General features: G+C 34.2%; 3 protein-coding genes across 5 annotated transcripts in view; 1 reads left to right on the forward strand and 2 right to left on the reverse strand.

The window, feature by feature from the left end:
* The window catches only part of LOC105328283 (protein WWC2), a 20,303-nt gene extending 1,516 nt beyond the window's left edge, over nucleotides 1-18,787 (reverse strand). The window contains exons 1-25 of one of the 2 annotated variants that reach the window (XM_011429075.4): nucleotides 18,570-18,787; nucleotides 14,742-14,851; nucleotides 11,461-11,555; nucleotides 10,845-10,953; nucleotides 10,587-10,746; nucleotides 9,350-9,479; nucleotides 7,944-8,066; nucleotides 7,540-7,691; nucleotides 7,227-7,391; nucleotides 6,914-7,003; nucleotides 6,014-6,790; nucleotides 5,700-5,762; nucleotides 5,470-5,556; nucleotides 5,064-5,241; nucleotides 4,810-4,977; nucleotides 4,417-4,508; nucleotides 3,610-3,707; nucleotides 3,201-3,295; nucleotides 2,603-2,860; nucleotides 2,195-2,290; nucleotides 1,730-1,889; nucleotides 1,452-1,525; nucleotides 1,304-1,333; nucleotides 449-573; nucleotides 1-242 (exon numbers count right to left, since the gene is read on the reverse strand). The exon at nucleotides 1-242 is cut by the window's left edge and continues 1,516 nt beyond it. In XM_011429075.4, coding sequence (XP_011427377.3) covers nucleotides 110-242; nucleotides 449-573; nucleotides 1,304-1,333; nucleotides 1,452-1,525; nucleotides 1,730-1,889; nucleotides 2,195-2,290; nucleotides 2,603-2,860; nucleotides 3,201-3,295; nucleotides 3,610-3,707; nucleotides 4,417-4,508; nucleotides 4,810-4,977; nucleotides 5,064-5,241; nucleotides 5,470-5,556; nucleotides 5,700-5,762; nucleotides 6,014-6,790; nucleotides 6,914-7,003; nucleotides 7,227-7,391; nucleotides 7,540-7,691; nucleotides 7,944-8,066; nucleotides 9,350-9,479; nucleotides 10,587-10,746; nucleotides 10,845-10,953; nucleotides 11,461-11,555; nucleotides 14,742-14,851; nucleotides 18,570-18,697 — 3,696 coding nt within the window. In that variant the 5' untranslated portion in view covers nucleotides 18,698-18,787 and the 3' untranslated portion in view covers nucleotides 1-109. The remainder of the gene's footprint in view (nucleotides 243-448; nucleotides 574-1,303; nucleotides 1,334-1,451; nucleotides 1,526-1,729; nucleotides 1,890-2,194; nucleotides 2,291-2,602; nucleotides 2,861-3,200; nucleotides 3,296-3,609; nucleotides 3,708-4,416; nucleotides 4,509-4,809; nucleotides 4,978-5,063; nucleotides 5,242-5,469; nucleotides 5,557-5,699; nucleotides 5,763-6,013; nucleotides 6,791-6,913; nucleotides 7,004-7,226; nucleotides 7,392-7,539; nucleotides 7,692-7,943; nucleotides 8,067-9,349; nucleotides 9,480-10,586; nucleotides 10,747-10,844; nucleotides 10,954-11,460; nucleotides 11,556-14,741; nucleotides 14,852-18,569) is intronic. The other variant, XM_011429076.4, reaches the window with a different exon arrangement.
* Nucleotides 18,788-23,837: 5,050 nt separating this feature from the next.
* LOC105328284 (uncharacterized) lies at nucleotides 23,838-44,421 on the forward strand. 2 transcript variants are annotated; one of them, XM_066076952.1, is made up of 24 exons: nucleotides 23,838-24,093; nucleotides 25,092-25,144; nucleotides 25,321-25,479; nucleotides 26,416-26,544; nucleotides 26,892-26,970; nucleotides 28,938-29,019; nucleotides 29,401-29,529; nucleotides 29,773-29,847; nucleotides 29,937-30,012; nucleotides 30,422-30,586; nucleotides 31,092-31,159; nucleotides 32,224-32,306; nucleotides 32,679-32,782; nucleotides 33,590-33,785; nucleotides 33,883-34,007; nucleotides 38,772-38,858; nucleotides 38,964-39,033; nucleotides 39,376-39,554; nucleotides 40,227-40,470; nucleotides 40,668-40,762; nucleotides 41,230-42,112; nucleotides 42,158-42,899; nucleotides 43,122-43,255; nucleotides 43,372-44,421. In XM_066076952.1, the coding sequence occupies exons 1-24, from the start codon at nucleotides 23,937-23,939 to the stop codon at nucleotides 44,118-44,120; spliced, it is 4,863 nt and encodes a 1,620-aa protein (XP_065933024.1). In that variant the 5' UTR covers nucleotides 23,838-23,936; the 3' UTR covers nucleotides 44,121-44,421. The 2 variants fall into 2 exon arrangements, with proteins under 2 accessions (XP_065933024.1, XP_019922815.3); XM_020067256.3 differs by having other exon boundaries at nucleotides 41,230-42,899.
* Nucleotides 44,422-47,727: 3,306 nt separating this feature from the next.
* Nucleotides 47,728-60,720, reverse strand: LOC105328285 (14 kDa phosphohistidine phosphatase). Its single transcript, XM_011429079.4, has 3 exons — nucleotides 60,360-60,720; nucleotides 48,819-48,943; nucleotides 47,728-47,999 (listed from the first exon to the last, which is right to left on the reverse strand). The coding sequence occupies exons 1-3, from the start codon at nucleotides 60,544-60,546 to the stop codon at nucleotides 47,907-47,909; spliced, it is 405 nt and encodes a 134-aa protein (XP_011427381.1). The 5' UTR covers nucleotides 60,547-60,720; the 3' UTR covers nucleotides 47,728-47,906.
* Nucleotides 60,721-62,349: the final 1,629 nt, after the last annotated feature.

Raw genomic sequence — 62,349 nt, forward strand, 5'->3', positions numbered from 1 at the left:
TCTTCTAGGAACATGTGGAATGATTTGATCACAGCTTGTTCAGCGCTTTTACAACCAAAGCAATCTTCTCTATGTTTATTGTGTCTGAATATTATTTTGTGTAATCATTTCATACTTCTTGCCCAACTCTATCGTCCTTCAGAAATTCTTCAAGGCGCGTTTCTTCACTCTGATTTCCAGACATTTCTTTTGGGATGACAGGAACAGTCATGGAGACATTTGTGAAGAAAGCCATTTTTTCTCTGAAAATTATTTAATTACACTTTAGATAGATAGTATACATGTATGTTTGTTTTTATTTTCCTACTGGTACATAAAACAGATAACGTAGCATTAAATTGTAGTACAATGGAGGAGTATGCATAAAAAATGATGAAACAAATCACATGCAAGACTAATGAATGATTCAAGTCAATTCCTCAAAAAGCAAAAGCTGAGACTGACATACCTAAAGGACTGAGTATTGGAGTGTGGGCTGTTTCTCTTCAGTCTCTGCACATCTCTAGTCACCTTTTTCATCATCTGCTCGGCCCGTCGGTCCTGTTTTGATAGCTGCTTACTGTCTTTGTGGGCCTAAACACAAAACAACCCCTATATTATTCATTTAATAATAATTTAGGTACATGGAGTCTTGGTAGATGATATTTCAATCTATAATACATGCAAAAGTTTATCAATGTAAAATTGTTGACAATGATATTCATGTACAAAGGGGAACTGAAAAAGATACAACTTTTCATGCTACATGTATAGGGTACATTGAAAATATCAAAACCTCGGTATAAGAGTCAAATCTATGGTTAATTTGATTTTACGTCTATACACACAGTACTGGGTAACAAATGCATCAATGTACAAATATAACAGTATGTACTGATATCTCTATAACACTACTGTAGTGATGAGTGTACACAACAGTAACATGTTATATACTAATACATGTACATGTATAATAAATCATACTTTTGGCTACTAATTTCTGTTAGTACATAAAGCTTAACTATATGATTCCAACAAGAATTACATGTTTATATCATATAAATACAATGTATAATCTGTGTGTTTAGTTCTGTCTAATAATCAGTTTGATAGATAAAGGTTTCAGGTGTTATATTTTTAAATAAACGTCTCAAACGGATAAGATATCTTGTATACACATGAACTGAAGAAGAGTTAATTTAAGATGCCACACTGAATGGTACTGGACAGATTGTTAAAAGCTTTCAAGTACTTGAGGATTGCACATTCTAGTGGACATGATTATATTCATGCATAGCATGCTTCTGAACAAGTGAATCCTTACTGATCTAACAGCCTGAAGATCTCGCAGCTTCTGTAAAACCATCATAAACTCTATTTATCATTTTCCATTTAGGCCTACTCCTACTTCCTTCAGTTTAACTCATTTAATTAAAATATCATATACCAATCAAGAGTATACAAGACTTTACCATGCGATCTGCTTCAGTCAGAAGCTTCTGGAACTGTTCATTGTCAGCGAGCCATGAAGGTATCTCCACTTCCCCTAGAAGTATATACCGGTATGTGACGATACATTTCAATATCACAAGTCATATTTCTATACTATTCTTTTTATTCTCTTGAGATGTTAAAAGTGAAAAATATTCATTTTATGAGGTTAATATCTACACTTATGGTTTTCATGTAATCATTTTCATAATTGACAACATGTCCACATTTAACCTCTTTTATGAGTTTAATTTCTAACCTTTAGCTTTTGCATTCTCCAGAAGTAAGTGAAGCTCTCTCAATCTCTTAATCTCATCATGGAGCTGGGTAAATTTTGTTTTGGAGGCCTGTAAGTCAAGCTCCAAATCAATTGATGTTCTTAATGGAAGTTTTTCCCCTCGAATACCATGAACTGTTGACTAAAATAGACAAAAGATTTATTAGAACCTCAGTACAGAACAAACTTTGAAAAATATTTCCCAATTCAAAGACAGAGTTATCTCTCTTATCACAACTGTATACAGAAACTCAATCTTAATGTCACTTAGTGCAAGAGTTTATATAGAACTATCCCTAGCCATCATAGCTAAATGTATATGAAAGAGTTATTCTTTCATTCAGCAATTATAAATTAAAATAAGCATTGACTTGAAAAAAGGTATAAATCTATTCCCTCTTGAACATAACAAAAAGATTTGCCATAGTGTGCAACAAGTTGACTTACTCTTTTCCATCTCATGCTTCTTCGATCCAGTGAATTCCTCTGAAATGGACCTTTCTTAAAGTTTGACATTGCACTATCACTGTCACTTCTGTTCAACTGCCAAAAAAGGAGACCAACAAAAATCAAACATCTGATGCTAATTACTCCACAAAAAATTTCATAGGAATTTTAATGATTTAAGCTGATTCTGTATCTAATCATTGATTCAATAAAAATCAACAAAACAGTACATATATATATCTCTTATTCTAAAATTTTATGTTCATGAATTCATTTGACAAATTTTCATTCCAAAAATATACTCAAAAGAAGAGTAACAACACAACACAATGTGTTTGTCACTTACACATAAACAATTACAATAAATCTGGCACTTGAACAAAACAATATACAAAGTTTGACACTTACCCTACACACATATTGGCTGCCGGGCCTACAGGCGGGGGAAAAGGTTTGGGACCGCCTAATGGTACTGCTCCTGGGTCCCTCCTGAGGCCTCCTTTTGATGGTGGGGCGGTCTGAGTACATGGACACAGTGTTGGTCTCTTTGTCACAAGTAACGGCAGCCATAGCATCCTCCTGGTCCGTGGAACTTCCGCTGTCGCCCTCAATGTACACAGCATTGTGGAGTTCCTCCATCACCTCATTGATCTTCTCATCATAGTCCTTCAGGGGAGAGGCAAAAAAGGTTTCTGATTACTTTCACAATTTTTTTACAGTGTGTAAATCATACTGAAACCATATAAACTTTAGGGAAAATATTGAATGCTTCTGTTAACCTTTGGCGATGTGTAAGTACATGTAGTAAGAACTCCAAAATCAATTCCTAGTTATGTTTTTGGCAATCTTGACCAGAGTTGTTGTTTGCACAAACAATGTTCAGTATAAATGGTTCTTATTCTCAAATAAATTAACAACAATTGATGTGTACACAAACAATGTTTGGTATGAATGGTTCTTATTTTCCATATTTATTAACAACCTGTTCAGTTTGACTATGACTTACAGCTTCGTTCTCTACATCTTCCTCCTCTCCCACATCTCCTTCCCCACCTCCTACCAGTGGCACACTGTGGTACAACCTCTCCATATCATCAGGACCTGTCAATCAAAACATCATGTCAATAAAATTAACATACACAAATAATCATACTGTGACAGCTTTCAATGTTTCAGATTAATGAAGCAATCCATTAAGGAACTTGGAAGCTTTTGCATTTCTTCAAGGTTGAATTTGGGAACCCCCCCCCCCCCATCTTTATAGGCCATTGAATAAAAAATTAATTGAGCTTAAGTGAATTGTGAATGGGAAAACTTATGATTATTTACTGGCAAGCAGATGGAAAATCTGAGTGTGGGAAAGTCTAATTTTCAGGAAAAGCCTGGCAGATGTTACAACAGTAAAACATATTTACCATGATTGCGAGTGAGGGTGGAAGTTTGGGAGGAAATGACAGTGGATTCATCACTGCTCTCTTCCTTCAAGGACATCACCAAGGGGTGCCGGATGTGACTGCAAGTTACACAAATATTTAGTTACACAACTACATGTATATCTAATAACACTCAATGAGTACTGACAAGAAAAGGCCAGATTACAGCACGTCTAAAGAACTGATTGATATACATGTTTATAAAATTTATTAGCACTAGAAAAGCTCCAACCCACACACATGATCTATTGCTGCAAATTATTAACAGAATGAAGACAGACTTTGGCTCAGTGTAATTTGCACTGATTCAACTGAATGTTATTATCTCTCTTCTCTTTTCTCTGACAAAACATAAACATTGACAGTTCTATAACTGGCAGCCTCTGGAGAAGAGGGTGTGGGATTCTCACTGCCAGACGGCAGCACATGCTGTAAACCCTTCCTGCAGACAATGTAACAGCTGTATGCATCATCTACAACTTTTATGACTCTCTTGTATCTAATGGAGGCATCAATGGAATGAAATGTGATTTAAAACTGCTAGACATGCAACATGTGTTTGTTTGAATTTCAAGAAAGATACCAACACTATTAAATTAAAAGAAGTCTGACATGTAAACTTCTGATATTTAAGGTTATCTGGAGAACAAGAGTTTTAAAATAACACGCAAAAATGATTTAAAATCTAAGCACCAATGAATCTGGTTGTATCTACAGTAAAGTGACATCCACTTCATAGTTTACAATTCAGTACCAGTTCAACTGGCCTGTAGTGTAGGGGCTATGTACCTGCTTTCTCTAAGTCCCTCTGTGGGAGTCTGCCTATCTTCTGATTTCTGTAACTTGGCTGAGGACTCCTCTAATAATTTGGTCACATCCTCCTAAAAAGCGATACAAAAAAATCACTCAATAGATGGCTTATCATTATAGAGCAGTTCACATCATAAAATTACTAATACTTTACTTACTGCACTTTATTAATAGTAAACTATTTTACATTTTATGTATCATATAATGCACATGCATGTCAGATGCATACATCGGCCTGATTTATCTAGCGAGTGCCAAGAACTTTTTATATGATAAAAATGGTATGCAAAGACAACAAACTGTCACTAGAATTTCTTTAAATATCTCACAAGGACAAAAAAGAGATCTATTTTGAAATTGATGTTACTGTACCTTCTGAGTTTCAGGTGAGGCAACTGGGGTTTTATCTTTGGTGGTATCAAATTGTTTTTGAGTGGAGTCGTTAGTGTCAGACTGCATGAATTTAAAGCTTAATACATTGTACCACTTCTGGGACACAGACTTCGGATCAAAGTCTGCTAGGCTAACCTGAGCACAGCCCTATAAAAAAATTAAAATAAATCATAATGGAGTCTTCATGAAAATATGCTTGTTCTTTAAAAAATGATTTAATGAATGGTACTTACAAGGCATTCTTGATAAGGTAAACTCCAAATTTGGACTTGCAGTGTCTTGTTAATGAGTAGTTGTTCAGCAATTGACACCCTGAATTCCTCACAGAATTTGGGGTGTTTTAATTCTGTGGTAGCCTTTGTTGTCCATGATGCATTCTTTATATTGGGGAGTAATGCTGCCTTAATGCACCTGTAACACAAAAATATTTCACCCTTTTGAGAACTGAAAGTTAAGTTGCTAAATCTAAATTTAATTTTCCTTCTTTTTCATAATATAATTACCTAAGTTTCAAACTTTAAATCTTTTTAAAACCAACCAGCTAAAATTTCAAGAACAATAATGAAGATTCAATGACTTAATGAAACTAGTAAATGCATAGTGATCACTTTGGAAATTGAAAGTAGGGAGGGAGCTTACACATTGCTGTTCTGAGGGAAGGCTAGTGCTGAGAGATTCCTGGCCTGCTCTATACCAATAATCAGCTGACTGTCAACACTCTTGTATCTGAAAGTAAACAATCACTCAGGATCAGGGAGTCTCCTACCTACATCAGAAACTATCTGAACAAAAAGGTAAATCAAAGCGCCGCCGGCATCAAAGAACCAGAAATGGGAGATATACAGAGTGCAAACAATTGGAGGGCTTACTTGAGCTTGATTTGAATCTGGGCGCTTTCCAGGTTCATTTCAAACATGTCATCAATGGCATCCCTGAAACAATACATACATAATCACCTAACAGACAAGATTAACATCTTATAGCACAGCTATTTTCTTCACAATCAATAAGAAACCACCATTTATTGTTTTTCTTACAAATGTTGAATCAACAGAAATTATTCTCATTCATGGCCATTTAATCTTCATTTGAAATCCAACATATGTTCTGATTTCTTTCAGACTTTGCATTAGACACTGCTTTTCAAGCTTTTTCACTGAAATTGCAATTAAAAACTTCCTACCTTTTGTTGGTGACGTTCATGGAAGCCTCGAACACCCCACTGTCACCAGCCACTGACTCGTCACTGACAGCCGCTGACACACTTCTGGTATTACCACCTGACAAGTTATTGCATACACCGGAGCTACTTTCACTGATTGGACTGAGTGGAGGGTTCGACACATCCATGATGTCTGCGAGCTGTGACCTTTTGGCACTAATAACACTATCGTTCAATGATTGTCCTGGCGAGGGATTAGGATGCACCAAAGATCCTTTGTGGGCCTCTAATCGAGACCCTGCAGAAGGCAGTCCATTCATGGGGTCTAAATTTGATTGATCTGCTATGATATTGGCACCGGCACTGTATGATAATGGTGGTTGTTGGGGGATGTTGTAAGTGGTCACTTTCCTTGGCAAGCCGCCAACATTTGTCATATGTTGATGGTAGGAGGGAGGTGGTCCTACTTCGTACGGGGACACAGGGGGTGAGGAAGCAAGAGAAGACGAGGATGAGATATCAGTATTACTGGCCATGACACTTTGGAGATAGGTATTGGTGGCTGCTGCTGTCACATCAGATGACACCTGCATTTCATGAATGGGGGATATGCTGTGTCCTTGTAACAGTTTTTCGACTCTGCGGTGCAGGTCATGTAAATTTGTGTCAGGAGAATGCTGCTGGCCATAGATATCCAGCATGTTGAGGGAGTTCAGTGAACCACGACTGCATGAAGATAATGAACCTAATGAACCGAGGCTTGATCCTGATGAAACGGAGAGAGTACTGAGTGACAAGCTGAAAGAAACAAAACACACATTTTTTAATTTTTTCCCTCTCCTGCATTCTTTTGCCTTTTTCTTTGATGTTTATAAAGGTGTTGAGTGAGGCCAATATTGATAATGAAAGCTGACAACAGACCTGCGTAACTGCGACTCTAGTAATGAAGTAAGCCTGGTGGTCTCGGCTAGCTCTTGCATAATGGAGGACTTCTCATCATGGAGTTGGAGTCTACAAAGTAATTAAAAAGACTTAACCCACTGCACTCTAATTTCTCCTGTTTTCTTCACTATTTCAACATCATTCTCTTAGTTTACATTCAGTTTAATCAAGTGCACACATTGTTAACATTTTCTCTTTAGGTACAGTTGGATGCTGGAGATAGCATGGGGGTACACCTGCAGTGTACTCTTAGTGTGGGAATTTGGTTATCAACCACAAAATATATACAAACCTATCTGCAATTTGTTTGTTAGATATTTCCACTGCAACATTCAAGTCATACTCTAGCTGACTTATTCTCTGTTGAATGTCCTTCATTTCTCCTGCACTGCGACCTTTGGGATTAATTCCTTTCAGCTCGCGAAGAAGCTGCTCCTTTTCTTGCAACAACATTAACCTAAAAATACCCACATCATCAGCTCAGAATCACACAAAAATATAACACAAAAAAGTTGGGTATCATGTTTATATATATAATATCAATATCCTCATAGTTTGTGCACCATATTGATACATGATGTCTACCGCTGTACCACTTCACTCACCTGTCTTTGTCAGACTCGTTCTGACCAGGTATCATCTGGTCCTCGATATTGGCCAGCTTGTACTTTAGGTTGGAGAGCTTCCTCTTGGCTTCATCATACTGGAGTCTTAGTCTAGTGATCTCTGTGATATACCTGTTGCTGCCAGGTCCAAGCTTAAAACAGAGAATCTTAACATGATAAAGTACATGTAAAATCCACTAAAAAACAAACAGTCTCCTCTCCTTGTATGCACTGGGTATTACATGTATGAAAAATACAAGATAATGCAAAATAATTCCATATTTATCAATTTGCCAAAATATTATACAATCATAATTGTAAGTTTCTCTCTAAAAATATAATTATAAAATTGAACAACAAATAAATTGTTGCCTATTGAGACAGGGGCTGGATGGGATACCTACCTCACCCCTGAGGTCAGTCTGAGAGGCAGTGCTGGACTTGAGTGGAATGGACAGGGTGGACACATCTGGGGAAGACCCACCATGTTTGTTCATCAGGAACTCATCTTTTAATCGGGACAAGGACTGAAATTAATTTCAACAGGGTCAGCGAGAATGTAAACATTGTTTGAAAATCCGTCCAATATTCAGCACTTCATAATACTGCCTGAAAATTTGTGCTTTTTAAAAGTTGCTATGATTATGTAATTTGAAACAAAAGTTTAAATAGGAAATTGAAATGAAAGCAATATTGTATAATTTTGGGTAATATTGTGACACCAAAGGAATTCTGCATTGCATAATGTTGTATTTGTACTCCTGACTAACCTGTGGGAGACAGTGCAAGGGTGTTCACATTAACTACATCTCCAAAGCAATTAGCATCACTGAATGACTCAATACTTAGCTTCTGTTGTTGCCAAAATTACAAGCAAGTTATTCCCATACTTATGCAGCACAAAAATTGCTTGCAGCTATGTTAGATGCTATGATTCATAACCAGAAAATTGCAATTTAAACAAGGCTTATGTGAAAATAATTAATTTTCTTTCTCATGTTTTACTAAGCATATTGAGGAAAATAATTTAAGTGTTCATTGATATTCTAGCTATTTCTCTCTTATTGTGATATTACAGAAATTACTGGCAAGGTATCAAAAGTTATGCAATATTGCTGTTCAGCAAGAAGCATTGTGCATTCCTGTTTTCACATATTGTTCAGTAAAATCTCTTAACTTGAACATCCATTCATATCTTGGTAGTCTTCCACTAAAATAATTTCTAACACTCCTTTTTATCAATTATCAGATATTGAAACAGATATTATTACACCCCTGCCAATCTGTAAGCCTTTCAACATGTATCTCTATCTATGCCTAGCTAATCCAGTGGAAAGTGAGGTAAACCAGAAGGATTTAGAGTATTCCCTACTTTCTCTCAGCAGTGTTTGAACAGGGAGGGGATGGCAGACACAAATAATTTTTCAATTGTTCCACAGGTGTTGATTACAAAGATATTATTACTTCATCATAATCTGCAGCAAAACCTATGAATGAGCAGTGCATGACTCATCCTTTTTGACTGAACCCACTTCCCCTCTGCACTCCTCAGCTTTTCAAACAATTAATGCCAAGGTTAATAGGAATTCAACAATTTCACAGTGGGCTTTCAAATTACCTGACTCCCATCCATGCAAGAGAATTGTCGCTTTTGGAGCATTTATCAACACTGAAAACATTAAGAAGCTCCTAAAATAGTTCTTCTGGAGCTTCTTTCAATGAACCGAAAACTTTATATTGTGGTTCTGAGCATTGTTCAAATGGATTTTTTAATTTAGAATTTGAAAACTAGTGAATGAGGTTGTATTACCTGCAAAAGAGTCTGTCTCTCGTGTTCTCCATTGGACAGAGAGTTCTGCAGCTGTCGGATCTCGGAAATAATAGCATGGGCCTGGTCCACATTATAGAACCCTCCCCCACCCGACAGTTTCTTGTCAACTCTGTAAAAAACATCATATTTTCTGTACTTGGAAATTGCAAAACAATGTGATATACATGCACTTTACTACACATAAACGATCTTAAAAAATTCCATATACCAAGGTCATTGATATTTTTTTGAAGTCAGTGAGGATGGAGAAGTAGCTACACTACAGAATGATATTTGATACTTTGACAAGTCAGGGTTGAGGGATTTGGAATTTGGTGGTGTGTTTTATGTTTTTTTTCTGCAGAGAGTGGATTATCCTCGTTGGTTGTTATTTCTATTTTCCCCCCAATGCTGTCTAATCCGTAAGGGTCATCCCTCCTTAGTGCTAATGCCTGCTTCTCCGCACAAACAACATTCCACAAATTCTCGCCCATCTCCAATTTTACTTATGATGGAGATTTTTTTTCTTGGACAAACAGGAGCCTCATTAGTAATGATAAAGACCCATTGTACAGGACACTATTTAGTGACCTTATCAGATTTCCCCCAACATTTTTGGGGGATCTTCTACAGTTATTCTTTTTGTTAGCGGTTAATTTGACAAGAGGTGGAGGATATTTCACAATCTCAAACAAGATAATACATCCCTTTCCTGTGCTAACTTCTTTTGATGGTTTACCTAGGCTGGATAGTTGATTAGAGTAAACATTCAGGAACAACAAATAATAGAATGATCTGATAAATTTACATTTGCTAAGAAAATATATATGGTCTGATTATTTGAAGTCTTAGGCTGGAGTTCATTGTCTTACTTGAAATTTTAAAATTAGCATTATAACACATATCAACACCCTCTCCCCCCCCCCCCCCCCAAAAAAAAAAACCAAACAAACAAAAAAACCCAGTATCTTGAATTTCAATAAAAAAAAATAAATAAAAGCAAATGCTTTAAAATGTAATGAACCCTACCATTTTATTACAAAGTAAATGTTCAACTGAACAAAACCTTTCATGATGATAATAGATTGGGTGTAAGTGCTGAGAACTTGAAAATGTAATGGACTCGAGCCATATGTTGCAAATTTAATTTCCTCCAAACTGCAAAAGACTTAAAGAAGAAACTTGCAAAAAGGCTGTCTATAAATTTGGGATTGCGTAATAAATTGGTGTGTCTTACTGCGTGAGGGTTTCCACTCCTTGTTCCTTGTATACCATCTCAGCCTGGATCTGTTCTAACTCGCGCTTCAGCCTCGCTACTCTGTTCCTGGCCAAATTGACATCGGACTTCAGCAAGTCAGGGTCATACTTTGTGCTACCAACGCTGGAGTTGGAGTTCACTGAAAAGGGGACAAAAGACCGTAAGGTGGTTTACATCTTACAAAGAGAGATATCAGAAAAACAGGGTAGTTGGGTAGATGTTTATGCTGACACTTACAACTTGTCCTTGATGACTTCCATCCACTTAGAGTGTCATTCAAATGTTCATATTCATCCTTTGCCAGCTGCAGTCTCTGTTCTTTGACTGAAAATATTTCTCTCTTGGCCTGAAAGATTGAGTTGTATATACATGTATCTTAAATTCTAAATTACCTGTTTAAGAAATCCCGAAATTAACTTCATACAAAAAAAAAATTGTTGAATTCAAAAGTTTCACTTACATGCATATAAAACAATTTTATTTATTTTGCTAATAGGAATAAATCAGAAAGAAAAATAAAGGGATCAGTTTTTATTGACATCACTTTTACAAGCCGGCCGGGCCACCAAAGAAGACAGAGGTGTGTGAACATTAAAACAGGGTCAATTTACAGCCTGTACTGTACTTAATGATGTGCAAGTTGTGCTGAACACCAAAGAGATAATTCATGAAAAAGGAAACCTATTCAATCAATTTAACCTGTAAAGGTGTATGTCACGAAATCATTAATGTTACACTAAAATGACAACAATCTATTATATAACTCATCCATTTTCTAGATCCTGCTATGCATAAATTGTTGCAAACAATTCGTGTTTGTATTTTGACAGGTGTGTACAGGTGAGAGTGTTACCTGGAGGTCGTCCTGCGCTGTGACCAGGTATTCCTTCAGCATCATCTCCTGTTGCTCCCGCCATTGTTGTCTGGGGTCTTCTAGCTGATTTGATTCTATTGTTGAATAAAACAAACATTTATTACACCTGAGCCTCAAACTCCTCTCTTTAAGTATACTGCCCCCAAACATTAGATGTAGATGCTACTAGTGAATCTATGAAAAAGTCTAGGATCTTGTTAAACATATAGAATGTTTTCTTTAAAAGTGATGTCTCTTAAAGCACATAATAGATATGATGGAATGATTTGTTATTTTTGTTTTTGTTTTTACCCAAATCCCACTAATCAAGTTCAGGATACAAATAAATTTAAATGTCATGTGCCAATGAATACATCTTGTACAAGAATAAAATGTTTCTGGGTCAGCTTTGCAGCATAAAAATCCATATTCACAACATGTCACCATGAATTCTAATTTGCAGTACTAATTACCATAACATGTGATGAAAATAACATTTAATTATTCATTGTGCTACTCAGGCATTTTTAGCACAAATATCAAATAAAATGTTTTGAATTCTAAATAAGGAAACATTTTAGAACCCTTACCAGTACACCTTTAAGTGGCAAAATAGCAAACTTACACAAATCCATATCACAATAGGTCATTCACACAAGAAATTATCAAATTATGTAATAGTGTAAGTCCTTTATTCTGTAAGACAATCGTCTCATGGGTTTACGTATTAATAACATAACATAGGAACTTTATAAGTTCATCATAGACTGACAAAAGATAGTTCATTAATTAATATTATTAAGTTTATTAATTATAGTATGTACATATTTGTTTCACATTGACATAATAACTTACATATTATGCAGTTTTTAAATACTGAGATCTATAATTATTGATAAATCCAAAGCTTAAAGTGCCTTAGTTTGAAAAAGTATTGATGTCAAAGTCATGCCAGTGATGTACGATATATTGATGGGAATACAGAGGTTTCTGTAAAAAAAAATAATGTCTTCAATGGTTGAGTGGTTCGTTTGTATGGAAGACGGATATCATGGTCTGAGGGTTCCAGTCTCCAGTTGAAAGATCATTTATATAAGTACCCCCCCCCCCAAAAAAAAATAATTAAAAACTAGCTCCTTAGTTTGGAAGCTTTAAAATGTTCACATGCTGAACAAGAAATAACAATATCAGCACCATAGATAATTACCACACATATGAAGTAAAGAGACTGTGGTTTTTCCCTCTCTCATACAAATGTCTTTTAAGGGAGACAAAAAATGTGGTTTAGACAGATATTTGGTATGAAACTCAAGTACAAAATTCCACGCAATCCAGCAATGATATTGGCAATTAACCCATGGTAGTAATATACTTCTTTAGCAAACATTTTTAATAGACATCTAGTTTTGGAGTGACACATTATCATCTAATAACCATCTACTATGACATGGTATTACACAATTTCTGAGGTACATAGACTTTATATTAGGACATAAAGGTTACATATACCATGTAAAAGATGCTGGGCTTTGCCAAACCCTCAAAAAACAAAAAAATCGGCAGAACTGAAGACAAGATATTCAACTAATGACAAGAATTCGGAATAAAAAGATAAGTGATTGGTGTTTATAGATTTGTAGCTGCTCAATCTGATTAAAAACATCCAGGGAGATTTCTTCCCAAGTGTAAGTGAGTGCAGCAGCCGGCAAGAAAAAAACGGTAATCACTCTAGATCCTCATGACTTCCCATGTCATCACAACCACATAACACCAGCGGTAGCAGCGGTTCACCCAGAAGGCAGCAGTCTTGTCATTGACTCGAGCCAGACCCTCTATCATAAACAACAATTCCAAATATTCTCCCTCCATTAATATCATCATAACACAGCAGTACACCAGATCTCTCTAAACTTTCAAGTCTGGCCTTGATCGATCAGAAAAATGTATAACTTCATGCATAATGCAGACTTCTGAAATTTCATACATGTAGAGGTGGCATTGAGTGTAAATCTATCTCTGTGGTATGAATTGTGAATTCTCTAAGTTTTAAGTGAGGCCTCTATGATTAGAGCTTGCATATTTTCTAATGGTCTCCACAGGAACTCAGTGTAAATGAAGTGAAGGATATCTATTTAATTGATGCTGCCATATGGTCTTTGTCAAATTTACACTTAGAAGGAATGAACAGAACAGGACATCAGAATTTTTGCAGTCTTCCAATCAATGTTCTTGAACAAATTGTTAAAGTTTTAGATTTATAGTCTAAAGTGTACACTCAGAATGATTACAGCAATTCCACAACTTCAACTATTCTGTCTCTGCTGCTCATGCAACTTTCCTTTACAAAGATGGACCAACATCTATATAAATGCAAATGATGTAACTAGTCGAAACTTTTCATATTCAATTATACTTTTTTTCATCAAAACAAAATGCATAATCTGATCATTCATATTTTTTGTTGCATAAAGAATGCTCAGCTTTTTATTTTACTGTATGTTAACCTAAAGAGCTTATTTTCAAAAACATAACTTTTCAGATGACACAATATTACTCATATGAAGAACAACTCCAGATTTATTCATAAGACATCAAACTAGTATAATGAGTAGTTGTATCTTATGTGTTGATCATTAGTACAGTATGATATGTAGGAACAATAACATGTCTCAAGGCATCATTATTACAAAACACATGGCAATAGATTACTACTTAATCTCAGTATCACTGTAAATTGCGAAATGAAATGCAGGGCAATTATGAGTTGAGGATAAGGGCAGGAAACTATGGGTCACAAGCATGATGCTGTATGGATATTTGGTTTTGATTAGTAATCCAATAAGTCATTGGTACCGCTAAACAATTCATATAATATCATAGAAAAATATCTCTCATAATATCTGCAATACAATGACTAAGGGTGGCAATACTCTGCTATTTTTAACATTTTACAAACATTCAGCATTTCTAACAAACAAAATACAGTCAAACTTTGTTATCTCGAACTAGATGGAACTTTTTAAAACTTTGATATATCCCAGTATTCGAATTATTGAGGGTAAAAGAGTTTTTTAAAATGTGGTTGGGACTTACAAATCACTTCGACATATCCATTGTATTCGAGATATCAGTGTTCAAGATATTGAAGTTCAACTGTATTATGCATGTTCACCTACATCATATTGAAGGTAAGACTAAATCTAAACCCTGCTGCAATAGGTCCACTACGAAGACCCAGAGTACTTATTACTTGACCTTTAGAATCTGTCTGATGTACTTACGTTGGTTGTGGTTGATGAAGTAGACTCCAATCTGTTGGTCCATACACTCCTCCCATCCATAGGGAAGTTCATCTCCCACACAATCAGCAAAGGACTGGGGCTTGGTGTATCTACAGAGAGTCCAAAGAATTAGTTATAAACTGACAGTTATAATGTCACATTGGGAAGTCATGCAAGCACAATGTCATTGCTTTTCTGTAAAAAAATAAGAAGTCTCAACTAATGGATATTTCAAAATTCTAGAATAAACATGAAAATGAAACAAAACAACCATGATAGACTCTACTTACTGCCCCCCCCCCCAAAAAAAAAACATCTTATGAATTTCTATCATTTCTCACATATCTCAAGTTTTTTTTGTAGTTTTTTTTTTGGAGGGGGGGGGGGGGGGGGGGGGTAAAAATTTGGAAATGAAAAAAACTCCAATGAGAATTTTTTTTTCTTTCATATCATTATGTTTATTAATACACCAAAATCTAAATGACACCAAAATGCATTTAAATTTCTCAAAATCATTTAAACAAGGGGGTATAAAAAAAATTGATGAACTAGAACTCAACAAAATAAATAACAATTTTTTTTAACATATATAAAATATATAAATAAGCAGGTAAATTACAAGAGTATCTTATATTAGCATTAATTAATATATTCCCTAAATTAATTAATGAAAAATTTCTAAGAAATACGTGAGATCTTTCATGTGCTTTACATGCCTTGAACTAAAGCTGCCCACTCAATATACTAAATATAGTCAAGAATAATTCAAGAAGTTTTAAATTTTGACATTTCTCTTATTTTACTTCATGGCCTACGGGCAATTTTATACTGGTGTGCAAATGCAAACAAACAGTCTATTTTGACTCAGCTCTTCTGTTTGTTCGTGTAAACTTTCTTTATTCTCTGTAATCAATCTTTGACATATTTGGAATTCCTTGTAGTTAGCACATTGATCCTGCCAATAATTTGTGATAAAGGAATGCTGAATTGGGTTATAATGCCATAAACAATAACTCTGTAACCAGTTATTGTACATTGAACAAGAAGCCATCCATTCCTCGGGTTCTATTTAAATATTGACAATTTACTGCAAATTAAAACCTTGCCTCTCACTGTAAGCAAATTTGTATGTGTAGTTGACACTTGTGTGAATACATATTTTGATGCAAGGTTTGAGGTTATTCTATTGTAGTGTTTTCTTTCAAAGGAAATGTTTGGAATTAGAGATGTTTATTCAATTACTGAATAATCATTTTCAGATAACTTATCTGTTAGAATTTAGACCATCCCTAATAAATTTCTGGCATTCTTGATTTGAAAATGTACTACACTGTGATAACAATAAATGAACATTTTTGTGGTAAAATAGTATCAACAAGAACAAATCAAATAAATTTATCAGAATTAGATTATTTATCTATTAGTCGTGTTATCTTGCATGGCTTGAATTTAATAAAATATCCAATAGCGCTTCAACTTTGTCAGATATACAGCTGACATCTTTTGTTACACCTTAAAACAACTACAAAAGGAAAACTCAAGGGGAACAAATTCAGTTTAATGACCTTATGTTTAAAAAAAAGTTCTTTTAAGTGAAAATAAGAATACTGATGTTTTTATGTGTGACTTAAAACAAGGGAAATGTTTCATTTACATGTATCAAAAGAAAACATTTCCCAGACTGATCAACGGGTAATTAAATCAAATCTCCCTACTCATCTCTTCAAATTCCACTTGTTAAAAAACCACTCGAGCCGAACTTCATAAACAATCCAAAGAAAATCTTAGGCACTGTTCTAAATCCCCGTTTTCTTTGTTACTTATATTTAATACTCTGATGTGCTTCTGGCCTGGTTCGGCTTAGAAAACGAAATGAATTCAGGCACACATCATGCATGTCAGAGAAACACGAGACATTATTTTGAATTTCAGCGCATTCATAGGTACAATTAATATCTCTCTCATTTATAAATTCATTACACTTGCATGAGGCTCTTACTGTAGATGGGTCTTCAATCTAATTAACATTCTTTGGACAATAGGAATACATAACAAAATTCCTATCTGCACACTAAAGGGACTGGGGATATTTCTACATACAATTCACAGAATATAATTGGTACTTTTCTTTAACATTTGATCTACAGGTATTTTTGTACATGTGGAAATATGGAGCCATAGTTTAGAAAAATTCAAACCCCAGCAATCTTACACTTCATGTAAGAAAACAAATGATTTCAGGGATGAATCAAAAATTGTTTTCCTGGTTATTTCAAATACAAAAGTAGTGCAGTTCTGGACAGAATTTATGTATACATGTTCTCTAAATATACGTTGAAATAAGAACTATTCATTTAATGTTTTTAGTGCAGTATAACTTCAAGTTCCATGTTTTGAATCCATTATGAAATATTTTCTGGAACTAAATGCAAGGAGAATCTTTTACTGAAATGTTATAGAACATAAATCTAAATGTTACCGAAAGAAAATATGTCAAAAATTCACACAACACCGGCTTTGTAGCCATAGGCTACAAAAACAAGGTAAACAGCTGAGAAATATTAGGAAAGTGTAGAATAGTGCCATTACATATCAAGATCTATGTAGCCTAGCTGATTTTTTAATTTTAAAAGTCTTTTCATTTAAACTAGGGAGAAAACCCAGTTCTTCATTTTAATCCCTTAGTCTGAGTCTTCTAAGCAATTTGTAGAGTCAAGAAAACCATAACTTCAGTTAATATTCTACGTCCCTAAATGTCATGACTTGACTTTATATGTACAACTGTTTTATTTCATCTCAAATTCCAAATTACCACTTTTTAAAAATCAATTAGGCTAGATGACAAATTCCATGGCATGTATTTGTGAAATGCCTCACCTTCACTCACCTGTTCATTGTAAAAAATTTAAGAAAAATATTGGCAACATGTAGTCAACTCAATGATTCAATGTTAAGTACATGCAATGATGAACAAAGCTAAGAAAGATCAAAACCTATTTGTCTTATTCTAAGAGAAACAAGTGACTACTTTCAAAGATTACTAATAAAATTAAACAACTGGACAAGTTTTATCTTAGCTTAATGTGAAATATATAATGATTTTTGCAGTGAACGTATGGCACATGTCTACATGTGTATATGTTTAATACGGAATTTGTTTATATGCTTCCTCTATACTTTGTATTAAGATTGAGAATCAGTTATAATTCTCATGAAAAAAAATATGTTAGAACCAAACGGTAAATTGAACCAAACACAAGGTATACCAATACATTCTGTCAGTGGCCTTACAGACTTCAAAATTAATAACAGGGAATCCTTACAAATTACAAACGTCCATTTGACCAGTGTCAGACAGCATGCCACTGCTGTCAACATGTCACATACAAGTTGCTGATGGTAATAAAAATGTTTTAAGTCCGATATTCCATGGAGAAAAAAAATATCATGGTACAGCATGGTTTATGCGCCCAAGCCAAGACAATAAAATTGATGAACATACATGAGAAATATGCCGTTTTACGTTGCTATCGCTGTTGATAGATTATTATTGTTTTGTACAGTGTCCTGCTCACGAAGTTTTCCATCAAAACAATGCAATTTAAAGTATGCGGTTCACGAGTTACTTCCCTTATCGGATAGGTTTGTCAATGCATACACTGCATATTTGTAATCAAAGGTGCATACAAGTAAATTTACAATGAATATAAAAGGAAGAACAGCCCAAATCTGTGGTGAAATACGTAATAGTTACATGACAAAATGGAAAACAGCAACATACAAGGTGCTTGCTTAACGATACAAGAGAAAACGCCAAGAATATCTCACCTGTCCCGCGGGTCGACCCAAGTTGTTTGACGGGTATTGTGGTCTATGAAGAACCTTTTCCCATCATAATCTAAACATTCCTCCCAGCCTTCGGGAAGGGGTATTTCCCCCTTTCCTCTCTTTGGCATATCAACCCAGTGTTTTGCTTTGCACAATCCATAGACTTGCACGTCTAAATCCTAAGCGAACCACCATTTTCTTTTGGCAATTAGCATATGTGACGTCAGACATTTGTCATGTTTCAACCAATCAGGATCGCATTGGATTCCCGCAAAATGAATAGGGACTAGCCTAGTGTATATATATTGATTGAAACATTATATTTTCGGAAAAATAATTGTTTGACAATTATAATTGTTTCGAAATATGGCATGCAGTTGTTACAGTTACTTTTAAACCAACACAGATGAATTCATAAACCAGAAAATGTATTTTTATGTGTTTACTTTTGTATTCGCTTCAGCTGAGCATCGCTGGAGGAATTTATATTGTACCTGTACATGATTTCTGTTTTTGTACGCATTTACCAGTCTTCAAATCAACTAGCTTGAAGAAAATTTGGGTTTTTTTTATACAGTACCATTTTCTGCGTCACATTAATCAATGTTCTACTTAGCCTACACTTATTTGAGCACTTACTTACGCACAGTTTATATTACTATAATAATTATCTATATTTGTTCAGTAAAGTTTCTCTCTTAATGAAATTGAAAGATGTTACTAAATAATTTATTCCCTATATCTCAACACAGCGTCAGGGTTGGGTGGGTGGCGCTTAAACGAGTACCGTTGGCATTATTTCAGCTCAAGCTAATTTAGCCCCCCCCCCCCCCCCCCCCCCCATATTTGCTTTCCGACGCAAGGTCGATGTTTGAGGTCTTGATAGTGTCCTTACTGCATGTAGGAAAATCAAATATATATTGTATGTATCAGTTCTCTGCCAAGTCGATATTTCGCTTCAATTTATATCTTAGCGTCAAGAAAACGCCGTCTTCCACGAAAAAAATAAAGAAATTCCCTCGAAAAAAAAAAAAATTTTAAAAAACCCCATAATATTGTCAATAACCCAGAATAACATTTCATAATTTGTATGGGTACCAAATGTTGAAAACAACAAAAATAAGTATCTGAAAAAAAGGGAGTCTGATTGCAAAATAAGGACGTCGTGATAAATCGAAAAAAGCGGGTGCAAATGAGCAAAGAACTATATATGATAAGAGTTAAATTTGGCCCCATAATTCGCCATTTTTTAAGTGTTTCGGGTACAATAAAATGTTAACTAATTTTTTAGAAGAGTTGATATAAAATATATTTTTCATCTATTTATTTGATTTATTTGCACTCACTGGCAGTATATGACGTCAGAAGTGACGCCATTTCTATAATTCAATCAAAATCAGCCAAAAATTTACATTTTTCTTATCTAATTACGAATGGGAAATATAGAGCGCATGCTTGAACAAGGAAAACTTTTTCGTCACTTATTAGTCTTGGCTAGATACATCTCTGATTTAAATATTTTATTTGTTCAAGAATGCGCTCTATGTTTTCGGAAGGAAAAACTGCTTGAAAACAAGCTGTTTTACACTAAAAATACAAAAATGGCGGGAAAAGGTTGTCTTTACAATGTCATATTTCTAAATTGTGGGCACTTGAACCAAAATGAATATTATGTAAACACATCACATACATATCTGTACTAAGAAAACAAAGAATGATAGTAAAATGATGATGTTCATTTTAGGGGGCCATTTTAGGCCCTTATCATATATAGTCCTTTAGTAATAGATATACGATACATTTTTAACTGTTTTGTTGTGTTGTGTAAATTATACCATGGTTTGGCTCACGGAGTTACCCGGAGGTCGTGGTATAATTTACACAACACCACAAAACAGTTAAACTTTGCATGTATGGAATATATCTGTTTTTATCCACAAGTGCCTTTAACACGTGGGCAATGGAAGCATCATAGGTTAATATCAAAATAAAGCCATGGCATATATGCAAGCAGTAGGAAATAATGTATATTCATTTGATTCATACATGCAATTATGAATGAAAAATTAGTGTGCATCTCAAGAAAATTAGATTAACCAATCAAAGGCTTCTAAAAATATAGCAACGATATGGGAGATATAATGACGGAACAGACCGCGATTACCCCCCCCCCCCCCCCTTTTAATGTCCAGTCCAATGACCCACTTATTGAGCTAACGGTCTGACCTTTACATTCCTCAACCTTAAAATGATCTTCGCATTCGCAGATTCCCCTGGCAGGAGTTAACCTGTCAATTTCAGGGGTTGGTCCCGATCGCACCAAATGTAACAATTAACTGTAACAGGATGGGAGAAATAATGATGGACCTAGCCGATATTCGAACCCCTCAATCTTTATAGTCAGTTGCCCTATACCAACTGAGTTACCTGAATTGATTAGTATTTGTACCGGTATGACTGTCACAATACTAAATACAATATAGATCTACAGTACACCGCATCTCCTTAATTGAGCCACGGTCCCGAGTCCAGGGGCATAGCTTGACTGAAAATTCTAGTGGGGCAAATCCATTGCGGACCGGGGTCAGGAGGCCCCAAGCAGGTCCATGCAGTGCGGAGCTCTCAGTGGTGGGGGATTATTTAGGGGGGGGGGGTGTCATAGCACCCCCGACAGAAAATGAATTTAGGAGTTTTAGAATGTAAAAGTCATAGTTGTCCTGTACAAAAATTTCATAAATGTCGGTTACACTACTGAGTATTATCGATAAAGAAATCAGCATGCATGTAATGTGATATAACATGTTTCACAAGTATCTAATAGAGCATATAAAAATGTTTACTCAAACTCACTGAAACTTCTAACATTCAAAGTTAAGATGAATACACATTGGAGCCCGATCTCATAAAGTTTGACCCCAAACATATTAAATTGAAATATCAACATTTTCTAGATTTGTTTAAATGTTAAATAAAAGCCATTATTTTAAAAACAAATTAAATATTTTTTGCTATTAATGTATTATTAATTATGGGAAAGGGATGGTGATAAAAAGTACATGTATATAGTGAGGCAGCTAGTTGTCTCATTACCTCAATGGAAGCTACTTCCCTGGAATTTGCATAGCATCGTCTCAAGCCACGGTCCGGAGTCTGTGAAGCGGGAGAGGATCGAACATATTGGTCGTATATATGGTTTGCGAAGATGGGTGCATTTGCCTAACATACCTATATTATATCAAAAAGTGTTAAGTCAGAAACAAATAGTATATTTATGGAATTAGGATAAGGCCATGTAGTTTATCGCACCATTGATGTTTTCGTCAATAATGCGATGACGATGAAACAACTTTGCGATAGCGCGATGTCGCGACAATGCGATGGAGATGGTGCGATGGCACGACGAAGCGATAGAGCGACGAGCGATGACGCGATGGTGCGATAAACAAAGACGCGATGCTTTATTGGATCATCGTTATGACTTATTCACGCTATCGTCATTATTTTATCGCTCCATCGCGCTATCGACTGTATTGCGCATGCGCAATTGGAAAGAGAAATGGCGTCAGGGAGTAAATGAATTGATTATATATCAGGAATCTACCTTATTCCAAGGATATTCGATTAATAACTTGTCTCTCTAATGAAAATTAAATTAACCATGTCCTTCTTGCCAGACATACATATTTAGGAGAGCTAAAACAATGAAAAAAAATTGTAAGATTTGAGGCATGATTTTTTAAAGGGGGAGGGGGGGGGGGGCGATATAATTCACATATTCATACATAAGATAAGAGCTTATTCCCGTATTCCCGGGATATGGTGGTCTATAGGCAATATGTACATATTAGATTTAATGAATAATGTGTCTCTACATATTGGTGCAAGCCCCCTTTTTAAAAAAGCAGAGAGAGAGAGAGAGAGAGAGAGAGAGAGAGAGAGAGAGAGAGAGAGAGAGAGAGAGAGAGAGAGAGAGAGAGAGAGAGAGAGAGAGAGAGCGGGTCCCATGGAGGGGATGGGGGTGGGGGAGTACACTATACATGTATAAGTATTCTATTTAATTTATTTAAATGTGACTAATATACGGTGTATGGAAGTTTTTGGGGTATTAAAAAGGTAGGTTGGAGAGGGTATAAACGTATTTACTTACATTATCAATTTTTGAACTTCCTGGTTAAAAAATTACCAATTTTTAAAGCCAGTTCGTATGTGCTTTCATGGTGGAGGGAGATAAATCATACGACAGAAATAAGCAGGAATTAGGAACATGCACTGAGGTGATTATCAATTTTACAAACATTGAAATATAATTTCAATAAAGTATCATATGGATAATAATTGCGATTTCTCAGAAATACATTTTTTTTCTATAAACAGTCTTTTGGTTGTTGTTTTAAACAAACAAACAATTTTTGAAACGTAAAAAAAAAAATCTAAAAAACCATCAAACTATTCAACCAAACATTTTTAAGCTTCCATGCTGTGACGTACTATCGAAATAAACAATGAAATCAAGTCCTTTGTTTTGTTTTTTTTTATAAATAGTTTCTATCCTAAAGTTGACACCTATACTCTGTCCCAAGATATCTTGGATTCACATTTTGCTTCATTGCTTGATATTTATAAATACCTCAGGGTTCAAACGATGTTCATTCAAAAGTATAAACAATTTCCAAGATTTCTCAGTCGAAACGCCCCTGTTAGCGTATCAGGTTTCAAACAATGCTAAAAAATGTGATGTCTAAGGAGATTTTGTATTGCAGCAAGCCCGGATGATAACGTTGAAAAAATGCGCGATGTATTCCGAGTGTATTCCGAATGGAGTAAAGATGTAAACATTCCCCATTATGAATCTCCGTAAGGAATCAGTTTTCGTTCCTGAGTGACAGTTGATAATGTGTCAATGAAATTATCTTGGAAATTATCCCTTTCAACTATTACAAGTGCACTTCTTTCACAGGTATGTGTATTTTTTTAAAAAATCGTCCAAATGTGCTGCATAAATATCTTGGGACAGAGTATAACAGCGTACGGCGCAGTGGGTTAGAGGGTTCACTACGGATCTGAGTTCGATTCCCACTGGGTATTTTAAAATTGTTACCTTTCCAAAAAAATTTTAAAAAATTTTTTTTGGGTTAAATATCGTAAGATTTGAAAATTTTAAACCGGTTAAAGTATTCTAATTATAATGAACTCCTTTACATTAATATCGACGGATGTCCCATAAAACGTCAAAGACAAAACAGTTTGCGAAACATACTGCGAACGAATTACTTAAGACTCCGATCACCGGAACTCCCTCCATGTCGAAAACGAAATGAAAGAGTAGAAAGAACGATAATACATCTTCATAGCAAATAACGCCAAAAGATGGACAGTATTGGGGAAGAAAGGGAACAGATTGAAGATGATATTGAGAGACTAAATCTTGCTTTGCAAGTGGAGGGTTCTACTGTCGAACTAAATGATGAAGAGGAAGAAGAATTGGATGATATCTTCACAAATGAGGATAGCATTGATCCTGATGGTAAAATTGAATAAGTTGATATCATGTAGATAAAACATTATTGGGATGTTACTTATAAGAATAAACCATTTATTGCTTTGAAGTCCCATAAAATCAACATACATCTAACACAGTCCCTGACTCATTCAACTTTTGTACATGTATTGCCAATTTTTCATTCACTCCCAATTCATCGTCGCAACCCACGGTTTTGAGCACACAAGTTCCGATAGGGAGAATTTATGTGAATCACACGTTGATGCTCCAAATTCAAAGTATGTGCGTTTTCAATCCACTGGACGGTTTGACCTGCATCTTTTCAGCCTGAGAAGTTTTGACTTGACACTATAAATGTATGAAATGCAATGCACATGCTGGAATATTTTACTGCTTTGATGAAAATTGCAAATTTATGCAAATAGATTATTTTACAAGATAAATTAACATTTACATAATTTAAGTTTCAAATATGATTTAAAATATGAAAGAACACCTATCAAACATGAAACCTTAAGAAAGACACCCTATTTACTTATGAGGTCATCTCTATATAGCCACTGAAAGTCAATTAATCAGAGTCAGCGTTGATATGCTGAAGAACCTTTTTCTATATATTTTAGAGGATGACTGGGCAGCAATGTTTTTTCTACCAAAATAACAAGCAGCATTTATAGTTGTTTCAGTTGAAATTAGAAAGTAGAACATTTCAGGAGCTGTATCAGGAAGAAAGATTAAATTCAAATATTTTATTGGCACATATACAATTACAATGATTGGCAAAGGCCCAACATATGCAAAACACAACGTCATGTATTATTATAGCACTACACATAAGTAGAAAAGATGAGCGTTATTAAATTTCATATTCACATGAAAGTTACATACACATCTGAGTTTTGGTATCTGAGGTCCAAACTGCATATAAAATTCTATTACATGTATATATCTTTGAGAAACAATCCAATAACTCTACTCTTCCCCACCCAAAATCTTGATAATGGTTATTATTTTTATTACAGATTATGGAAGTGTTAACACTATTCCTTCTCAGGACTCTGAGCCAACACATGTGGTAATTAATATCAATGAACTTTATGTGATTCCTTTTTTGACTTGAGTTAAATGTTTGGCTTAAAAATTCTGAGAACAACTTTTAAGTTTTTATGTTACTTGATCATTCATGAAAGAGCAAGTGTTGTGTTAATTTCAAAGTTAATATACCATATAATCATTCAATATATTCCATAGGAAACTAGTGAAATAGACCAGTTGTCTGGAATGTCAGAAATAAGCCACCTACCAATCAATGCAGAAACCTGTCTTGCACTCAACAGAACATATCAAGAACTTATTCTCGAATCACTGAAAAAAATTGAGTTGGCATTGAATGAAAACAGAGAAAAACAGGTAAGCCAGAAAATGTTGATGTTGAAACGAGACAGTCTTTGATTATAAATCACAATGGTAGGTAGTACATATTATGTATTTATGGTTTCATTGCAATTTGTTGAATATCAATTTTTATAGATTTTGTTGTAAGGTTGCTCCATGAAATCAGTGTTTATTTAACTGCAGTATCTTATAACATATCGTACAGTGTGTCCCAGAATATCTAATACAATTTGAAATTCGTATTGTTTAAATAGTGTTTGGCCAAAACTTGTTATTATTTGTGACTCAAATAAAAAATAAACCCATTCAACTTTTTTCCACAAAAATTTGGGAGAAAAAACTCACTTTTCTTTGAATTATGATGTCACAAAATTGCAAAATATTTGGTTGAAGTGAATTCTATTCAAGATTAATCGGACAAGAGAGCAGGCATCTTCCATTTTCAAACTGTATTATCAAACACAGACTCCAGATATAGCTGTACAAATTATGAAAAAATGATACCTTGGGGGGAAACTCAACAAGCAACAGATTCTTTAAATTGTGGGAAGATTGAGGTAATTGCATACATACAGTTGCTCTTTTGAGGAAGTTTACTCATCGACTCATTGATTGGAGCACTCTCTTTAAATTTTGTTTTTTTAAACAATGCTCATTTTCTCCAGAACTTATGAATGTTTACAAAATTTTTTGAGTGACAATTTACATTGTATACATTTAATAAGAAAATGCATTTGATTTTTAGTTTATTAAATCTAATCAAAAAATAATCAGAGTAAATGGTATCAGATATTCTTGGACACCCTGTACATATGAATTGATAAAATCATTGGCATGAAACTAAATGTCCTTAAAATTGTGATTTTCACAAAACCTGCAAAAAATGTCCATAAATATTACTTGGTAATGAAACAACATTATTTTGATAATTATTCAATCTTAATTTCGTAGAAAGTGTTGGAAGAAGGACTAGAAACCAAATCTAAAGGAGCTCCCAAGACAACTGACAAGTCCACTACAAATAAAAAGAAAAGCTCAGCAATGTTTTGCAAACCTTATTTCAAGGACAAAGACCAGAAGGTATTTACAGTAGATGTAAGGCTAACTGAAGAGATAAGGATAGTGAATGACAACTTTGTATGTGATGAATTTGGAGAGATTTACAATTATTATTAACAAACAATAATACTGTACATATGTTACTGGTATTTAAATATTGATTGAATAACGTCAAAGTAGAATACATGTACTACAGATTGTTTTTCTCAGGTGTTTTTTAGGTGGGTGTTATTAGTGTTCAAAATTGTAGATCTGTACTCATGGCGCCCTTAATGTTGTATACTTTTTCGTTTGTAAACTCAATATTACAAAAGAAGTCAGACACCTGTATCATGTATGTTTAGCATATTCTGGTTTCACACTGATAGGTAGCTCCGCATAACTCCGACGTTGAAATGAAAAAGATGACTCAGGAACACAAACAAGATGTTTCTCCACCCCAGGCTTGTGAGTAAAAATTAAACATGTAAAACATGTACATTTACAGTGCAAATAAATGTTCGTGCATTGTGTGTGGTGAATTCTAAAATTAAATCCAACTTCTTATGTCCATTAAAGCACAATTGTGATTTATAGTCTATGCATTTTTGCATATAGATTATTGAGTGACATTTTATTACTATCAAAAAATTCAGCTCAAGCATTGATTTCAAACCTTGCCATATGAAAAACATTTTGATTTTGTAACGATAAAGGGGAATAACTGTTATTCCTAGCTTCTTTACAGAATATAATGTTCATAAAAATTACTCTATTACAGTACACAGAATCATATCAAAAATGTAAATTTTCAGTATTGCAAACATGCACATGTATTTATATTTCAAAGCTTGTACAAAAGGGCTTGAAACACCTGTTCACAATAATTTGATTGAATTTGAGAAATATAACAACATACAATGTAATACTGTTTAAGGTGTAATATCCCTCTGCTATTAATTTTGCCATATATTTTAAAAAAAATTTCATATTGATTTTCATCAAAGTCAATATCAATCGATTCATATGAAACAAAAATGAAGTGATGAAGCGCTGCTAGATTTTTCAAAAATTGATAATGTGTCTAATCATGATATGAAGAAAACTAGACATAGTGATTAGAAAAAGCAAAATTTTACCATCGCAGCATAAAATTAAAAATCCAAAATGTATATGAAAATAATATATAGTTATATACATTTTCATATCAAATTACAAAACATATTGAAGCGCTGCATTTTAGTTCAGAATAGCACTTTGTTGTATAGGTTTGCAACAAAAATTGCTTCAATCAGCAAGAGTTATCTTTCTTTATCATAGACTTTTGAAACTTTTACATACATGGTTTACTTACACTGCATGATAAATTGCCACAGTTTCTAAATTTTCAGGAAAATTTTTTTCTGTTTTCAAATTTGAATAAGATAATAGTAAATGGATCCATATATTAAGAAATCCTAAAAATGTAAACCAGAGCATAAATTTTGTTATAATTTTAACACAACAAGGGGATAGAGCGAATAATCTTCCAGAAATTGGTATAATATCAATATAAGGATTTATTGTCTTGAATCAAATGAGACATTGTGTTGTTTTTTTTAAATTTTGTTTTCCCAAATCTGCTCCCTCGGAATAGAAAAGCCTTATTAAATTTTAAACATTTGAAATGTTATTAGTTTTAAACGATTATGACTAAGTATAGAATTTGTAATTGTCTTAGTCCCATTTTTTGCAATTATAATTCATTCAGCTCTGTGAACGAGCTATAGATAGAGAAATAAAAACATTCCATCCAAATATTCTCTGGCCTAAAACATCAACCATCAACTATACATGTACTAAACAAGTACATAAAATTTAAAAAAAAGAATTAATCCATCGAGATTGGGAGGGGGAGGAATAGTCATGTAGATACATGTATTGCCTCATAAATAATTTATCATTATGATACATTTCTTGTAATATTTTGTAAAAGTTTTCTTTACTTTTTTGCCCTCTGCTTCAAAAAAGCCCGGGGGTTCAATTCGTTTCGGTCAATTTTTTTTTTCTATATTTGAACTTAAATAAGTGTATCGCCTTCCAACATAAATTAGGACCCAGCACCACCTCCCTTGTTGTTACATGCCTTAAAAGTTGTGAGTTAACAGAAACAAAGTGATATTATTTTCTACAGAAGTTATCTCTCTTATCAGAGGGACATTCCACCTTAATAAATAAAGGTTCAGATCCATTCTTTAAAAGTTTTTTTTTACCTGACTTTAGATAATGTTGAAACCCATCACTTCTTTACCTAATTGGATAAAAGTTATTTATTTTACCTAGGGTAAATCTTTTGAAGACTGTTTATGAAGTAAAACTGTAAGAAATATAGGAGTATAATATCACATATGTGCTAAATTTTACATAAAAAAAATGCTGTGGTAAAAATTTTTCAGGGAGCATCGCCCAGAGATGTAAACTACAGGAGGCTATCAAGGCAGAAGGACTGAAGCAGAAGATTGTTCCCCTACTTAACAGGTGCCCTCATACTAAACAATGTCAATCATTTCACTCATCATAACTTTTTAGTATTCTTCGAAATTATTTCATAGTATTTTTTTGTATTGATTGTTTTGTTTTTGGTTTAAATTGGATCACAATGCGCACATGTTCTACCAAATACAAGAACAAGATATATATGATGCTACCAGTAATGATTCAAATATGAAAATTTTTCAGGAAGGCAAACATCTAGTGGTACATGATTCTCCTTAAAACAGAGAATGTAAAAAAACGTATTGATAACTGATTCATAGCTTTCAATGTAGACAGCTTGCTACAATGTTTGATATATTCTTCCTCCCTTTATTTAAAAACAATGTCTAGAAACCCCAGATTTTAAGTTGGTTATTTCTGTAGGAAAGAGATTTTAGTGGAAAAAGTTAAACATATAGAAACAGAACTGATGAAGATCAGCATAGAGAGTTTCAAGAATGAAGAAAATGTGACTGATGATGAAGAGGAAAGAGAACATCTGACTGGAACCAGGTATAACTAATTATTTTTATTAAAATAAGACTGTATCAGTATCTACTAGTATGCGAGAACAGAGGCCTGTTCAGTAGAGAAAGCATTTGTCTGTTTGTGAGCTCTCGCCAAAGTTTGTAATGTAAGGATAGGAATTTTTGGCGTGCACTCATGAACATCCGCTCTGATGAACAGGCCTCAAGTGTACAAGAGAATGAGAAGGAAATAAGAAAATGAAATTATGGTTCATTTGCTGTATTGTAGAGAGATAAAAGAACAGGATCTTATAGAATTGAAGCAGAAGATTGAGGAAGTGGACAAAGAAATGGAGAAAGCCAAGTAATATACAAGTGATCAAAAGATGCTCTTTGTAATTCTATTCAACACAAATTCTTAATAAGTTAATATTTTCTATCTTTTACTTCCAGACAAACGTCAGAAATTGAGTTGCTTTTTAATCTTGACAGCGAAAAAGTGGACTGGTTAATGATTGCCAATGTAATTGTAAGTTCATCACCAACTTCTGGGATTATTTTTTGAGTGTAAAAAATTTTGGAAAAATTTAGTAAATATAGTACATGTACCTCTTCAGAAAGTGAAAGTGATCCTGAAAAAAAACACCAAACCATGAGAAAATATAATCATAGTGAAAATATCAGGTTATACAGTAATATCTAATTGATAGGTAAAAATGATTTTTGATTCACCAATGCAACCTTCGACTTTTAATTTGATTTCCAACCTTATTTTCTATATTTACTTAAATTATACCCTCTAGCTTGGTCAGTGTTCCTAAATTTACTGTAGGTTACACATTTGACTGATCTTGATATTGATTTGAATGTTAATAAAAAAGGTACCAAAAAAAGCCTCAATTTTTTTCTGAAGGTTTAATGATATGAATTAATTTCAGTTTGATGGAAAAAGAGATGAAAGGGAGTGTCGGATTATGTGGAAAAATGTTCTACATCCTTCTATAAACAAAGAAAAATGGTCGGCACAAGAAACCAAAGACCTGCAGGAACTTGCAAATAAGTACAACATGAGAAACTGGCCAGCTATTGCTAAGGAACTAGGGGTATTTATTTCCTCTGTGTTCATTTCTAATATAATTGAATTTGTTTAAGGGAGTAATATTTGACTCATTCAAATTGAACCACTATAAAAAATATGATTCATATTGTTCAGTTTTTCTTCATTATTAAAACTATGTGAAAAGCAAAACAAATAATCATACTGTAAAACGTGCTTATATCGAAGTTTTATGGACAGGAGAATTTGCTTTGTTATAAACGTCATTCTTTATATCCGTTAGTTTCACGATATGTTTAAAATCCAGCGGGAATGAAATTCACTTCACTATTGGTGTCAAATCATTATAAGACTTAAAGTGTGTTCATTATAAGCGTGTTTAACTGTATACCAGGTTTGATAAACTAGATTCAAAATGAATTTTCATAATATGGTTGATAATTTTATTAATTTCTCTGTTATATTTATATAAAGATGCTAAATTCAATCTCATACTGAAGTTTTGAACACAGGACTTGACAATTAATTGTTTTTTTTGCACTGTTTTTCAGACAGGGAGAACCCCCTTCCAATGTCTCCAGTTTTACCAACACTCACTCAATGAAACATGGAACAACAGGTCAGCCCATTTACCTCTCTGGTGATAATGATATGAAGATTTAGCTTAAAGCTGACATGAATTCATAAATATGCATTATTTCCCTTTTATCTCAGACTACCATCATATTAGTTCTTTTGTTCCACTCTTCGCTTCACACCCCTTATATAATGGCGAGAGCAGTATTCATGCTTCACTGCATTCAGGTATTGCATTCACTGAACATGTTGGACGGAAAATTTGCAGAAACACATTTTGAACAAAAATAATATGACAATCACAGCACTGGTAAGGAATATCCGTTAAAAGACAAAACAAAACAGACTGAAATCCAGGCACACATATTTAAAAAACCCTTGATCATTGTAGAACGTTCTCCTGTGTTGTACTGTTATAATACAGCACATGCACAGACCGCACACTTTAGCAGTGAGTGCATTGACAATGTAGACTTTAGAAAACGGAGTATTTTGTAGAAACAGATAAAAAGGATGTTACCTTGTTTGTACATTTTTGGATTTAAATCACTTATATACTGTGTTGGATGTAGTTCGGCCCAGGTCTACACAAAGACGTTATGTACTCTGTGTAAATGACACATGTTCAATGCGCATGCGAAGTAAGACAGCATAGCACTGTTTGTGCAAGATAATGAGGATACATTGAAAACTCTTTCAAAGAATAAACCCTCTTTTATGTTTTACTTATTGTAGTTTCCTTTATTCTTTTTTACAAACATATAACTACATTTAGTAGTTCTATCATTTAGAAGTCCATGCAACCTAAATGCCTCAATCAGAAAGCAACCGACCTTAACTTTCTTGGCTGATATTTATACCCCAGTGGCAATTAAAGAGCGGTCAAAACTTTGGCGACCAAATGCTTTTATGAATTCATGTCCTTTGATATACTGGTATTACTTGTTGTACAATCAGAAATACCCAGCTTTTTATATCAATTGTCAAAAACTGACAATGACTATGATGTTCATATTTAAAATGTTGAATTCCAGTTCACATGTACTAAAAACTGGTTATTGCTGGAAACATTAGATGTCTAAATACTGTCCTACCATTTTTCTGTAGGCCTTGGACTGAAGAAGAGGATGAAATGTTGAGGGAGGTTGTAGAGAGTGTTCGAATGGGCAACAGAATCTCTTTTGCTCAAGGTATGAATGTCTTTGTTTAATATTGATACTATGGGAACATGTTAGACACAAAAAAATCCATTAGATATTAATTTAAAAAAAAAAACTTTTGGGATATTCCTTTACATTTGTATTATTTTTTCTGTATATCTGCACGGTGACTTGTCATAATATTTTGTCAGGTATTGTATGTACATGTAGATTCATGACTCTGCTAGGTGTGTACCGGTAGTCTCTTAAATATTAAAGATGTGTTGTATCAGATCTAATTGCTTTGAGATCCAGTGTCACAATTTTTATTGCATTGATTTCTTTGCTATCTGTATGTACATGTAGTAGCTGATTGATTTATACCAGTCCCAATATATTGAAGACATTTTCTTCCCTCCCCAGTGTCCTACTTTCTGGATGGGAGGAGTCAGAGTCAGTGTACATCCAGGTGGAACCAGATCAACCCTAGCATGAAGAGGGGAAGATGGAGTCTTCATGAGGATTGTGTGAGTTGATTGAGTCATGAAGCTTAGGAGGGGCTCAAGTGTTCGATTCTTTTCATCATGGGGCTTTATGTCATTGTGTAATTCATTGGCGAAAAGGGCCTCAAGTTGTCATTTAACATTTTTTTAAGCATGGGCAGATCTATAAATATTTTTGGTAATTTTACTACATATATATAAATTAAAGAATTTTGATATTTTCAGGGGGGTGTTTGGCCCCCCCCCCCCCAGATTTGCATATGATAAGTACCGGTATATTATCTTATAAAGTTTACAGTTGTATATAATTTCTATTGATTGAGATAACCCAATTGCTTCATTTTTCTATAAAAACAATGAGGTATGTTGTACTGGATCTATCCAATTAAAATTGGTTGAAAAAGAATAAAATACATAAACCAACTTTATTGCATAACTAAGTTTGAACTAAGTTAATGCACTTGCTTACTTCTACGCAACATCTACTGGTAATTGATGTATATTTAAATGTCAATATAGTTTTACAGAAATTCTCACATCTGAGTTAAAATTTGGTTAAAAAAATATTTTCACAAATTAGAGTTTTTTTATGCCAAATTTTAATGATATTATTGCATATGAGATTCAACCCTTGTAAAAGCAATGAAAAGCTTTCATTGTTAATTCATACAGGATAAGAATTACCAAGAACGCAGGAGATGTTTACGTAATCTTTAGATTTGGTTAAATGTATTTCTTCTGCAATGTATGCATGTATGAAACAAAATCAAGAACTTTTTATTGTTTGAATGAAAAATGAGTTAGGAATAATGTTAGGTGATTGTATTCCAGTTGCTCATTACTGCAGTTCAGCTGCATGGACCAAAGAACTGGAGACTCATCAAGGAATATGTCCATGGAAGAACTCCTATACAGTGCCGAGACCGCTACAATAACTGTTTGAACCCCTCCATCAATGCAGCGCAAACATGGACATACGAAGATGACAAATTACTACTGAAACGTGTCAATAGTCAGTTAGAAAAAGGTTTGATGATTAATTAAACAAAGAAAAACAACTAAGAATAAAAAGATATTTTTAATTCTGGGATGATATTTAATTTTGATCTGGTTTTTTTTTTCAGGATCTTCTGTAAGTTGGGTGAAAATTTTGCCAGAATTTCCAGGCCGAATAGATGGTCAGCTTCTTTCCAGATACCGTCGACTTCAGGCATGGAAGATGAAATCTGAATGGGTGGAGAAACAATCTGTAAGTCCAGCATACAGAGCAACCATCAGTAAAATCAAAATTGCTCAATTCTTACACAAACATTTTCTTACCAATTACCATCATATGAATAGTGCCTGTTTGGGAGGATAGCAGTTGAAATTGACACCCCCAAGAAAATTATTGTCAACCGATGCTAAGCAGGCATTATTAAGGTCTTCCTTTTCCAACGGAAGACCTTCTTGTTATTCTTCTGTTTCTTTTTCCCTATTATTAAGGTCTTCCGTTTCCAACGGAAGACCTTCTTGTTATTCTTCGGTTTCTTTTTCCCTATTATTATTATTATTTTTTTTCTTCCTTTTTTTGTGCACGCGATTTCTCAGAAACGGCTCGGCCGATCTCAATCAAATTTTAGGATGTGATAGATAGTGGTCTGAACTTGATTGGAAATTTTTTGTATTGATGACGTCACATCCGTTTTTGAGATATTGAGATTTTTCTAATTTTTATATGGGTATTTTGTCTTCTGTTGTTCTCCTAAACTATAAGAGATATTAAGCTCAAATTTCTACGGTTGGTAAACGAAAGATTGAAGTTTTGCATGATTGTTGTTTTGTATGTTTAGCACTACTGGCGCCAAAGCTCGCTATGGCTCGAAAATTGACATTAAAAACGCGTCGTGATTTTTTGTGCTTTTCTCTCTTTATCTCTTTTCTGGAAAATATTTTGTTAAAACATGTAATGTAAAAAAAATTTATATTTACAAGACCTTTCTGCTGATATCGGGAAAAAGGGGCTGGCCCCTAAAATAAGGGACCTAGAGGGCTCTAAAGTCTTTTACCCATAACTCTTTACCGAGGGATATTTTGTAATAAATTATAGAAGCAAATATGTTTATCTTAATGTTATAAAGCCAAGCAGTATAACAATTTTCTCATGTGTTACGTAATTAGGGATTTTTAGGGGTCAGAAGTCCAAAACTTTGACCACCTATATCTCAAAACGGAAAAATATTTTGAAATGCAGTATAAAAGAAAAGATGCTCAAAATGATGTACTTAACACCATGCAACCTAAAAAATTTGGTTCAGCGGCCCCAATAAGGAGATAAGGGACCGGCCCCTAAAACATTCTTTCTCAGATATCTCAAGAATGGTAACGAATTTCTGAACACTTGTTGAACAAAATGTCTTTATAATTAAATGACCTTTCATTTGATACCAAGAAAAAGGGGCTGGCCCCTAATATTAGGGACCTAGAGGGCTCTAAAAACTTTTTACTATAGTTCTTTACTGAGGGATATTTTGTAATAAATTATAGAAGCAAATATGTTTATCTTACAGTTATGAAGCCAAGCAGTATAACGATTTTCTCATATGTTACGTAATTAGGGATTTTTAGGGGTCAGAAGTCCAAAACTTTGACCACCTATATCTCAAAACGGAAAAATATTTTGAAATGCTGTATAAAAGAAAAGATGCTCAAAATGATGTCCTTAACAACATGCAGCCTAAAAAAATTGGTTCAGCGGCCCCAATAAGGAGATAAGGGACCGGCCCCTAAAATATTCTTTCTGAGATATCTCAAAAATGGTAATGAATTTCTGAACACTTGTTGAACAAAATGTCTTTATAATTAAATGACCTTTCATTTGATACCATGAAAAAGGGGCTGGCCCCTAATATTAGGTACCTAGGGGGCTCTAACGTCTTTTTCCTATAGTTCTTTACCGAGGGGTATTTCGTTATAGATTATAGAAGCAAATATGTTTATCCAACAGTTGTGTAGCCTAACATTATAATGATTTTTCTCATGTGTTACGTAATTAAGGATTTTTAGGGGTCAAAAGTCCAACAATGTGATAACCTATATCTCAAAAAGAAAAAAATATTTTGAAATGCAGTATAAAAGAAAAGATGCTCAAAATAATGTACCTAATAACATGCAACCTTACAATTTTTGTTCAGCGGCCCCAATAAGGAGATAAGGTCCGGCCCCTAAAATATTCTTTCTGAGATATCTCAAGAACGGTGACGAATTTCTAAACACTTGTTGAACAAAACTTTTACACCTGAAACAAAATAGTATCAGGCACTTAAAATGAAGATCTTCTTTTCCTGTTTTAAATCATGTATAGCTGTTAAATAGCAAAATCAAGATCAAACATAAATCTCAATTTCTAAAATCAGACGGAAGACCTCCTCGTTGCTCGCAACGAGATCGTGTCTAGTTATTATTATTTTTTTTCTTCCTTTTTTTGTGCACGCGATTTCTCAGAAACGGCTCGGCCGATCTCAATCAAGTTTTAGGATGTGATAGATAGTGGTCTGAACTTGATTGGAAATTTTTTGTATTGATGACGTCACATCCGTTTTTGAGATATTGAGATTTTTCTAATTTTTATATGGGTATTTTGTCTTCTGTTGTTCTCCTAAAGTATAAGAGATATTAAGCTCAAATTTTTACGGTAGGTAAAGGAAAGATTGAAGTTTTGCATGATTGTTGTTTTGTATGTTTAGCACTACTGGCGCCAAAGCTCGCTATGGCTCGAAAATTGACATTAAAAAAGTGTCGTGAATTTTTGTGCTTTTCTCTCTTTATCTCTTTTCTGGAAAATATTTTGTTAAAACATGTAATGTAAAAAAAGTTTATATTTACAAGACCTTTCTGCTGATATCAGGAAAAAAGGGCTGGCCCCTCAAATTAGGGACCTAGAGGGCTCTAAAGTCTTTTACCCATAACTCTTTACCGAAGGATATTTTGTAATAAATTATAGAAGCAAATATGTTTATCTTACAGATATGAAGCCAAGCAGTATAACGATTGTGTCATATGTTACGTAATTAGGGATTTTTAGGGGCCAGAAGTCCAAAACTTTGACCACCTATATCTCAAAACGGAAAAATATTTTGAAATGCAGTATAAAAGAAAAGATGCTCAAAATGATGTACTTAACACCATGCAACCTAAAAAATTTGGTTCAGCGGCCCCAATAAGGAGATAAGGGACCGGCCCCTAAAACATTCTTTCTCAGATATCTCAAGAATAGTAACGATTTTCTGAACACTTGTTGAACAAAATGTCTTTATAATCAAATGACCTTTCATTTGATACCAAGAAAAAGGGGCTGGCCCCTAATATTAGGGACCTAGAGGGCTCTAAAGTCTTTTTACTATAGTTCTTTCCTGAGGGATATTTTGTAATAAATTATAGAAGCAAATATGTTTATCTTACAGTTATGAAGCCAAGCAGTATAACGATTTTCTCATATGTTACGTAATTAGGGATTTTTAGGGGTCAGAAGTCCAAAACTTTGACCACCTATATCTCAAAACGGAAAAATATTTTGAAATGCAGTATAAAAGAAAAGATGCTCATAATGATGTCCTTAACAACATGCAGCCTAAAAAAATTGGTTCAGCGGCCCCAATAAGGAGATAAGGGACCGGCCCCTAAAATATTCTTTCTGAGATATCTCAAGAATGGTAACGGATTTCTGAACACTTGTTGAACAAAATGTCTTTATAATCAAATGACCTTTCATTTGATACCATGAAAAAGGGGCTAGCCCCTAATATTAGGGACCTAGAGGGCTCTAAAGTCTTTTTCCTATAGTTCTTTACCGAGGGGTATTTCGTAATAGATTATAGAAGCAAATATGTTTATCTAACAGTTGTGTAGCCTAACATTATAATGATTTTTCTCATGTGTTACGTAATTAAGGATTTTTAGGGGTCAAAAGTCCAAAAATGTGATAACCTATATCTCAAAAAGAAAAAATATTTTGAAATGCAGTATAAAAGAAAAGATGCTCAAAATAATGTACCTAATAACATGCAACCTTACAATTTTTGTTTAGCGGCCCCAATAAGGAGATAAGGTCCGGCCCCTAAAATATTTTTTCTGAGATATCTCAAGAACGGTGACGAATTTCTAAACACTTGTTGAACAAAACTCTTAAACCTGAAACAAAACAATCAGGCACTTAAAATGTTTATTCCTCTTTTCCTGTTTTAAATCATGTATAGCTGTTAAATAGCAAAATCAAGATCGAACATAAATCTCAATTTCTAAAATCAGACGGAAGACCTCCTCGTTGCTCGCAACGAGATCGTGTCTAGTTTATTTTATTATGCTGAATGTGTTGATTTTAAAGAATGCATAACTGACTTCTTTAGGAATGACGTGAATTATATGGCAAACTGTACAAGCATAATTTGTTGTGTTACCCATTGCAAAGTGTGTTGCTAATGCTGAGGGTAATAGAACAGATCACAAACTGTGTCTAAACCAATCAGATTTCAGTATTTAACATGGAAGTATAATAATACATGTATCTTTTAACATGCTCTATGATTCAAGACAATAGAAGTAAAGAAAAGTAAGGAAGGTTAATTTGCATTTACCTTATATCAGTTTATGGTTGATATGTTTTACATATAGGTCTTGTTTGAGATTGTTTTAATTGAAAATTAAACAAATCTTGGCAAAAAACCTAAAGTATTGCTATACTGTAGATTCCTTATTTTATGCGAGTACTTAATTCTGCAATTTAACGGTTGCATCAAATAGGAAGAATATAAAATCGCGAATGCCGAATTTTTTATCATAATTCCAAATAGTTTACGTCTGTCTGAAAAAAAAAAAAACGAGGTTTCAAAATCTGCGAGATGTGCTTCACGCGATTTTACGCGGATAATAATTCCTTGCATTTAATTAGGAATTTACAGTATTCAAGAATGCATACAAATAACTTGAGATTAAAAATCTCTAATCTGATATTTAAAAAGCTCTCATCTTTTAAAAGGAACAAGAAAAGAAGAACATGGGAGTCCTTGAGGGGGAACAACTCTTACGAGAAATCACAAAAGAGGAACCAACCACTAGTTTCCTGGTATGTGTGTATTCAGTTTTTGTTTTTTGCTAGTTGGATACATGTTCTTACTGAAGCTGTAACTCTATCAAAGGCTAAAACACAAATGCCTGAATTTATTGACAGGAAATGTCCAAATCCTTCCCTGATGTTTGTAAAGAAGACTACCTAAAACAAATAGAGGACAGACGACGAGGTTTGAATTTATCTGAGAAATTTTCACACTTTTTTTGACATTTCTGTCCTTGTATAAGGCAACTTTGTTACAAATGATTCATATATGTGGATCATATGATTGGTTTAATATTAGAATAAAAAACGGCATCTAATCACCTGAGAATCGTAAATGAATAGCTTCGAATGATGCACTTATTTCATTTTAATGTTAAAATATTTTAATTGTATTTCAAGTCATATGAAAATTATATGAAGCTAATAGAAATAAGTCTGTTACTATCAAAGTAATTTTTAAGTTTACACAAATTTTGCTCCCCGGCAGTATTCTGCTACTAAATGCTGCTTTAATATCAACCTGTAGGTGATTTGGTGGTACCTAGGCCTCCAGTGATGACACATTGTGCTACAAGATGTGTCCAGGCCCTCTGGACGAGGAAAAAACATCTCTTTAGTCTTGTTGACCAACACCTGAAAAATATGGACAAACTTGTCCCAGATCATAGCACAAATATTAAAGAATTCAAAATGTTTGAGTCATTGGTAAGTTGTTCCTTTTGTCACTGTTCTTGTTAATCAGTATAAATATCAACTTGTGATTGGTGAATCATCATAAGCATGAGTGAGGAGTGAAATGCATGCCGTACACCATCTTTTATTCATGTGTGAGAAATTTTTGTGAGGTTTGCGAGAATCTCTCCACAAAAATTTCTCGGCAAGAAGTCCTCAAAGGACTTTGGAAATATGTATTCCATAAATTCTTGATTGCAAAAACTTGTCACCGTGAACCAGTTTGTCTCTGGTAAATTGCGAAATAAATTTATCACAAATAGAATTTGATTTACAGTATCAGTGTTCCTAATGCCCAAACATCATGGCATAGCCATACTTGATAGTGTTCTTATTAAGAGACAAAACATAAAAACATCTTTGGATAGTGAACTGTGCTAAAATCATGTACTTGTGCATGGCTTCTGTTGCATGTTGAACAAAAAATTATGATCTTCCAATTTAAATATTGATTTTAAGCTATGACTTCATTAAAATTTCTAGTAATAATTCAGTGCAGGGCAATAAACTTTAAACAGATATAAAGCACTGAGAAGCTGAAAGAAAATGATCCCATCAATCGATATTCAAGTTTAGACACTTTTGATGAAGATTTTCATCAGTTCTAATGATCATTTATTTTTACAAAAAATTTGTATGCAACAGAGTAAAATTCAGGAGAAGATTCTTCGGGAAACAATGGCAAAACATCCCAGTGATATCACGGTCAAGGATATGCTGAAAATCAGCAAGAAGCTGACCAGAACTGAGAGCTGCAAAGATGGCCGAACCAAGTGGATAGAGAGGGACCTGATATGTGACGACCAGATCAAGGACATTCTCATCTGGAAATGCTTCCACTCCTTGCTTGTTGACAAAAGATGTGGCCGACCGAGAAAATTTTACTTGTGTAAGACTTGCATCATTGTCCTGTAAATATACACATGTAATATTGAGTGTGTACACTGTATGATATACAATGCAGTTTTGATTTAACTCTAACTAAAATATATTTACAGAATTGAACATTTAAAGAAAAACATTAAGTTTAATGCAACCTCTACATTTTGGAAAAATACACTGTTTTTTTCATTCTTTTTATAACAGTCAGTCCAACAGGAAGAAAGCCTCCATGTGCTGAAGAAGATGATGATGAGGATGTGGAGAAGATAACGGACATCACTGTGACTCTATTAATGAATGTAAGGATATAACTTGTACATTTATACTGAGTATAGGCACTTCATACTCAGATCATATCCCAAAACTACAAATCAGCTACCAGTAGTTGTAATAAAATGGTGTGAATTTATTGATCCCCTGATTAGGGAAATGCACTCACTGAGATTAACGTCATTTATTTCTGAGAAAATTTGCAAAATGATTGTTGTCAAACTGTGTCTTTCATAGTATGCTGATACTGTGGTTTCATCAATATTCGTTGAATATCAATTTTCGTGGATTTCGTTGTTAAGTTGATCCACGAAATTAAATGTTCATTGAAGTTCAATTTCAAATAACATTTTGTATTGATTGGATCATTGGCCACGAAATTACGTATCCTTAAAACTGTGGTTTTTAGAAAATCCTCGAAAATTGATACCCACGAAAATTAATGAAACCACAGTATTCTATTTATTTATTTCAAACTAAAATTGTTATTCTGCAGGCTCTTGATGTTGACCATAAAAGTGCTTTGGAGAAAAGCAGAGAGCTGGACCCTAACAGTAGCACTGTGGGGGAGGAAATTGATTTACTGAGGAGGGTTACTCCAAATATATTGCCATCAAATGTTACTCAGACGCAACCAACTATTCAAATTGTTTCCACCACTTTGAATCAATCATCCAGCACCAACAGCCAAAATCAGTCATCCAGCACCAACAGCCAGAATCAGTCATCCAGCACTAGCAACCAGAATCAGTCATCCAGCACTAACAGCCAGAATCAGTCATCCAGCACTAGCAACCAGAATCAGTCATCCAACACAAATGAACAGTCCAACTCTTCTCATGAAAATTCTGATACTGCACAGACAACAAATTGTGGATCAGCACTTGGGAGAAAGCGGAAGGTGGCAGTGGGTACAGATCAAGATGCCCAGGTTCAAAGCAAGAAGTCCAAAGCAATTTCATCATCATCCAATGAAAATGCAAATAGCAGTTGTAATGGAAAAGAAAGTTCAAGCGTTGTGCAAAAGAATAGCAATGGTTGTACAGAGAAAAACTTGAATAGTGTTGGAGTAGTGGGTCAAGGTTCATCTACACCAGTTGCTAACATAAACAGGACTTCGTCATCATTGGGAGAAAATCCTTCATCAAAAACCAATATGTCTGCCTTACCAGCAGGGGCCAGAATTATTAGACTTCCTCCAGGTGTGAAACTCAAACCAGGTGATAAAATACAGGACATTTTGGCAGCCCACAAATTATCTATGGCTGCATTAGAGAGTCAACCATCCCCTGCCAGTCCTGTACCAGGTACTCAATGTTCTCAGACTGCAACTAGAAAGCAGCTTGTTACACCAAAAGAACCTAGTCAGACTACGACTAGTAAGCAGCCTGTTATCCCAATACACCCTAGTCAGACTACGGCAGGTAAGCAGCCTGTTGTCCCAAAAGAACCTAGTCAGACTACGACTAGTAAGCAGCCTGTTGTCCCAATAGAACCTGGCAGCAGGAAAAAGAAAAAGAAATCCAAATCTCAACCTCAGAAACAGAGTGTTGTGGTGTTAAGACCCCCTTCTGGCATACAGGACCCGAAAAGGGTCAAGATTCTCCCTCCAGGAACAATTACTACCTGTGCTTTCAAGAGTGTGATGCTACACAGGAAGTATTTGATGATCAGGGCTGATGAACTTTACAGCAGACAGTTTTACAGGCTCCGTGGTAATGAACTTCAGAAGAGAGTGACTTTGGAGTTGTCTAAGCAGGCGACGGGTGCAGTGAAGATAGAGAGAAATGAAAATGAACAGCATGTAGGTGCCTTGAATAAAACTCTTTATACTATGGAGAAATCTGTTGCCAGTAGTGTAGCTGCCAAAACAGCTAGAATTAAACAGAAGGGAGAAGTTGGTCATGATGCTTTAGCAAAAGTAAGGAAAACAAAAGAATTCAAGATGTTACAGAAGAGATTTGAAGCCCTCTTTGCCTGGCCTGCTCTTCTGTCCACAATTTCCCCTCCATTTATCTCTGGACAAAGGGGTAGACCTTCATCTGTCAGTGCACAAAAGAGCAAAAAAGGAAAGAATAAGAAGCCCAGTTCAGCTGTTGATGAACAGACAGAGAATGATGCAAAGTCTGAAATGGAAATGGAACAGCCAGTTAAGAGGAAAAAACCGTAAGCACATGTATTAAAATAACTTAATTGAAAGAGAAAAACGAAATAAGATTTATTTATCAGCATTGTGTTTTTTAAGTCGACCTATTTAAATACTGTAGATTTTCAATATTAATCAAGTACTTATGCTTTTATTCCTATATTAGCTCAGCTGACATAAATCAACATTCAAATTCAATTGATGGATATTTTTGCTCAATAAAGATTTCAATTTTTTTAAAGGAAGCTTTCCTATCCTTGCATCAATAGAAAATATTCTTGGAAGCGAAATGTTATGAGCAAGGAAGCAAAGAGACTCAAGAAAGAGGCCAGAATGAAGAAATTGAGAGAAACAAGGGAGAGAAAGCTAAGGGGAGGTAACACTCATTTCTGAAATTTACTACATGTACTTTAGAAATTCTTTTATAGGAGAACCTTATTTATGTGATGATTGATATTGACTGCAAATAATATTTTCGTCTTTATTCTTTAGAGTATGTGCCACAGAAGACCAGAAAACGGCAGCCTAAAACAACAGCTACTATTCGCCAAAGTCAAAGAGTGGCAGTCAAACGAAGTATGACCCACGATTCACAAACCCAAGAAGATGCTCCTGTTATCAAAAAAGAGTTGAAAAAAGTTGTCAAGAAGAAGAAGAAATCCCAAAACGAAGATCCCATCCCCAGCAATGGAAAGTTCCAACTTCTCCCTGGGGATGCTGTAATGCCTGTAGCACTGATTAGCAACATCGCCTCTTCCATTGATAACAATTCTATCCAAAATGCAGAGGGGGGAAGCTCAGTGACTATACCCCAAACTTTACAAGATCTTCAACAACTTACAGCAAGCATCAACAGCAACATCTCCTTTGTTGCTAACAATTCTATCCTCAACACAAGGAGTGGAAGCTCAGTGACTGTACCTCCTACACTTCTAGGACTTCAACAGCCTACAGCAAGCTCCAGCAACATTCTGCCCTCATCAGCAGAGTATGGGACATCCCAGAGGACATCTGTACCACCCCAGCAAGTGAGCCTGCCGTTTGTATCTGTAACAGACATAAACATCCAGACCGTGCCCCCCACAGAGAATCCTGGTGCTCCTCCATTTATTTTTGCTATAGTGCCGTCTGCTACAGGGGATGGACAAGTGCTACAGGCTGTTCCAAATAGTGTGCTAAAGGATGCAGTGAACAGTTCAAACCAAGTGATTCCAGATCAGGACCAGGCCAAACCAGATTAGACAATTGTTAAAGACAATTTTGTCTCGGTGAACATGCATTAGTCTTTGTCAAGTTACATGTAGTAGAAATATTACAAAAAGATGCAACTTTAAAGTTGTTCTGATTAAAGCTTCTTATGAAGATAGGTTAATTATTTTACAATTAAGCTCCAAATATCAGTCCTACCTCTTCACAGTCCAAACAGGCCATTGTTTTTAGAAATGACAGGTACTTACTTATCGCTTTTGTTTGGATTCGTTGTTTCATGTTTTGTTTTTCTTTTCTGTTTCAGCAGGTTCAAATAAAATGTTTTTGTTGATATTTCATTCAGTACCTTGTTTGTTGATGCAGTCACCAGTTCATTTTTTGAGTACCATTTACCAATGATAAGTTCATCAAAAAGTAGATAAAATCAATATTCTAATCAAGAACTGAAATGAGCATAATTTCCAAGTAGTCTAATCACTAATGATCACCCCTCGGTCTCTGTGTATTTTATAAATCATCTATTTACTTTAGAATCATTATATTCTGTTTAAATCCCCATTATGAATGACTTTACTGGATTGTGTGGGTACCTCTTGCACACATTGAATAAGTAAAACATGTTATTTATTGTGTTAAACATTTAAAGTGATAGAAAATTTAGGAACAAATGACCAATACAATTTTAAATAAATACCCTACTGAAAAAAGAAAAAGCTTCCGCTGCAATTTAAATGTGTCTAGCAAAACTTTTGCTCTTCAGCAAAAAAATAAATTTGATGACAAACAAAATCTGCCCTCCAAATAATACATGTATTGCGTAACTTTTTTTATTTGTGACGTTTTGAGGATCGTTCAAGACTTTTTCAACCTTGATTATGACTTATTTTTTTAGGTATAAAGAGAAGTGGTATAGAATGTACATTTATTGATATAGAGGCAATCGAGCAAAAAGCAAAAAAACAAAATAAATAAATAAAAAGAACAAAAATAACAAAACGCCAACTATTCAAGAGCAGTAAAATCTAAGGTAGGATGTGTTTATGCTATTAATATGGAAAGATGCCTCGATTCTCTGTGCCTTAATTGGAACTTTCTAGTTGTCTCTCTTACTTGGTATAAGGCAAAATCAAGATCCTGTCCTAAAACACTGGGTTCTCATGTATTGTGTATATATTATGGTACTTAAGATCAGCTCACCACAATTTTTCATCAAATCAGTGTTTTCAACCGTCATAAAAAGATGTACATAATTTGGAAACTTTAGATGATGACTAATGGTCAGCACTTCATGGAGATCTACCTTAAATGACTACTGCAAGTAAGAATTGGACTGATGCATATCTGGGCAATTATGATACAAATTGAGATAATTGATTTCTGTTGTCATCACATGATCTCTGTATAGACCAGACAAGACAGACCATAGCTGCAGTAGTGGTTCGGGGTGTGTACAATACTCATGTCCATTTTCTGTATAGATGTCTGACGAGATTATATCGAGCACTTAAGAATAAAATTGGCATTTAGGGACCTAATACGTGTGACTATAGTGAAGGGGTTTCTGAAGGTCATTTACAGTCTACTTTATTCTCAGTAGAAATAAGTCATGTCTTTTGAACAGATTTACTGGTAATTATATGCAAGAGATTTTGCAAAAAACTTCCAGCAAAATAATTGCTCTGAAAACAATTAGCCTTGCACATATATTGTATACACATAGATTAAACATAGATTACACATGAAATGAAAACCAGTATGCCCACCTATTCCAAAATGCAATGAATGCAAAGTTTGGTAGAATGGATTTGCCTACAGATATTCCTTAGGTATACTTTTGTCCTTGATACCTACAGGCAATGCGTATCTGATTAACATTTTGAGACACATTTACATTTATTTCCCAAATTATCAATATCTTGGAATAGATGACATACTACAGGCCCTCTCCTCGTTCAAAGAGCTTGTACATATTTTGGCACCAATAAGTGATGTTATGGATGCACTTTTAACCTTTGTTGGGGAGAATTTTCATGTGCTGCTGATTTCTCTCTCTCATATTAACAGACACAATAATCAAGATAATAGCAATGCTAATGGACCCCCAACCTTTCCCCCTTAATATCCTCTAACTATTGGAAAATTGGACCATTGTGGATAATGGACGATATGTATTTATCAACAATTTCATATAAAACAGTCATCCAAAGATAACACTGGTGAAGCAGTAATTTAAAACATTCATATTAACATTGACAGCATTAAACTAGAATGAATTGCATTATGGTTTTTGTGTTAAGAGTTCCATCCCTTTTTGGTGTCATCTTGGATTGACCATTTTTTTCTGATGCCCTGTAGCCAAAACTAGAGCAATTCAAATGCCAAGGTCAAAATGCTTGGTTTAATTTATAAAGACAACACATATTTAATAGGAATTTCCCTCTTTATTTTTGAATCACAGCAGCTAAATTTACAAAAGCATCAACATCTTTCTAATGTCTTTAGTAAAGCCAAAAAATTATATTCTTAGAATAGTACTCTTGTATTCTATGATTTATTTTCAATAATATGGATTACAATTGATAAATAATGTGATTACAGAGAAAAAAAAAACCCACACATATTTGTTCCACCTTGAACTGAATTTTTTATACTGATTTGAAACAAATATCTCATACAAGATGGTGAATACAACATGACTTAAAAACATGCAACCGACAATCAAAGAATGAATAATGTCAAACAATGGGATGATCTAGATGAACTATGATTGCCTCTCTTCACTGTGTGGTACCTTAATCGTTCCAATATAATTCAATAATCGGCAAGTACCTTTTGACGGCTAAAATCAATTCAGAAGTGAACAGGGTGCAAAGTATGAATGAGGTTCCGTCGTAAATGATGGATGCTGAAATCCATTTTATACAATTTAATTAGGGTGAGGTATGGTCAGTGACAGAAAGCCGATATGAGATTTCAAAGAAAAAAAATTAACCTTGCTTGTTTTGAACCCTGTGAACAATTGATGAAATAGATCCTGACATTTTGTTTCTAAGCATCAATGGCAAAAAACCAAGAAGTGGACCTAAAGTCCACAAGGATTGATGCAAATTAGACCACTATGATTGGAAAAAACATAATACATGAAAAACAGTGGCAGAACAAAAACCAAAACTTAAACATCAACTAAACACATTAAAACAGAACTTAGAATGAGGATTTACCTGCAAAACAAGCAGCTCACAAAATCACACACAAAGTTAACGAGTATTTGAATGGTAAACTTAATTATCATAAAGTTCCTGCATGGTACTTAATATACACAATATTAGAGGAGTAATGCAGAAAAAGAACCAATTCCGAACAGTTTTCCATTAATAAATAATAAAAGATAAAATGATGATGGTATCATTTTTAACAAATCAAAATTTAACAATTTTTACTGCGAGTTTTACTATATCGGGGTCAGTATGTGACATAAAAATCTCACAAATTAAAATAACAAAGCATACAGCAAAATGATGTGAAAGTCAACATACAACAAATATATGGAAAAACATTAAACAAAATATCTAGATTCAAAGTTTCACACATTAAATACTATCAAATCAACAGAAACATAGCCTAAAAATGTATAGTACACAAGAGTTACTTCTTGAAAACAAAATTAGGAGAGAAGAGCAAATTCATCTCATGTAGGAAACAATAGTGATTTGATCATCCCTCCATTTCAATGGAATTTTTCAGACCAGCTGACAAAAAAATCAAATCTGCTTAATATTTCCATTAAAATTGTCATTTTATCCTAATTGTGCCCTTTGCTAGTATCCTTCATTGGAGAATGTGATATTTTCATATTTGTATTTTCTGCTCAGTATTGCTGCAGTAATAGCATGGTCAGCCTGACCAAATCCCTACAAAAAACAAACGATCAATCATCACTCATAGCAACGTAGACAGAAAGGCAAATATTTTTCTATAATTTAAAAAAAATCACATTCACAGGCATATGTGTAGCACATAAATTTTATATTAACGTCAAGCGAAAACAGCATTCACATGTAATTCTCACATCAAATTTTTTTCTTACAGAAAAAAATTCTCATTATCAAAAAGCTGATGGCAGTGTCCCTCACCCCCCCCCCCCCCCCTTAAATTATTTAAACAAGCTGCTAGACTTCTGCTAAAGAGCATATGTTAAGCCAAATTTAATAACTTTCATAGAAAATGTTTTTTTTAAAACTATCTCTCTTTTAAAATGGTTTGAATATGCAATTTTGATTTCCCTTAACCTCAGAATATTTTCGAACAGGTTTGGTTTTCTCAACTTTGTCGTTCTATAGATGAATGGTAAAATGTGAAAAGTTTGAAAAGAAATGTATAAATAGACCGATGACAAACAGCATGTGATCAGACGGGTAGCTACAAATGAGTAGCTTAAGCCACCTTTAATCTGCCCTCTTCTCTGATTAATATAAAAAAGTAACAAACTCAATATATATTTTTTGACAATTTGCAAGAGTTTGTTGTTGTTGATACAGATCTTTTATTCAATTTAATTTTTTTGTGCAACTTCTAACCATTGATCCAAGGTTTATACACTAGCTGAATTGGAAGAGGGCGCACAAACAATTTTTAAAATCACATGGTCTTCGTCAGAACGGTACATGTATGTATTGCAGATTACATGTAATAAACCTACACAAATACAATTGCACACAACGGTAACTTGCCTGAGAGTAGCCATAGATCTGCAGTTTCTTCTTAACTGGGTCGTGTTCTATCCGACCCCCTCCAACACACTCACAGTCTAGACCCTTACCCTCGATGTCTGGACATACTTCATCGTAAACATCCGCTAAAAAAAAAAAAAAAATGTCATATTTCCTTCTCAAGTAATTAATATATTTATTAATAATACTCGTAGTCCTCTGTAATATCATTTATTTTTTTGACATGACTAAATTTTAACAATTTACATTATGTTGGTACATGTAACACCATGTAGAACCATTTTAACAGGACCTTGGACTTTCGGTTTGATGTAGCTATCTATTTTTTGCGTCAAAACAAGTTACAAATGACGCAGTTTCAAGAGAAATATGAACCGATTGCGTAGTCTTTGCTCAAAAGCCAGACAAATATTGTTGATTTCAAAGAGCCATGGCTGAGTGGTCAGCAATGAAATAGACAGGCCTACGTTACAGTGCTGTTTGACACAACTACCCAAAGTCCAAGCTCTTATTGAAATGAATCTATTTTTCCCAAACATAAAATATTTTCATTGATTTGCTGGTATTAAAAACATACATAATAATATATATTTACATCTTCTGTGTATTTCTCCTTTCCTTTTCAAGAAATTTAATCAACCTCGTATAGCCAACAAAAAAGCTGAATCACAAATCAATTTGTCCGCATACTGTAAACATATCATATTTGGCGAAATTAGTTTTTGAAGATATTTGCGTGAATTTGAATTGGCGTATTCCTGAATGTGACTATTCTTGTACAGATATGCATGGCATTTAGCGATGTGCTTGATTTAGCGGAAGCCTATTCCGCCAAAAGCTCAATACACAGCCAAATGAAATATGTTTACAGTATTGAAATACCTTTAACCTTTTTAAACCTGCCTCAATCCCATTATTTAGCATTAATCAGTTCATTAGGAAATAATTGTAGTTTATTCAAATAACTATTACATGTACAATAATTCTTGTAAAATGTGAATGTAATAAAATGGTGTCTTATTTGATACTTTTGATATTAACAATGCATAGATTACTTTATGATTGATAAAAAATTAAGCTTCACTTAAAGTAGGGTCTGCGCAGATTCCAGGGACTAATGTCAACAAGACTTGTAAATTGTTGACCTTCAAAATAATTTGGCAAACCTTGGCTGGTACTTTATCATAAGAAGATACAAATCGGCTGAGGTGTGACTTATAAACCTTCCATATAAGAAAGAATAGACAGTTCTTTCTACACAAGATCAGAAATAACGATAATATACATACTGTGGAATCATTTAATTTCGTGGGGGCCAATTTTTGTGGATTGTGGGATTTTTGCTTATTTGAGGGGATGTAATTTCGTGGATGGTTCGGTTTTCAGTTTAAGAAGGAAAACTAAATCTTTTATAATTTTTTGTGGAGGATGTAAATTCATGGGTGAAGACTACCCACGAATGCCACGAAAATTGAGCCACCTTGAATTCTAATGATTCCACAGTACTTTGCTCTTTTTATGTGGATAATTTAAGATAAATTCAGAATCGATGTAAGTACTGGTACCTGTATAAACATCATAAGCTTTCTTTGGTGGTTCATATTGGCTATGAAGTTAGCAATCATTGTAAACTTGTATTTTTTCTGCAGTGTTTGCTACATACTCACATACCAAAGAAAGCATTTACGAATTGTGTAGCTGAATGCATTCATCAGATCGTGATCCACATCAAAATTACTGGTTTAACATAATATTTTCATTTAAAAAAAAATGATTGTTACATCCATTAATGAAATTATATGATAGGAAACTTTGATGATTTTACATGTAAAGTCACAAACTGCGTGGTCGTCAATTTCCCTTGATTAAAAACTTGCAGGCTCAACATGAATTGATTGATTTATAAAAATTATATAAACAAGATTTTCTCTTGATTCATGGTTGTATGCTTTGAAAAAACACGTACCCAATTAAGACTGTGTGCATGTTCAATTAACATCAGGTATAAAAATAGATTTGGAACAAAGTCCTCATTAATAGAATTATCAAGGAGCCTTGACTCAAGGCACAATAACATGATTATTCTTCTAACCAACAACCTTAAAATTTGGTGTAATTTTTTGTTTTATTAAGTTTCATGGCCAGAAGATTCATAGGTGGGGAAATAAAAATACTGTGCACTCAATAATTTCCTGCCTTTATCAATAAGCTAGTGTCAGTAGATACGGCTAATTGAATGCAGACAATAAACATAGGATTCTGATGCGAGCTTACTCCAATTTTTGACATTTTTTTTCCTGGGATACAGACCCGACAGGACTGTATGCTCTGCAGGGGTAGATAACAATGGAGGCATCTTTTGACCTAGAACACAGCGTATACCATCCAGGAATGTGATAGTCATGTGCAGATACAATAAAAACTTAAAACAGCTCCACCAAAACACAACCGGTCCCCACTGCAGCTCACACATTTTCTCTAAATTTAATTAATTTCCAGCTTACATCCACAATATTTGGCAGAAAAAAAGCCAAAGATACAGAGGTTGATCACTCTCCCTTATCTTTGGCCAAATGCTTTCAGTGTATCCAAAAAAAAAAAAAAAGAATGAATGAAATTGATTCTCTGCTGATAAACTGATTGCAATAAACTAGATGCAAGGGAAAATCATTTTGAATGTGTTAGAGAGGGTTATAGAATTTATCCCTCAGTTAATGAAGTTCTTTGCAAATACTATAAAACACCAATAAATTGTTCACGGAAAGTAGAGCCTATCCCCACAGAAGACTCTCAATTCACTAGTGAACATTTTAGATTCTGGATCCCAAAGGTTTTAACAAATCCTGCTGATCACTTGGATGTATCTATCTCATTTTCCCTCTACTGGCAAACACTAATTTTCTATTGATTCAGAAAATGGATAACAATGTCCAGCCAAGTGTCTATTACTGTCAAATCATAGCGACCAATTCCGAACAAAATTTGACACAAATTACATTCTCTAAAATTTTAGTCATATGCCCTTCTTCTGAATAGCTGTGTGTAGTTTTACAGTTGTTAACTGTGTTTGAACAACAGATATTTTACTTATGGGGAACTCCTTAGAAGAACCCCAACAGGTGCGTCTGCCAGTCAGTCTTGTTAAAAAACTCCTTACAGTCTGTTCGAGATCTCTGCATATTTAAGTGGCATTTCATTGATAAATCCTGTACTATCCCAAGTTTGACTTTTCCCCCATTCCTTAGCCTCATCAATTACCAACAAGTCAATTCTTATACCCTTCTTCCAGTCAAAGAAACTGTTTTAGGAGTTCAAGCACATGTGTGAAAATTCATCAATTGCAGAAAAAACATATTGAGCCATCTGTACTTAGCTCTCCTATTCATGTTCAAAAAGTTCTGTAAAATCAAAGGTTGCTGGGGGGAGTGAGCTGCTAAGATATTTACACTCATTGTATAACTATTATATTTCTGCAAGTAAATATATAACTTTCAGCTTAAAACCTGCCCCATATATCACCAAATACTTTAAAAAAAAATTCAGCAATCACTAACAGTCTGATATTGTGCTATATAACAGCATTATACCATGCTAAGTTAGATTCTCAAACCTGCCTACACAAGTTCATATCATACCTCTATCTATAATAAATTAACGTTACATAAGCATATGAAAGATAGTATATATTTTGATAAACAAAATAACAACTTTATCTAATTCATAGATATGTTTCTTATCATCACCAGTAGATCTTGACTCAAAACAGATATGTACCGGTACACTCAGTCGTAAGACATCACATGGAAAATCCAGACACCAATCCACTTTGTACAAAGAAACAACCTCATGAAATATTTAAGAACCAAAGTCCATCTATAAAATGTTTGAAATGTCATGAAATCTCAGGTTGCACTTTCTTGAACACGATGAAAGATTCCAATTTCAGTCTCTTTTCCGAATCTGCTGAATCCTACACAGTTGTACTATAGCTAAATAGTAATTTTCTACGACATTTATTCATTAAAGAAATATACTATTAACAGATGACTTAATATCCAACTAGCCATGTGATGCTGGTACAGGTATGTAAGTTATGTCATTGAGAAATTCTTATTACAAAGAACATATTGACACAACTGACTTTTGTTAATAGTCAACATAAACCTCTATTACAGCCAGATCTGTATAGAATCTGTCATAAGGTACTCCAATAGTACAGCAGCACTGAACACAGAGTTATCGGTACATGGCATTTGGCGTCCTACATATGAGGGTCAATCAAAAAATACGAGGACAATGTGGCTGTCTATCATACATTTTTCATGAAAGTCATACTTAACAGATTAATCTGTGCATCAACACTTATGTTATTGATATGCGAAGTTTTAGTCCATTTGATGAAACGGTATTTTTGTTACCCCTTTTTAAAAACAACATGTTTTGTCACCACGGCGCACGGTAACGTTCAAAACATGACGTCAAGATAAAACACGCACAGTTTATAGATATACCCCATCTTTATATCGCGCTTAGTCTCTTTTGCCTTTTTCCTTACAATTTAAAATGGCACTGAACCACTTGACATCTTATTTGCACACATTTGTTCGAGAATCATAAGTTAATTCTTCAAAGTTTTCATTTTCTAACCGTGTATCTCTTAGTGTACAGTATGGATAACCATGAACGTCGGTTGACGTTACTTATTTTTTGACCAAATATTTACAGATATTTTACTCTCTTCCGGACAGTATCATATTCAAAATACAATTACCATCACCCCCAAAAAAATTCTTACAGTTAAACACAAACTTGCAAATAATTGTTGCCTTATCTTTTGCACCATTGAGCATTTTCATAGCTTGTATCGGCTTTTTTGTGAGTTAAATCTATTTTGTTTGTACTTCTCGTTGCGCCGTGACGTCTGGCGACGTCGATGTTTTTGGTCAATTCTAAAGAGGACTATCTGTCTTTAGTTACTAAAATCTGTTTGACAAAACAATATATCCTGTCATTATTTGGTACATAGAATACCATGACTATACTTAATTTGAGGTTTTCAATGTTATTTGGTTTTAAGCCCAATTTATAGAGATATTACTTTTAACATTATATGGTTTATTGTTGACATAACACAAATTTTGACCGTGCGCCGTGACCTTATTTTTGCAGGATTAGATTATAAATGATTCTTAGAAATAAAGGAATATATTAATTTTTTTTTCTTGCAAATTGTTTGAAACTATTGCTAAATTATGTCTACCAAATTTAGTAATGATATGACGTTAAGTAACATAGCTATGACAAAAGTCTTCGTATTTTTTGATTGACCCTCGTATTTGAATAACCACGGAAACAATACCTTGATGGCAAATACACCACAATATTGATGCTAAATATCTGAAACTATGTTGTATTTTAAGTAAGGAAGACAATATATTTTTACTATAATGGATCAATGACTTATCTACTTTCATGTGTATCTGTCAACAGCATACCCATCAATAAGTTTAGCTTCTATACTAATTGGCCATTTCCTATCTATGCTGACCTTAGTATCGGGTGTTAGTATTTTTAACATCAAATCAATTTTTCTAGCTCCTACCCAGTAATAAACATACTGGTCAACAATGGTAAGTCAACTAATTTAAAAATTAGGATGTCAATCATTTTATGCAGGTACTGAGTACTCTATTTTTCTAATCGATGTAACAGCTATTTTACCCATAAAAAAACCCAACCACTCTAACTATTTGCCAGTCTACCATTCTCCTTATCTACCCATCATCAATTCTCCCCATCATAATGTCAACCAATCTACCCATTAACAAGTTAACAAATCTACACATAAACAGGTTAACCATCATACCTATCAATAGGTCAACCATTCTACAAGTAACAAGTCAACCCTTCTCCCCATCATAATGTCAAACATTCTACCCATCAACAAGTTAACAAATCTACCCATCAACAAGTCAACCAATCTACACATTAACAGGTCAACCATCCTTCGTATCAATAGGCCTACCATTCTACACATAACAAGTAAATCATCATTCCTATCAACAAGTCAACCAATCTACCTATCAACAGGTCAACCAATCTACACATAATAAGTCAACCATTCTACACATAACGGTGAAACCAACCATCCTACCTATCAACAAGTCAACCATCCTACCTATTAACAGGTCAACCACCCTACAAATCAACAGGTCAACCATCCTACAAATCAACAGGTTAATCATCCTACCTATCAACAAGTCAACCATCCTACCTATCAACAGGTCAACCATTTTACAAATCAACAGGTCAACCATCCTACCTATCAACAGGTCAACCATCCTACCTATCAACAAGTCAACCATCCTACCTATCAACAGGTCGACCATCCTACCTATCAACAGGTCAACCATCCTACCTATCAACAGGTCAACCATCCTACAAATCAACAGGTCAACTTATCTATAACCAAGTTTAACAAACTTGGTCTATACGTCATCATCAGCCATCAATTCATTTACTAGTGATGTGTTCTTTAATGTAAAATTATCTTTTGAATTGATATTCAAATATTTGTTGATTCAGCATTATACTTACAGCAAACTGAATACTTTATCAAACTGAAGAACCAAATTTTATCTTCATAAGATTAAACAGGAGATAATATTAAAAAAAGGAATTTTTTCCCCCCACATAATTTGATGGGTGACCTTGACAAAAGGATTCTGGAATTCCCAAAGCATTGCCGATAATGTATAAAGGGGTAAAAAAAAAAACAACCCTAAAGACACTCCTGATGGATCACATTTTAGCCTGCACCACTGTGGGATATGTATTACGGTACATGTACTAATGATATGTCTTGCATTCTATTGGGTGAACATGAGCTGGCAGAGTTTATAACTATTTCTTTAGAGAAGTTAGTGCCCCTACAATACCCAATTCTTGTGCAATTATTGAGTCTGCAATGAATAATAGGGATAAAACCCCACAATATATTGAAAGCAAACAAAAACCAGTACCTGTCGATATTACCTTTAATTACAAGAAAATCTGGATTAATATCCAAAAAGTTGCAGGCATAGTAAATTCAAAAGCTACTTGAATATAGATAACAGATGGCCAAAGATCATTATGGAAATATGAAGAAAGCAACAGATATATTACATGATAATGTATACGTGTAATTACTGCCTGCCACCTTAATGAACAGAGTCTTGTGCCAATATACATGCTGAGGAATGTGGTATTCTTACAATTTATAGAGTTCCCACAATGCATTTCTATGCAGTCAGAGGCCAGGCCGGTGTTCCAGGTTTTAATCTAGTCAAGAGATAGCCTCTTAGCAAACAGTGATAGCAACTGCACACCCCCATACTAATGAGGGCAGCATCTCCTGCCATCCTGTCAGATATACTGTACAGTGAGGAACAAGACAAATGAATGGCTTAATTGATTCATTAATGTTTTCTTACAAAATAATGGGAAAAAAGGCTTTCATAATGCATGTCACAATGCAACATGACCAAGTGGGTGGTAAGGGAGATGAGTTATTTTTTCTTAGGACTAAAACTGTACATGAATGAATTGACATCTACAGAAACTTAATCATTTGTGCCAGAGACATATATGCTATAATTTAAAAAAATATTAAAGGACATGACAACTTCCATAAGGAATATTGAGATACTTTATTGAAAATTAATTTGTAGGCAACTGAAAAGAAAAGTGTCATTTTCCAAGCAATATGAGAATTCTAATCTTTATTGGGTTTTTTTTTTTTTTTAGGAATTCGTAAATGATATATTTCAGACAAATATATGCAAATCTTGTTTTGATAAGATTTAAATATGACAAAAAATAATAGAAAATGTCATATCTTCCAAGCAATGAATAAAAAAGAACACCCAAAGATGAACTCTCTATAGACAGATATATACCGAGACTGTCTGTCCCATACCAGACAAACCTTGCATCACAACATCTAATGATGACAGTCACATATCTTAGAATGCCTAAAAATGATCAACCAGTATCTAGATTCTACAATCATTCATGTCAAAAACCAAAACATCTCAGATTTTATACAGAATGTCTATACCATATCAAATATCTAGTTAGAGCATCTGTTGATGAAAAATCAACTTGTATAGACAGTCTATATCTTGTCACTCACAACTTCAAGGAGAAAAGGTTGAGTCTCAGACTGCCTGAATGATTTCTTAAGACAGCCTAAACCAAATATCACTCAAATCTCAGAGTCTGCTTGTACAAAAGGCTGAATGCTGATCCCTGTCTAGTTAATAGTTATTATATTATATATGGTCATGTCAAAGAACTAAAACAGCAATAATTTTGAACAGTTCTATGTCAACCAAATTCAATTGTCACACTCGTTTTGAAATCTTTAGCAAAAACATCATCAATAATCTTCTAGACTCCTTTAATAATCAAAATCTGTTCTCGTAATATAACAACATAATGCTGACCATCCAGGTGGTCGGTCTTGGATGCATCTTATACATTGTATCATACAATCTCCGCATTTCAAATAAAAAAAAAATTGAATATAAGCCATAATGGAGATAATATTGAAATTGAAAATCCTAGTACATGTGTTAATCTTTCACCAGGACAATAAACTAGTGGGTAATCAATGGTCTCCTCCGGGATTCTAGTTCACTCAAAAAGATATTGGCAATTAAGTTCATCTGGAAGGGTTTTTCCTTTGGATTGCAATCAATGCGGATGCTTCAAGATTTCGAAAGATTCTGAATAAAAACTTGATCATTTCGCTACGAGATACTCTGACAACATGTAGCCCCCCTAGCCTTTCCTACTCCTGAATTTCTTTGATAAATCTCTTTACACTTCAGCTGAACCTGTTGTTCTCAGGATGTACACACCATCTTAGCCTGCCACTCCGTTCAGGAATTTACTTCTGTACACGTCTTCTGTATTATCTTGGGGAAAGTGCCCCCGTACGTCTTTATACTTATATAAATCCTGTACGGGAGTCTTCTCCACGTTATCTCTGAGCCCCTCTCTCTGTACATCAGCGTGCACCAATAAAATTTCTGCGTGTGCAGCATTTTCATTGAGGCTGCCGTGTACTCTGGTACATGGAAACAAGACTTACTCGAACCGACAAACGACTTACTGCTACAAGCCAAACATATGTAATGACAGACACAGTACAATTCTATTTATCTTGTGCTGCATCCACCTCACAGGAGGGAACAAAGGTCTACTGTTTACAATTACCTGTCTGTTGGAACACCAATAACGAAGGTGAATTTCAACACACATGATATAGGGTCAATATGTTTTTCTGTATTTTTGTATGAGGTTATATGCATATTAAAAACTTATTGCCCCTTGATTTGTATGCACAACACAAATTATGTTATAAGAATTGTACACTTAGTAACAAATTATATTATAAGAATTGTACACTTAGTATTGTGTCTGAAACGGATAAACATTAAATCAGTAAATGTATGTACAGGTAATGGTAATTCAATAAACCAAAGATCCTCCTCCTTTCCTAAAGTTTGAAGGTTTTTTGCATATAGCAAAACCTGTTTTATGCCCCCCTTACTTTCTCTTCAAGGAAGCAATTAATCTCAATCTTCACCATTATCATTTTTTTTATCAAATAGTGTGGTTCCTAAGATATGTTGCAACACAAAACACTGCCATATATTTTTAGAACAATATTACACAAGATACATGGACATGTGTGTGCGTGTGACTCGATGGTTAACCACATACATGTACATGGTAAAAGATAAAAGAAGGATTTTCAAGAAACACAGAAACTTTTATACCGGATTCCAACAATGCCGTTATGCAATATTGCTATCCCTACATGACCTAACATTACGACTAGAGGCAGGGTGCAGTATGTGATTCACCTCCAACAGATGCCTATGTGTAGGGGAGGTTTTTTGGTTGGGAAGAGAGAGAGAGAGAGAGAGAGAGAGAGAGAGAGAGAGAGAGAGAGAGAGAGATATTCTGAACATATTTCTGTGGTGGCAAAGATTTTGTAGCAGAGAGAGAAAGAGGGATGGGTGAGAGAAGACAGACTCTGCATCTCCTCCCTGATTTTTGCAAAATTCTTTATCTTCGTTGTGTAAAACATCTCTTCAATCATAATAATACAGGGGAATATTATTCACTTCAGTCTGCAGGGTTAAATGCTCTGCAGTGCTGCAACTGTTAATTGTCTGTGCGTGATCCTCCGTACATATATCAGCGACGAAGATGAAAATTGTAATAATAATTACAAGCCGATTCTATTTTGTAAGCTTTCAAGATGTCAATTTTTACAACTAAATTTATCTATACATCCACTCTTTCACATTTATAAGCATTTCCTTTTCATTTTGTAAGGATAACTTGCCATGATTCAGCTCCAAATGACTCAATTTTCTTTCTTTTTGGCTTCAGTGACAAATGTAGTTATTGATGATTGATAATCCTCTTGAATGAGTGAGGATGGGTTTGCTAAATAGAACCTTACTTTTCTGTGAGAGGGCAAGAAGATTCATCTTTGAAGTCAGAAGTGAGCTCTCAATAGGGAACAGACAAGCACAGGAATAGTCAGAGGGGGGAAAACTTGCCGCTGACAGTCCAAAAAGTTGAAAATTTATTACACTTATCACAACTGTTGTAGATCTATGTATTTTTATTTGTACATTTTCCAAAGGTGAAGAAGTGCTAGGATATACATTTATAAAGTTTCACTAAAGGCTGCCAAATTTCTTGAATCTCTATATCATAATTTATGTAGTAAATGGAAAGAAAGGAATGCAATGCTGCTATTTACCCCCACTCATATAGTAGCTGCTTCATGAATTGGTTGGGAGGTAAGTAAATAATTGGTAAATTTAGATTCCAATTCAGAATTTTTCCTTGTATAATTATTTAGAAACTATTCTTAAGTAAAAGTACCAGCTATTACATTTGACATTTAGGTTTTAACCTGGCATTAAATAGATTCATCAGTTCTATGTCCCCTGGCCTAAGTGTATAAAATGCATGCCTGGGTCATCACAGTATTCAAATCTAAATGGTAAGGAGGCATTTTGGCTGCCTTCGTTATTGAACAGATCAATAACTCATCAATTCAAAATAATTGCAAGAAAATCTATAAAATCCTGCAACTCATATTCTATATGAGTTGCATTTCTATAATGTTCACATACCTAAACATGCAACAGAATTTTGACAAAGAATTTTCAATAATGTTTGCAAAAAAAGCCTAAAGCTACATTGTCTATTATGATAATAGGTCCTAACGTTATATATAATATACTGGTTTTCAACACTGGTCCAGATTCTTAATTTACAGCATCCCATTCACACACTTTGAAAAAAGTACACATTTTTGACTACTCTGGTGGCTGAGAAATTTATAACCTCTTGTAGATCTGTGCATGGTTCCTCATTTTCTCTGAAGTAATCTCTACATTGTGCACGCCATTCCAAATTATCTCAGTACACATCTCTAACGGTAACAAGAAGGCATTTACTTACCGTGGTAGTCGCATCTGGCGTACCCTCTCACTATGTGCTTAAATACCCGATCCCCAGAGGGGTCGTGCACCTTGATCAACACATATTTGAATTTTCCACTCTTGTCTATGTCGACATCAGGTATCGTCATTAGCTTGGCATTCTTGTAAGCTTCGGGTGAAGCTATTGCAGTTGCAGCAACAGACATTTGGACGGACAGGTGAGAAAAGTGTCAAAATAAGATGGAAATATTAGAATGTACACAGAATCACTCGGATTGTTAATGTCCTCCTTTGAGCGAAAACACGGTGAATGTTCGGCAATTCTTCAAGAGCTCTCCAGAGTTAGTGAACTCACTTTCGGCAGCGTGTCGTTGTAGTATGTGAGCTGTACGTAAGACAGGTGTTTTCCTGCCGCTCTCTCAATTTTGATTGGCTTAGCCGACGCAAAGGGAATTCCGTACAACGTCTTCTACGGAACCCAATAAACGACATAAACATATTGCGTGTATAAGGCTATACAAGTTTAAGGTGGAATAACACATCATCACGAAATGGCTGACCTCTGGCCTACACGAAAGGGACCTACACTCGCGTGCCAAAAGTATGTCATTTATTTCTTTTTCCAGATATATTTCATTGAAAATAAGACTTATTTTAAAACAGTTTTCTGTTATTATTTTTTGTAAGATTTTGAAGAAATTTATAGTGATTAAAGTTGATTCAACTTTTTTTTTGACATACATTGAAACAGTTTTTTGACAACTCATTTGTAAAATTTGATATTTCAAACACAACACAAATATATTTTTAAAGAACTCTACATAGAAGTAGATGAAATAATAAGGCTATAAAAGTATTTATCTTTCACGTCAAAATTATATGTATCCCTATATCTCACACGAATTCATTCATCTGAAAATCATTGTGGACAATACATTGGCTCTAGCCTACTGCAGTACAGTTTTACAGTAATACATGTACGTGATTAAATAAAATGAGGAATAAATGTCAAACTACTCACTTATATGCCGGTATATCAATTAAATCTATGTATGTTAAATTCTACAAATTCTACAATTTATAATTCAAAGCTTTTAAAACTATTGTGTAAATAATTTCCTATCATTTATTACTGTCCGATTCGGACTGTAAACGCCTAATATATGAAATATTCATTTTCACGTGATGTCGAAAACTTTAGTTTGCAAACACGATTTTGACGCCAAATCGTGATCGGTTTGTTGAAAGCATCCTGATGCAGTCAGAGATAAAATAAAAAAAACGAGAGAGACAAAAATCATGTTCTATATGTTGATTTATGTTGTTAACATTTTTTCATTCGTTAAGAAAATTTACATTGAATAACCCTAATACCCAATATCTATGGCACACCAAATTTACAAGAATAGCTCAACAAAGTTTAACAGCCGATGCATTAAGTTTATCGGCTGTAGACTGTAGTTTACGAACAAAAAGCCATAGTTTACGACAAATAAACTTACATTAGCAATCGTAAGCTACTGGATAGTTTACAACATCTAAATATGGTTTTACAGGTAAAACAAGAGTTAACTTTCACGCTAACTCTAGTTTACGACGCGTAAACTATAGTTTGCAGTCGATAAACCTAGTTTATCAAAAGTTGATAAAAATGAGCTAAATATAGTTTTACAGTTAGTTATGTGGCGAAACTATGTTTTCGCCCATTTTTTTGAATTTGGGGGGACATAAATATCAACCAAAGAATAATCTATCGCATTTGTCACAAGGATTTCTGATTTTACTCACAAAATTTGGATATGGTTCCCAAAGTCACAAAATTCAAAATTGACTATGAAATTATTATATGTTGTATCAGAAAATTGTTATTCAATATTTCGATTCGATAATTTTTGCAAGAAAAAGTTTAATGAATACATTACAAGGAAAGTATACACGCAGTTAATAAATGTGAAGTCTGAAACTAACAGTCTCGACTAATCGTTAATTTTAAACGTCAGAATTACGTG

Source organism: Magallana gigas, chromosome 2 (assembly GCF_963853765.1).
Source record: "Magallana gigas chromosome 2, xbMagGiga1.1, whole genome shotgun sequence".
Lineage (NCBI taxonomy): Eukaryota > Metazoa > Mollusca > Bivalvia > Ostreida > Ostreidae > Magallana > Magallana gigas.

What these genes read in the sequence shown, in the direction of transcription:
- LOC105328284 (XM_020067256.3), top strand. Translation starts at nt 23,937, where the DNA reads ATGGACAGTATTGGGGAAGAAAGGGAACAGATTGAAGATGATATTGAG. An exon ending in TCAAGGACAAAGACCAGAAG is followed by an intron (nt 26,545 to 26,891) that starts GTATTTACAGTA and finishes TCACACTGATAG; the next exon opens with GTAGCTCCGCATAACTCCGA. An exon ending in GGAGAGAAAGCTAAGGGGAG is followed by an intron (nt 43,256 to 43,371) that starts GTAACACTCATT and finishes TTTATTCTTTAG; the next exon opens with AGTATGTGCCACAGAAGACC.
- LOC105328285 (XM_011429079.4), bottom strand. Translation starts at nt 60,546, where the DNA reads ATGTCTGTTGCTGCAACTGCAATAGCTTCACCCGAAGCTTACAAGAAT. An exon ending in CGCCAGATGCGACTACCACG is followed by an intron (nt 48,944 to 60,359) that starts GTAAGTAAATGC and finishes TTTTTTTTTTAG; the next exon opens with CGGATGTTTACGATGAAGTA. An exon ending in AGATCTATGGCTACTCTCAG is followed by an intron (nt 48,000 to 48,818) that starts GCAAGTTACCGT and finishes TGTTTTTTGTAG; the next exon opens with GGATTTGGTCAGGCTGACCA.